The sequence below is a fragment of the Clytia hemisphaerica genome, unplaced genomic scaffold, assembly GCF_902728285.1.
Source record: "Clytia hemisphaerica strain Z4C2 unplaced genomic scaffold, Clytia hemisphaerica genome assembly, whole genome shotgun sequence".
Classification (NCBI taxonomy): domain Eukaryota; kingdom Metazoa; phylum Cnidaria; class Hydrozoa; order Leptothecata; family Clytiidae; genus Clytia; species Clytia hemisphaerica.
Genome location: NW_027104107.1, coordinates 882791 through 949650, shown reverse-complemented (window position 1 = coordinate 949650; position 66860 = coordinate 882791). Strand labels below are relative to the sequence as shown.

At 34.8% G+C, this 66860-nt stretch overlaps 3 protein-coding genes across 4 annotated transcripts; all 3 read left to right on the top strand.

Moving 5' to 3' along the window:
* The first annotated feature begins 12070 nt into the window (after nucleotides 1-12070).
* LOC136813304 (serine-rich adhesin for platelets-like) lies at nucleotides 12071-24118 on the top strand. 2 transcript variants are annotated; one of them, XM_067069818.1, is made up of 10 exons: nucleotides 12071-13831; nucleotides 14272-14329; nucleotides 14675-16718; nucleotides 16959-17060; nucleotides 20865-21023; nucleotides 21564-21653; nucleotides 22157-22258; nucleotides 22632-22669; nucleotides 23387-23478; nucleotides 23793-24118. In XM_067069818.1, exons 1-10 carry the CDS (start codon nucleotides 13630-13632, stop codon nucleotides 23795-23797), a joined length of 2892 nt encoding a protein of 963 aa, XP_066925919.1. In that variant the 5' UTR covers nucleotides 12071-13629; the 3' UTR covers nucleotides 23798-24118. The 2 variants fall into 2 exon arrangements, with proteins under 2 accessions (XP_066925919.1, XP_066925920.1); XM_067069819.1 differs by lacking the exon at nucleotides 12071-13831 and adding an exon at nucleotides 13968-14086 and having other exon boundaries at nucleotides 23793-23882.
* A 17183-nt stretch (nucleotides 24119-41301) lies between these two features.
* LOC136813303 (mitochondrial disaggregase-like) lies at nucleotides 41302-62400 on the top strand. The gene is made up of 17 exons (XM_067069817.1): nucleotides 41302-41558; nucleotides 54691-54748; nucleotides 55067-55153; nucleotides 55422-55525; nucleotides 55835-55960; nucleotides 56428-56519; nucleotides 56668-56782; nucleotides 57029-57106; nucleotides 57465-57520; nucleotides 57656-57700; nucleotides 58704-58811; nucleotides 59068-59121; nucleotides 59342-59501; nucleotides 60860-60918; nucleotides 61140-61259; nucleotides 61504-61608; nucleotides 61768-62400. Exons 1-17 carry the CDS (start codon nucleotides 41315-41317, stop codon nucleotides 61996-61998), a joined length of 1842 nt encoding a protein of 613 aa, XP_066925918.1. The 5' UTR covers nucleotides 41302-41314; the 3' UTR covers nucleotides 61999-62400.
* Nucleotides 62401-62504: 104 nt separating this feature from the next.
* LOC136813301 (DNA-directed RNA polymerase I subunit RPA49-like) lies at nucleotides 62505-66131 on the top strand. The gene is made up of 10 exons (XM_067069816.1): nucleotides 62505-62610; nucleotides 62753-62850; nucleotides 63002-63066; nucleotides 63300-63388; nucleotides 63508-63557; nucleotides 63716-64059; nucleotides 64171-64310; nucleotides 64535-64625; nucleotides 65225-65347; nucleotides 65691-66131. The coding sequence occupies exons 1-10, from the start codon at nucleotides 62568-62570 to the stop codon at nucleotides 66070-66072; spliced, it is 1425 nt and encodes a 474-aa protein (XP_066925917.1). The 5' UTR covers nucleotides 62505-62567; the 3' UTR covers nucleotides 66073-66131.
* The last annotated feature ends 729 nt before the right edge of the window (nucleotides 66132-66860 follow it).

Genomic DNA, 66860 nt, shown 5'->3' with positions numbered 1-66860 from the left:
AAGAATTTTTTTTGAGCGGGAAAAAATTTTAATTGCGATATTGACACTTTTTTTTTTGTTTGGAGTTAGTGCACAAAGGTTTATACGACTAAAATTTACTTTTTTGCTTTATTTCTAATATGTCTGAATTAGTCGTCTAGCTTGCTAGACTAAATATGGTGAGAAGAGAGCGATGATCATATCATGACGACAAAGTATTTATGGCGGTTTATCAGGCGTTTCTACCTTCCGCCCCGCCATCGCAAGAGAGCGCGCTAGGAATATGACGTCATTTCAATTTTGCAATTTTTCAAAAATAAACTTTTAAATTAGTCGGGCTCAACTATATTATACCCTCACGACAGTACTAGCTTTACGTAGAGTTGGTAATCATACTGGGAATATTACGAATAACGTATTACGTATAATTTTGCTTATTTATATTACAGGTGAGCCCGACTAGCTTTGTCAACGCTGAAAGATCAAGATCAGAAAAAGCTTCATCAGAACTTTTCTAACAACTTCTCATATTTTTTCGCCATACAAACAGGTAAGCTTACTTTGAACAGTATAGGTCTTCCTACTCATACCTTCCCTTCTTGTCTCCTTCAGAAGTTGCAATGCTAACTGGCTAAAAGATATTGAAGATGGATGTACGTTCATGGTAAAAAACGACCCTGCCTATTATGCCCCGGACAGTCCGGGGCAAATGTCTGGGGTCTGAAAAAAATAACTTTTTCCCCGGACCTACGTCCGGGGCTCCAATTTTTGCGCCATAAATTTACCCCGGACGTATATCGCCGAGCACACTTTAAACCCCCGGACATTTTATCCAGGTCTAAAACTCACCCCCTCACGCCCAAATTCCGAGATTATGTATGTGTGTTTTTCAGCGACGGAGACGGTAAGGTTCTAATTTGACTAGATCCTGACCAGCTGAGGATGACGGTAAATCTTACCTTACTTACCTTTCTCTGTCTGATCAGGATCCATTTTTCAGCTTTCGGTTAGATTTTAGAATTTGATTGCTGAACAAACCACGCTTGAGATTTAAGGTTCAAATACAGGCCTCACACACGAAACGCCAAAATCAGGACATTACAAGATCTTTTGGAAGACGGCGTTTGTCCACGGAAGAATATTTCAATGAATTAGAAAAAAGCCCGCGCGGTCAGCGATTCTATAAAAAGCGACCGCGCGGGCTGTCTGGGGCGTCCGGGGTAGTCTCTCAAAAACAAATAATACGGACCCCGGGCACGCATCAAAAAAACCCCGGACTGTCCGGGGCATAGGCAGGGTCGTGGTAAAAACCGTGGAATGATGTTTTTCGTTTGAGGTTAAATTCCAACTCGTAGCAGTACCCTGTCGACCACCGGACTGTCCGGTGTATTTTTCCGGTGGCAAAAAGTATCCTTTCGCTACACCGGATGCAATAAGTCCGGTGTCAGTCCGGTGTTGCATAGACGCCGGACATTTATGAAACAAAAAATAAGAAACACCGGACGCACCGGACTGGTCATGTCTGGTGTTTTGATTGTCCGGTGGGAAAGGTTTTACAAAACCTATTCTCTTGAATATAAAAAAAAAAGAAATTTAATACAAAAATAAAGAAATACTAAAAAAATCTAGGATTGAAATGAAAGTATATACAATGAATGATGGGTTTAAATAATGTTGATGTTAATGTTAATGTTTTTAAAATAATTTATTTTCTAATAATGAAATAGAAGGATGAAAAGTGGTTGAGAAGAATTTAAATGTAGAGATTATGATAGACCTTTTCGCCTTTGCGTCCGCCATATTGAATTGTATGCAAAAATTATGGTTGCCGAATTGCCGTGGTGAAATTCCCTTAGAAAGTATGCAAAACATATGCAAAAAGAAAGTATTAAATAAAAACTTACATGCATAATTGGCATTATATTAAAGTGTAATCTTGTAGAAGAAAGATTAAATTTGCTTCTCTTGAAAACTAAAAACAATTATATTCACTCATCTCTTAGAACAAGCACTTCAAAAGACCATAACATTAGACAGAATCTCAAACTGAAAAATCACCCGCGAAGGTAAAAAACAATCCTTATTCGGCTGACGGCAAATTATTCTCCTGGGAATAGAGCCGCCAAATGATCAAATCAAAACATTGATAAAGTGTGACGTCATAATCTGCTTTCAGTTTGCGTGTTTTGAAAGTTTGATGTGTGTACTCCGTCTTCGTGGAATTTCTTAATGGCATGAAAACAGAATATGCAATGTCTTTAAGAACAAATTCCTAAAAGGCTTTTGTTGTTCTGTAAATATTTCCTTTTGGATTAAGAAATTCCATCTTTTATTGTTCTAATGATTATAATATTTATTTATAAGATGCTTTGTTGTCTTTTTAATCTTTGTGTAAACTTGCATATGTTTTGCATACATTCCAACTAAATCCAACCACGGCATTTTCGTTCCTGTATTTTTGCATACAATTCAATATGGCGGACGCAAAGGCGAAAAGGTCTATTTATGTCAGCGTTTACGGGACTTAAGTATTGAAATGCTGAGAGTAGATAGGAGATTAGTTTTGCTATCGCAATGCAATGGGGTAAATCTTAATGTCTATTTGAAATCTAAGGTGCTAATTTTACTAAAAAATAAATTACGATCTTCAATAGATGTGACTTCAGAGGGAAGATTGTTCCATAGCTTGACAACCTGAGGGGGAAATGACATTGTATACGATTGAATTGAACCCAGTATTTGTTGAAATTTGATGTTCTTACAACGCTGCCTATTAGGGAGAATTGATTTGTCCACATGTTTTAGATTGTGGAGAACATCGTGAAAGAATTTCAATCTAATCATTTTTCTACGTTTCTCAAGTGTGTCCAATTGGGTAGCCTGGATATCCAGCCCGTAAACTTTTTTTTGATTTTGATATTTCTTATGTTTACGGTCTGGTTTACCTAGATCGTCTGCATTCTCATCTGAGGATGATTATGCGGATATTCTGATTGGTTGGTCCAAGCGAATCAGAGATCTGAATGGTGGCGCGCGTATAAGAAATTATGCGAGCCGACTTGAAGTGTACGCCTAAATAATTAGGTGGACCGCGCGGGCGATCAGCAATGCGCATACGCTGCTTTGCAAATCTCCCTGACTTTTCTTCTTCGAAGCAAATAACAATAGAATATGTAATTATCTCCCTTGGGTGTTTGACCACGCATCCAAATAAAAATAACAATAATGGTAGGGAAGAAGTGAAGAAGTGGGAAGATCGGAAAACATGGGAATTTTTAGATGTTCTGGTTGTTTTCTTTCCAAATACTTGCTTAGATATTCTTGTTTTAATCTTCTTAATGACTTGGTTGCATCGTGTAAAGAGCTAAAGGTATATCTTTATTTTGCTTCAATTCTTCTTTTCTGTTTGCCAATTTTGTAGTGCTGTTTTTTGGGTTGAAAGTTTTGTTTTGATTTTTTTTTTCTCCAAAATTCACTTTGCACTTTCTGTCTAACAGACTTTCCACCACACTGTCTATATTTTATGGTCAAGGCAGGCTGCCATTCTAAATTAATTTATCACTGCTGGGGTAGCATCTTGAAATTATGCATGTCATTATGTGCATAAATTTATTTGCAGCCATGGGATTCATGCAGGAAAATCTGTCAACAGGGGTTCACCTGATTTCTAGGTGAACCAAGCTCTATAATTTTAGAACTTTGTCTGGCTGAGGTAAAACTTATTTTTTCTAAAATTTTGAGCTTGGATATCCAGGCTACCAATTGGGCATCTCTAAGAAGAGATGTTGGGGATGATTTCCTGTCCCATTTGTTGTAAATGCAACGGAGTGACTTTCTTTGTACAGCCTCAACTTTAGATGTCAATGTTTCAATTCCTGGAGTGTCCCATACAGAAGATGCATATTCAACAAGTGGACGTATGTATGTTTTATAGCATGCTAATTGTGCTAATTGTCCGGTGGTAAAAAAATTCTCATTTTACACCGGACTTTCGCGTGTTCGGTGTTCGTTAAGTCTGGTGCGTCGACAGGGTCCTCTCGTAGCGGTTCACCTGTGTCAAGTGAACGAACATTCGCCATACATGGTCAACCCATAGCTATGTTGTGGACGTGAAGGGAATAGACCTTTTCGCCTTTCCGTCCGCCATCTTGAATTGTATGCAAAAATACAGGAACGAAAATGCCGTGGTTAGATTTAGTTGGAATGTATGCAACATATGCAAGTTTACACAAAGATTAAAAAGACAACAAAGCATCTTATAAATAAATATTATAATCATTAGAACAAGTCAATAAAGAATGCTGAAGATGTAAAAATATTGCAACAAGACCTTCAGATTTTATATCAATGGACAATCGCAAACAATATGAAATTGAATGATGCAAAATTTGAATTGCTACGTTATGGCTCAAATACAGAAATCAAAAATGAATCTCACTATACCTCACCATCAGGAGACAAAATTGAAGGAAAGGAATATGTTAAAGACCTGGGAGTTCTTATGTCCAATGATTGTCTATTTAAACATCAAATTGAATCAATAATTGAAAAAGCCAAAAACATCATTTCTTGGATATTACGTACCTTCACTTCCCGCTCTACACATACCATGATCACTCTCTATAAATCACTTGTGATCCCTATACTGGAATATTGCTCAGCGTTATGGAGCCCCAGTACTATTAGTCTTATTCAAAGACTTGAAGAGATCCAGAAATCATTCTTGAAACAAATAAAAGGAACACACCAAAATTAATGGGAAAGTCTAAAGAAGCTTAGAATATACTCACTTCAAAGAAGGAGAGAACGCTACAGGATCATATACACCTGGAAAATATTGGAAAATCTTGTGCCAAATATCAATGATTGCTTCAAATCTAAAGACCATCCAAGATTAGGACGAATGTGTTTTAGCAAATACGCCGGTCCAAACAATTCAAAATTACGCGACAGTACCCTGACTATACAAGGAGCAAAACTTTTCAATGCAATGCCAAAGAGCATTAGAAACTTGAAAAATTAAACTGTTGACAAATTCAAAAATGCACTTGACAAACACTTGCAAAAAATTCCCGATGAACCCCAAATCCGTGGTTATACAGGGTGCAGGAGAGTTGACTCAAACTCAATTTTAGACATGAAATCTCTCTGCTGATCCATTTCTTCCTTCAGGAATTATGGATTGAATGAAGATTGTGGTGTGGATCAAAAGATTCTTGCCAGAGCGGTACGCTCAAACACATCCAAAAGTATCCAAAAGTAAGTAACAATAAAAGATGGAATTTCTTAATCCAAAAGGAAATATTTACAGAACAACAAAAGCCTTTTAGGAATTTGTTCTTAAAGACATTGCATATTCTGTTTTCATGCTATAAAAAAATTCCACGAAGACGGAGTACACACATCAAACTTCCAAAACACACAAACTGAGAGCAGTAATTATGACGTCACACTTTCTCAATGTTTTGATTTGATCATTTGGTGGCTCTATTCCCAGGAGAATAATTTGCCGTCAGCCGAATAAGGATTGTTTTTTACCTTCGCGGGTGATTTTTCAGTTTGAGTTTCTGTCTAATGTTATGGTCTTTTGAAGTGCTTGTTCTAAGAGATGAGTGAATATAATTGTTTTTAGTTTTCAAGAGAAGCAAATTTAATCTTTCTTCTACAAGATTACACTTTAATATAATGCCAATTATGTATGTAAGTTTTTAATTCATACTTTCTAGTAGGGGGAATTTTGTTCGATTTTTTGGAATCGCTTGACTGTTTTGTTAGAAGCACTTGTTATACATTTTTGGAAAGCTAAGGGGTAGGGGAATCGAAATTACTATGTTTCCAATTTTTTTTCGGACACTTTGGTGTGATTTTCGGACAAATATGACGGTCTCAGGCAAAAATCATAGGGTTAAAAATTAACGAAAATTTTAGCTCGAGAAAACGGAAACCTGTTGTATATTTTTGGAAAGCTCTCAAAAAATTAAGATTAGAGATATATTGCAAGTATAGGTGATTTCTGTACCTAACTCGAGATATTAACCCTTGAAAACTGTGCTTTTCAGCCAGAAACAGCTATTTTGTCCAGTTTTTGCGCTTTTTGAAGCTCAATATCTCGAGTTAGGTACTGAAATCACCTATACTTGCAATATATCTCTAATCTTAATTTTTTGAGAGCTTTCCAAAAATATACAACAGGTCTCCGTTTTCTCAAGCCAAAATTTTCGTTAATTTTTAACCCTATGATTTTTGCCTGTCATATTTGTCCGAAAATCACACCAAAGTGTCCGAAAAAAAATTGGAAACATAGTAATTTCGATTCCCCTACCCCTTAGCTTTCCAAAAATGTATAACAAGTGCTTCTAACAAAACAGTCTAGCGATTTTACAAAATGCCCTCTACTATTCTTTTTGCATATGTTTTGCATACTTTCTAAGGGAATTTCACCACAGCAATTCGGCCACCATAATTTTTGCATACAATTCAATATGGCGGATGGAAAGGCGAAAAGGTCTATATTTGGGTACTACTACTTTAATGGGATAAATTTTCGCGGGGATTAATTTTCGTGGAATTCGCGGATTTGGGTGTCATCCGCGAAAATAAGTCCCATTGGAAATTTGAAAAAGGCCCATCCACGAAAATTAGTTTCCGCGAAAAATTTGAATTTTTTTTGCAATCCGCAAAATTTCTATTTTTATCCTTTTTTATTTTTTTTCTACATGAGGGCACGCAACCCTCGAAAAAGATCAATCCTCGATATGCTTGTTAGCAAAAAATCGTTTTCCTCAAAATTTTCTTCACATTCGAATAACTTGTCTACGGTCTATTATTATCATGGAATTTATTTTCTTTATTCAGTTACTACGTTCATATTTTGTTTGTATTCCCTTTGTATTTCTAGGGGTAGGGGGTAGAGTAACTTTTTTGGGGGGTATCTTCAGATCTTCTTCGCCTGGTGTTTTTTCTGTTCCATATAATGATAGAAGACATTAAAAAAAAAAAAAATTCAATTTTATGCATTTTTGACGAATTCCAGCCCAAAAAACTGTCCGGGGGGGCTTTTTTACCGAAAAATCATCTTTTTTGAGTTTTATTCTTCATATCTCTTCCAAAACTTGCTCAAATTCAAGATGTAGTGTTTTTTATGAAAATTTAACCTATTGTGATGCATTCTGCGCAATTTTTAAGGACAGAAGTCCAAAATTGGCCGAATGCCCCTGGGGGTACTGATTCGCACTACAGGCAAAAATTGGAAAAAATGGCATTTTCTGGCCTTTTCGGGCCTGTAAATATGTCAAAACTATTGCAAATCTTATTTTTTTCACTTGCTGTACTAAATTTTATGAAGAAACAACAAAATAATCATAATGGATTGAAAATTGTGCCCGTTGGAGCCCTAAACGAGCTGTTTTAAGCCAATTTTGGGTAGCAAAATGCTTTTTAAGGCCAATTTTGCAAGTTCATAAACTTTAAACAAATTGATTTACACGTCTGAAATTTTCAGAGATGGAAGTCTTCAGTAAAGTCTTTAAAGCAAAATGAATTTCAAGATTTTCACTTTTTTCAAAAAATCATAATGGCGTCTTCAAAAATCGCTTTTTAGCAAAAAAAATCATATTTATCAAAAATAGCATTTTTTAAGGCAAGCTTCTACAAATTGAGTTTAAATTCTGACTGAAATTTTTTTTGCAGTGATAGTACTCTGGGGATACTCCAGGGAAATCAAAATCATTTGGGTCTGTGATGCGTCCATGTCCCCCATCATGGAAATAAAATCCCTGCTAAGAGCCATTTTTCAGGCAAAAATCTAAATTTGGACTGAAAAAATTTTAAAAATGGCAATAGACATGAACCTAAAATCTTTTTGCAGTGAACGTCTTCTGGGAATACTCCAGGAAAATCAAAATCATTTGGGTTTAAGATTTGGGTATATCTGCCATTATGGAATTGAAATCTGTGCTAAAACTGGCTAAATTGCAACATTTCATGCAAAAATCCCATTTTGACTTAACAACTGCTCTAATGTGGCAATAGAGATGAACCTAAAATCTTTTTGCATTGATAGTCTTTTGGAAATACTCCAGGGAAATGAAAATCATTTGGGTTTAGGTGATTTTGATTTCCCTGGAGTATTTCCAGAAGACTATCACTGCAAAAAGATTTTAGGATCATGTCTATTGCCATTTTTAAAATTTTTCCAGTCAAAAATTGGATTTTTGATTGAAATATTGCATTTTAGTAAGAATTTCAATTCCAAAATGGTGGATATACCCAAATCCCAAGCCCAGATGACTTTGATTTTCCTGCACTATTTCCAGAATACTATCACTGCAAGAAAATTCGGGCCCATTTTAGAGATTTTTTCAGTCCAAATTTAGATTTTTGCCTGAAAAATGGCTCTTAGCAGGGATTTTATTTCCATAATGGGGGACATGGACGCATCCCAGACCCAAATGATTTTGATTTCCATGGAGTATCTCCAGAGTACTATCACTGCAAAAAAAATTTCAATCAGCATTTAAACTCAGTTTGTAGAATCTTGCCTTAAAAAATGCTATTTTTGATAAATATGATTTATTTTGCTAAAAAGCGATTTTTGAAGACGCCATTATGATTTTTTGAAAAAAGTGGAAATCTTGAAATTCATTTTGCTTAAAGACTTTACTGAAGACTTCCATCTCTGAAAATTTCAAACGTGTAAATCATTTAGTTTAAAGTTTATGAACTTACAAAATTGGCCTTACAAAGCATTTTGCTACCCAAAATTGGCTTAAAACAGCTTGTTTAGGGCTCCAACGGGCAAAATTTTCAATCCAATATGATTATTTTGTTGTTTCTTCATAAAATTTAGTACAACAGGTGAAAAAAATAAGATTTGAAATAGTTTTGACATGTTTACAGGCCTGAAAAGGCCAGAAAATGCCATTTTTTCCAATTTTTGCCTGTAGTGCGAATCAGTACCCCCAGGAGCGTTCGGCCAATTTTGGAATTCTGACCTAAAAAATTGCGCAGAATGCCTCACAATAGGTTAAATTTTCATAAAAAACACTACATCTTGAATTTGAGCAAGTTTTGGAAGAGATATGAAGAATAAAACTCAAAAAAGCTGATTTTTCGGTAAAAAAGCCCCCCCCGGGCAGTTTTTTGGGCTGGAATTCGTCAAAAATGCATAGAATTGAATTTTTTTTTTTTTAAATGTCTTCTATCATTATATGGAACAGAAAAAACACCAGGCGAAGAAGATTTGAAGATACCGACTTTTACCCCCTACCCCTAGTATTTCAAAAACTAATTCATTTTCGATTTAATTTTCTTATCCCGAATTTCTCTTCCGCTTTTTTCCCAAATAGGCTGTGAAAATTTAGCTCCGCACCATGGAAGTTCAAATTCAAAATTTTAATTTGTACCCCAATCCGCAAAATTAAATCCACGCGAAAAATCAGGAAATCCCTCATCCGCGAAAATTAATCCCCGCGAAAATTTATCCCATTAAAGTACCTTGTCAGTCTATAGTAAGGTGGTCAGGCCAAAATTTTCCCCTCAAATTTTGAAAACCAAATTAATTTTATTTGAAAGTCCTTACCTTTGTGAGAAAAATGAGGGGTCATTTGTTAAAATTGGTTAAGTAGTTCCAAAGTTATTCCATTTTCAAACCACAAAAAAAACACCTAATCTAGTCTTCCGTGTGGCGGGGCGTGAGGAGTTTTGCTGGCGCGGTCTGAAAATCAGCCTGATGACTGTTAAACTTTAGCCTATCGCTAATGAGCTGGAAATGATAGCTAAAAACAAATTTTACCAATGAAAAGCTGAAACACTTAGCTTTCCAACGATATATGGTAGTCCTGATAAAAATTTCAGGAAAGTGCCGAAAAATCGAAATTTTTTCTTTTTTTCGATTTAAAGACGGCCCTTAGATTATCGAAAAGGCTACCACCATGGCATGAACCAGGGGTTTAGGTACCCCCTAAGAAAATAGGTACCCCCTGTGATTGGTACCCCCTGTGACTTGAGTATATGTCAAGAAATGAAAAAAATTGTATATTTTTACAATTAAAAAGAATAATGATAGTTAGATAATAGCAAGATATAAAATATCTAGTTCCCCAGCCCCCAGACCTTACTGTATAAAAGTTAGATACCCCTAGAGATCATAGGTACCCCTGAAATTAAAAAAAAATTCAGCCCCCAGCCTTTTTCAGGAAAATTTTGATTGTAGCCCCCCCCCTGCAGGCTGGGGGGGTTCACCACGTGACAAACTAAAGTACTATCTTTCCCACGTTTTATAAAAAAACCTGCGAGTCTATAACTAATCCAGCTCAATAGCGATAGCCATTTGAAAAATGTTGGTCAAGGTAGACGGTGGCGCCACGAATTCCGAGTCCCCATTTTTTCACCTTGATGTCTAATAGATGGTATATCTTTTTATTGAAGGTAGGTAATGGGATGGGGTTTTTTTCTTTGTTTTCTCTGATAAATTCTGAGTATTTAAAAAAAAGAATGAACAAGTTTGGAGTTGTTAAGGATAAGTTATGATGGATGGAATGTTCTAATTTTGATTTTCGGCTTTTTCCACGCAAAAAATCCCAACGAGTGCGCACCCTATCTAGAGTGCTACACGGAATTATTATAGAAGAAATTTCGGTTTAACATCGAATTAAGCAAAGTGTGGAGAGTGTCTTGTCTTTTTATTATTTCAGAAAACAAACGATATAATATACTTTAGGTTCCAAATAAACGTGCACCCCCCAGGCCCAGGCTGGCCTTAAAGCTCTAAAACAGCATCTAATAGTAATAACATGAAAACCAGAATATGATTCTTCAATGGGAATCAAAACTATAAAGCATAAAGTGCACTTACAAACATCATCTAACAAAATTAACAATAATAACAGCACTGTGATCATTGACAGCTTGGTAAAATCCGTGTGTTTTCATATGTAAACCAAAGTAAGTAAGTAAGTCTGCGTCTTTTGTAGGTCTACTAAGACACCAAAAGCAAGGTTACCAGCATCAAGAGATTTGCGTATGCTTTCAACAATATTGAGGAAGGTATGGATGGTTGAGTGAGACCTGCGAAAACCAAATTGACGCTCAAAAAATACTCTGTGAGAATCTAAAAAGGTAATTAGCCAGGAGTACATTAGTTTCTCAAAAATTTTCTCAATGTTGGAAAGTAAGGATATTGGACGGTAGTTGGAGATTTCAAGGGGGAGCCTTTTTTTTTAAACACAGGGATGACTTTCGTAAGTTTAAGCATTGTAGGAAAAAAACTAATTCCTAACTTCTATTTAGCTTCAAAATAGAATAAAATTTATATTTAGGATATAATAGGCTTTTTAGATTCAGGGCATTTTCTTCTAAAGCCTTTGTTAGAATACAATAGCTATTTATAAGAACAAAGGAAATTTTTGGTTTTTGCTCAATTTGGGCATGATGAGTGACTTAATCAGAAATATTTTTTGTCATAAGTTACCCTATATGAAAAGGATCTTGTGTGCCAAATTTCAACTAGATCAAAAGTTAAGGGGTGGTACAGGAAAAGCCCCCCCCCCCTAGTTTTGAACTGCCCCTAAAAACCTAGTATGAATAGGGCTAAGAAAAGCTAAAAAACAACTCTCTCTAGGAATTCAAGCCAAAAGCTCACAGTCGAGTTTTTGGTGTCTTTGTTATTGGTTTTCTGTTTGGTATAGGTGATTCGCCTGCAAGTTTTTTTTTCTCTGAAATATAGGCCAAGCCTGATTGTTTGACTATTAGCGTATCACTTACTAGAACTTTTGCATACATTTTGATAGTTTTTGACTCGCTGGTATGATTCCACTCCACTGACTCCACAAAACAACTTTCAACAAAAGACACCTCATAACAAATTGTCTATTTGATGGAAGATAAAATATTTGTGCAGTGGTTGGTGGTTGATGTGGTTTTTAGTAGTTTTGAAAGTTTTTAGAGCTTGTTACAGAGTTTTTATATGGTAAATTAATTATGCGTGTTTGCCTGGGCTTCCAAAGTTCAGAAATCTGTCAACAAGGGAGCATCAACAGACTGTAGCAAACAAATTTTACTTGACTGATTTACCTGCTCCAAGCTTGCTCAGAAATTTGTAAGCTTTTTTGATCTGAGGTAATTTGTATTTTTTTCTAAAGTCTTCAAGGATTCCTGATCTTCAGGTGTCCATTTGATTTCATCCTAAAATTGACAAATTATTGCAAATGAAAGTTTTTTCATAATTAATTGCAAAAATTTGTTTTTATTTTTGCCAAGAAATGACAAAGATTTACAGTTTTCATGAATTTTAGTCTTGGTTTTTGGGAAAATAATTTAAAGCTTCAGCCTCTCTTAATTGTTTTTTTGGAAAATACAAAAAAAAATTCCCTTAAAAAAGTCTAGTTTTAGGGGAAAACCAAAAAACAATCAAAATTTACTTTTAACTTTTAAAATTTTGTTATATCAAACCATTTTTTAAGAAATCTGCTTCCACAAGCTCTTGTTTGGTTATAATTTCTTACATTTTCTCATTTTCTTAATCTACTATGTGGGATTTCACAATAATGTAACTCATGCTTAGTAGTCTTGGCTTTGAAACATTGTGGTTATCATATCAATTATTATCATATATAAATTTTTTGGTTTTTACTTTTCTTCTGGTAAAGCAATGTCCTCTAGACAAGAAGATTCTTAATCTGTTTGATTTCTAACAAATTATAACGGCTTACAGAGGCTGATCTCCCTTTTGAGTTACTCAAAACAGGCTGAATGTATAAATCTCAAAAGTTCACTGTCAGAGACAAAATGATGAAGTAATAGACATGAGCTTTTTAATTTATTTATAGAAGTTGTAAAGTATCACACTGAAATCTCTGATTGAGAAACTTTTTTATTCTTTTTTTATGAGCTAAATTATGAAAGAAAAGTGTTTAGAAGTTTTTATAGTACAAAAGTTGTCTCAATTTGCTTTTATCAAAAGTGAAGTGTTTTATGATTTATCATCAACAATACAATGAAATATGCATTGGTTAGGAATAACGTGTAGTTCATTTTTCATTAATTTTGTATCAAATTTTTTTGACAGTTTGAAATAATTTCATTTCATATTCCAATGTTTATAGTTAGAAACAGCAGCTATTTTTTGTTGAAATTTGAATAATTGAACAAAGCAAGATTTTTTTTTCTAATCAAGGGATTGGGATTATGTTTTCAGTTCATTTGAGAAGAAATTTTTAGCTATTTGCGATGAAAACTTGCTTTTATCTCGAAAACATTATCCTGTATTTTATGTCCAACCTTTCGTTTATGGAAATCATGTGATTTTGTTGCAATTGACTTTTGACCTTGGTATGTTTTGTTGTAAAATGTTGTTTTAAAATTGCACATCAACATATTTTAGTTTCCTCCTTTTGATGACGAAACAACATTCTGATAAAAAAACTTTTTTGAACACATCAGTGAATTTTTATTAAATCATGTTAATTACACATTGTTTAAATTAAATGGATTTGTTTTGGTTAATGATTGTTGCTTGGATGCTAAGAACTCTTGTCATGGGGCTTAATTAAGCACAAGGCTGGCAATGTAAATCTTGGATCAAGAAAAGAAATCTTTCTCTTTGACTCTATTTCAAAATGTTGTGGTTTAACACGATCCTCTCAACAATGTATGTTAAAAAACATTTTTAATTATCAGGATGGATATATAATAAGTGATCTCGACCTGTTTTTATCTTTTAGCTCTTTAAAAACAGAAGTAAATAAAAAAGAACAAAGGAAAATGTCAAGACTACCAGCTCCAGGGTTTTCCTCAAGATTGAGAGCTCCGGGGTTTACAAATAAACCTACCTCAGTGACTGCTGCAACAGAAGGTATATGTTTAACAATCACATTTCTTTGAATTATGCATTATTGATATCAGTGAATTGTATTCTATTCTACTAAACCTCAATTTCTATCTAGTGGTATACATAATTTAAGTCAAAATTTGATTCTGTCTAAAATCCAGCCCTCTTTGAAAATGAAATAAGTATAAAATCCAATGGAAAACAAAACTCAACAACATCAAGGTTTCTACAACTTGCACAAAACAATCATGAATTTCGACTTTGATTTCTCAATTCTAGGTATATATATATTTTCCAGACTATCTAACAGTTTTTACAATCATATATGTAATATGAATTTTGTCATAATTAGTATTTAGAAAATGATAGGTCATTATATAATCGATTTTCTTACACACTAAATAGACACAAAGTTAATGAGTTATTTTTCAATTAGCTTGTTTATTCTCCTGTTTCCATTTTAGTTCCTTTGCCACCAGACGAAAACATTGAAGAGAATGAAACCTTTGTCAAAGCCAAAGGGTTAGTATGAAATAATGTCAATTTATTACAGTCAAATTAGCACTCTTATCGTATTTGTATTAACTTACACATTTTCTGTCATCAAATAATCAGGTCAAATTACATTTCCAGTGTAGAGATTATCTTTCCTAAAAGCTTGTTTTGTCAATATTTATCCTTTCTTTCTTACCAATTTACAATACTTTTGTTTGATTGTGATTACTCTTTAACTTTCTACAAAAACATTAAAAAATGTCACCTTTTCCCCTCTGATTTAGGAAATTGTCCTTTTAAACTTTTTTTGTGATTTGAGTTTGTATAGTGAGTTGACAACTTTTCGACTGTGATTTGTATTTTTTTTGTTAGACCTGATGCACCAAAGCCTCGTGGAATACCATCAACAGCTGGTTTGAGACCACCGAAGCCAAGCACCAGAGTAGCAAAAGGACAAGCATCGTCAAGTAATTTACACGGTCCAAGTCCTTATGATCGTTCAAGACCACAGAATAATTCTATACCTTATGTTGGTAAGAAAAGGGCGACAGGAACTTTAAAAGCCCCCGAAGGAAGAAGTTCAGCAAATACTACCAAAACGAACACCAGTTTATCCACCAGTAGAAATACGTCTGCATCAAGGAACAATACAACGATAACGAAATCTGAAGATCTTCCTAACACCTCAAAAAACCAATCAACTAAGAAAGAAGCAACACAACCAACAATGGGTAACGCTATTGCAAAACCAGTTAAACGACAATTAATACCACCTGGCGCTACAAATAAATCCAAACTTGTTCAACCCAGGAGTGCAATAGCTCGTCCCCAGTCTTCAACTGGGTCTCACCCACCCAAAACTAAAGGTTCCTCCATGGCAAATAAAAAGACAATTTCTAGATCCCTTCAATCCTTACCCCAACCAAACTCAACAACAGCTAACACATCACGTAGTAAATTGACCAAAAGCTCATCTACTGACGCGTTAAGTAATATTTCAAAGAATACAGCTGTCAAGTCACGATCAAACATTGGAAAGCCAGCAAACGCTTTGAAACCACCCGCTCCAACCAGTAGATTCAGTAAGCCAGGTTTGATACGACCAAGACATTCAAGTCATAAACCTAAAACCGAAATGAGTATATCAACACCTTGCCAAACAGGTGGCAAGCATCTTAACACATTGAAAATTAGTCCAATAATCAACAATAATGACTTTACTCAAGATGCAAGTGTGCTAGATAATTCAGGATTACCACATGAACCTGCTAATTTAAGTCAAAGTGTTCTTGGATCCGATATCTCGTATACAGGAGCATCAATATCCAAAGACGATAACATAAATGAATTACCAAAGGAAGATATGACAGCAGCAAAGAGTTTGAATTTTAATGCAACATTCAATAAAATTGATATTCCATCAGATTCGAATAAGACACAAACCGTAGTTAAAGATGACGCTAATACGACTACTGTTGTACTTAAACAGGAAGAGAATAACAATGTAATTGGTGATTTGAATCAAACACATGTTATTGGTGCTGCCAATCTGACTCAAACAATTCCAACAAATGATCAAATGAATTCGACTGTGAATCTGACTAAACCAATAGATAAACTTGATCAAACCCATGTTATCAATACAAGTATTAGTCCACCTTTAAATGCTACTCGTGTGATTGACAACGAACAAGAAAAGAGCGTGGATTGGGATGAAACAGATTTTCTAGAGCATCAAGCTATGCCACATTTCGAAGAGACTCCACAAAAGGGGGACAAAACATTAGACGAATCACAAGAGAATAACTCCTCTTTCACAGATGATATTTTAAAGGTGATTGCCGCCATTTCAAGTCAAGTCAATACTTTGCCAGAACCTTCAGTTGTTATGGCGATGAGTCCCATGAAAATGAGTGGTGATTTCACAGAACATGTTTTGCATCATGAGGTCATTCAACAAAGCAATAATACTGTTACGGTAACATCCACCAGTAATAAATCATACCTAGTCAGTGACGCCAGCACTGTCAAAAACGAAGATGATACTTTAGACTCGTCAGCTCTCAAGGAGCTTGAACTAGATACAACATCTAAGCCAAAATCTAACTCAGTTGTAGAATACCCAAATTCACCCACAACGCCCAAAAACGAGGGTGATGAAGAGGGCGACAATTTTTTCAATATTTCAAACCGATGTTATACGGTATCAGCCGCTGAACTGAGGCGTCCAAAAGTGACGAGGCGAAATACCTTTCAAGCACACGATGCGACGAAATTTCGAGCCCCTAAGGACATGAATGTGTTAGAAACTCTGGAAGGAAATATTTTAATGGATAATACATCATTTCTACAACTATCAAATGATACGAGATCTATCAAAACTATGTTGTTGAAATTAAAAAGAACTCTGTTAGAGGTATGAATATTGATGTTGGTGAGATTGCCGATATTTTTATTCACTTAGATTTTCTACATGCGAATCCTGGTCTGAGATCGGAAGTTTTTGTTGGAGCTAAATTGATTCTTTTTCTGTTGACGCCAAAGCTTTACACCGAGGCCTCTTTTCATACCCTTGATAATGAAGATCGTGGATTGCTGTTATACTCCTTGAATAATTTTTCTAAGTATTTTAATCTTCTCTGACTTAATGTTTCAGGCTGATTGTCCAAGTCCGTTGGTGAAAGCGCCATTAAAAAGATCGAACTCGTGTGCAGTAAGGCGCACTGGTGATCCTCCTCTTTCTCCTAGGATAAGTTTGGTAAGCAGATTTTCTTAGTCACTTTTCAATGAAAGTTCATTCATTATTTTCTTTCTAATTTGTATTAGCCAAATTCTGGAGCCGCTCGCTGCGCTGCCGTGCGCAGCTTGTAGGGACAAAAATTACTTTCGCGTTCGTTTTTAGGCGGCATTCGCATATATTTGGTAAGGAAACAGTGAGACTCCCCCTTCCTTTTACCAGCAAAAAATTGGAAAAAGAGATTGGATTTATGTTGGAACTTTAATTGGATTTCAAGAAAAAGCCTCTTCCAAACATGAAACGTTTATAATCACTCATAGTTTGGGAAATTTTCAATTATCCCGGGCTCAGTCTTTGGCCTATAGCCTATGAACTTTTTGTACTGTATACACGTTTTTTTTTTTATTAGAACACCTAAAATTTGGCTGAGCCTGGATGTGCTTATTTTTTTAGCAATTTTCAGCCTAAATTGTTCTTAAATGCGTTCTTAATTTTCCAGACTAAACTCTAAATCGACAATATGATACAAAATAAAGAGCACTTAAATTTGGCAAAATTTGGACAATATTTGACTCTTGACTTTTGAAGATCCACCCCTAAATTCGGTTAAAACTGCTTAAAAAGAGGAAAAAATTGTAGTTTCTTGTCATTTTTTTCCAAACTGAGGCTGGGCATGTTCTTAAGCGTTCTTAATTTTTCGACGAATTTCAGCCTATATGTTCTTATAAGAGGCCCCCCAGCGGTTGGCGTGATGGCGTGATGGAGGGTTTTTCGTGGCGTGATGGCGTGAAATTTTGAAAAAAACGGCGTGATGGCGTGAAAATGAAGTGCCGGCGTGATCGTGAAATCGAGATTTTTTAGGCGTGATGGCTTGAAATTTTCAGTTCAGCGTGATCGTGAAATTATATTTATTAGTTGAATCGTATTTCTATGTCCATTTTAGCCAATTTAGAGGGTTTAAATTTCAAAATTTTCTTGGTCGGCCCTAACTATGGTGGGGCCTCCTATAGATTAGATTTCATTTTAAAACATAAAAGAAACTGTTCAAACAGTTCTATTCATCTGTCATTTATCCTTGTAACTTCTGATTGTTTTTAGCAGTTGCTAGCTAGTCTTCAAAATAAAGTCGAATGCTATGAGAGGGTCGAAAATTGAAAATTTTTCCCGTCAGCGCAAACCATGGTTGCGCTTTCTCCGTAACTAACATTTCCCTCTCTTTCTTAGATGCTTATTCTTAGATGCATCCAAGACATCAGGTCCTTTATTTCAGGAAAATATACATTTGTAGCAAAGCCATAAACAGAAAGAAGCAACAGGTTTATTATGAGGTGTAACTTTAAGCAGATTGATCAAAAGAATCCTGTGATGTTTAAACCATATTTTGGAAAAAAGAGAGTAAATGAGGGCGATTTTAGCCATACTAAATTAAAAATTTCTCCTGTCGGTGCAAACCATGGTTGCGCCTCCTCGTTCCCCTTTTGAAAACTTTTCACGCTAATTCACAATTAATGTACTTTTAAAAGATTTCCATTATTTTTACATGAGTTATTTTTCAAATTGAATTGAAATGGATCCTAAAATAGCACTTTGAACCCTTCAAAATTCAAAAATTTTCTCCGTTACCCAACCATGGTGGGCTTTGTCAATTTACTCAAACCGGTGCCCTTTGATGTGACCAGTTGTCCAACAATGTTTTATATGCATAAGTCAAGATTAAGTCATTTTTCCTATCGGAAACACCCGAAAAAACTGGAATTTACCCCTGTGTATTACTAAAAATAGAAAAACAGATGTCAAATTTCTTCCAGATTTTTCGGGTGTTTCCGATAGGAAAAATGATATAATCTTGACTTGCTTACGCGTATGAGAATGCCGATGAAAAACTGATTAACGACCAAGCACATACCTATTTGTGTTTATATAACAAAAATTATGAGCATGAAAATAAATTTTCTAGGCGTAATGGCGTGAAATCGAAAGAAATTGGCGTGATCGTGAAAATCAAATTTTTCAGGCGTGATGGCGTGAAATCGAAAAAAAATTGGCGTGATGCGTGAATTTTGGGTCCGCTGGGGGGGCCTCTTATAAACTAGGTTCTAATAAAAAAAAACGTGTATGCCTTATTTGGGCTATTACTTTTCGTATAAAAACTTTTTCTGCTCACTTTGGGCCTCAGTTGAGTATGATAGGTAGATTTTGGGTTGGGAAATAGGTAAAAAGTAAAATTATACATAAACATGTTTGAGTGTTTGAGAGTATTTTGACTTGACTTCATGTTATGTTTTTCTTATCTTTAGCACCACAAAATTATCCAACAGAATAGAATTTATAATTATAAACTATTTTCAAGCATAATTAAAATTATTTGGCTGAAGCAAATCTTGTACAAATTTTATATATTTAAATTATAAAGTAAAAACATCTCAAATTTGTTTTATTATAATCCTTTGTGACAGTACTTTTTCTGTTGGGAAGTTGGAAGCTTTTCCACCGAACAGAATAGAGCACTGATAACTAATAATCCAAATAAAAAAATAATTTCAGACAGTGCTTTAGGCATCATAACTTTGCCTGGAAATGCAATGACTACAAAGTGGATTTGGGAAATCATTTTACCGAACCTCTATTAAACCCTTAAGTCATTCAATTAACATAGTCGCAAATCATAGAAAACAAACTTGTTGTCAACAGAGATTTAACAGTGAAAAAACAGTCCAGAAAGTCAACCATCCCATGATATGACCACTCGTCCCAAGTTAGAGCCGTTGACGGTATGCCAGATATCCAAAACAATAACAATCCATTATATGATATACAGTCATGTCAATGTCATAACGTACTTTCAATTTTTTGCGGTACTTCCAAAATTTCAGAATTTTTGGGCACTTTCTTTGGATTTGCTTATCCTTTTCTTGTCCTGAATCTAATCAAAACCTGCACGTAAAACGTACCTCAAAATCAGTCACGTTTATATCATTATAACTCGGTCTTTGACGACTGGGAAGATTCAACGACAAAATTTTGAGAGTTAAAGTAAAGTTTATCCCTCAGCGCTGTCAGTGATGAATCCGATCTGACCAATAGTGTCTCTTCAGTCATTCTTGAGATGAATAAAATGAATCATGAAATTTTTGTTATCTAAAGGGATGGGTGAAACCATGTGTTTGAATGAGCCTATATCTTGTTTATCTCTCATATCAAAACTGTTCAATGCGATCGAAAAAATCTTTCCCAGCAGAATTCCATGATAGGGAATGTTTGTGAAGCTATTATAGTCATTGTTTGCACCAATATAAAGTTACTTCTGCAAGTTAGTAGTCTCCATCAACAGCTTTCGAAAGCAGCAAAATCGATGAAACTACTTGAGTGAAGTTTGTAAAGAAAAAAGCAAATTTTACACATTCACTATGTTCAAAAAGTATTGTCTTTTATTCCAATGTATGATACATTTGATGTTGGTTCCAAGCAGTATTCTTCTTCTTTCTTCCCAAGAATCACCAAATCTACTCAAAAAGCACTGTTTTGCAGTGCTTCCCCAGCCAAAAATGTAAACAAAATGGCTTCCGCCTCGATTTTTGTCCCGACACGCGTATCAACTGCAGCGCAGCGAGCGGCTCCAGAATTTGGCTAATGAGAATCTATCTTTACATTTATTTATATTATACTTTTGCAAAAAGGTTATACAAAAGGTTTTGCTCAGAACAATCGAAGTAATCTACAGACAAAATATCGCAAACCATCTGATTATCCTTTTAAATTGATGATATATAGGACTTTATTTGATGTTTTTATTAGCCCAGATCATCACGATCCTTTTTCTTACAGTCAAGCCCAATGGCTGTAGTGGACCCCTTTCCCCCTTCGAACGACGAAACGACCTCAACATCACCTAAAGAAAATAAAGAAGAAACATTCACCTTCGACAAAACGAAAAGTGAAGAAACCCCAACAGAAAAAGCTGATTCTATGGCTAATTTAACTGGGGTAAGTACTCGTTTGTTGGATGTTTAATTATGGGTCAATAACGGGTCAGTACTCTGAAAGCTGAATTTATATGAAACTTTTTATGACAATTAAATGATATTGTGGTAGCTATTGTGCTTTTACTTTGAGAAGGTTTTGTTTAAAAAAGCGGGTCAAATAAAATGCTATTTTGGGTAATCGGTTGTGCGAGTGCGAGTGCGAGTGATGTGTCTGCTCCACGAGAATTTTTTGTGATCACTTTTTTTTAACAATACTGTCGAAAGCCATTTGCTTTTTGGCATAAGGCTTCGTTCTTTGACTCACTTTGTTTACAAGCCGACTAGATTTCGACGATCGAAAGATTAATTGAAAGATTACTGTCCTATATACTTTCGCCCGCATGCAGATAAAACTTGCTTGCGTACCGCGGACTATCGCTTCCGTAGTTCGGAATAAACTTATAAGGAATAGTGTCTTTGTCGTAGTAATTTTAAATGTGCTTGTAAATTTGAACCATTTTGTAAATGGATGTTGTTCATCTATTCTTCTCCTTGTTGATAGAAATTTCAAGAATCACTTCGTCGCATTGAAGAATTGGAAAAAGAACAAGAATGCAACAAATACACAATCAAACTGTTACAAACACAACTCGTATGTTATCATAGTATCATAGTACTCATTTGAAATATCTACCTACCTGGACAAACTAAAAGACCTCAAAGTTTAACAGGGCCCAAATTTTTTTCTGTAAAGAATCTATCCACGATCTTAGTGACGATCTCTTAAGAATTGCTCTGCCTATATATCAAGCAATACCCCTGCTTTAAAATTAAGCGAACAGAAGAATAGCTATATTAATTTTGTTTTGGGACGACTTAATGATTTGGTCGAAATGAAGCCATTCGCTCTGTCAATTCGAGGCGTTGAAACTTTACACCTAAGGAGTAGAACAGCTTCATTTTGAGCTAACTAACATTGTCTAACCTTTTGGACCTTCCTGAAGGTCCTAAAAAGTATCCCGGAAAAGCAGGTTTTTGGGATCTTCTCGAGACTTTCTCATTAGTTTTCCTGATCTTTTGTGCATAGATACGTATTAGTACCACCATTCAATCAGGCAAGTAGGTCCATAAAAGTATCACTTGTTTTCCTTGTAGGAAACAACGGAACAGAAAGAACAAGATATGCTTGAAGAAAATATTATCCTTCGTGAAGAAGTCAACCACCTTACTGAACGCATACAGAAACTCACAGCCAAGGTTTGTATTATTTTTATTGTTTTTTATCGTACCCACCTTTTTGGTACGTTATACTCAAAGTTAGTTTTTCTGTGTACTGGTGGGAATTCCAAGTTTACAAGGGACAAGCTGGAGTTTTTACAAGCTCTTATTTGATTTGGTTGGTCGTTAAGATGTAATAAAAGAATCTTATTACTTTTTCTAAAGAACGCGTCATCTCTATCACTTTAAATGACCAACCAAATCAAATAAGAGCTTGTGAAAACTCCTCTCATCCCGTTTACATTGCCATATTTTTGAATGATATCTCGTATCTTACGTTCAATCTTGCTTAAAACGTCAATGATCGAGACGGAATACTCACATCAATACATACTCTCTGTTTATTTTTTAGTTGGGTAATAGAGAGAGAAATCTATCGTCTTCTGGCAGGTAACCAACTATCTTTCTTAATCACCCATATTGAAAGACTTTTTTGAGAGAGATTGGGAAATTACCTTAATTTTGCTTTCATGACACGTTAGGTAAACCACTTGAGTTCCTACTACTGTAGTCATCTCAATATTGCTTGTACGATTTCAGATAGATTCAACCACATACAGACTCTCTACAAATCCTTTGAAATATTTACTCTTTTCATAGTGTGAACCTCCAACTTTTTTCAAAAGTGCTTTATAGGGGATAGGAGATTTTCCGAATAAAATGGGTGGTTTGAGATTTAAGGGGGGGGGGGGTCAAGTAAAAATAGGGTGGATAACAACTTTTGGTCAAAATATCTATCATATTTATATTGATCTAGATATTTGGTGGCGCACAACTAAAAAACAAGTGTAGATAGCTAAATTTAATTTTTAATACAAATTTCAATGTTTTTGGTTTTGAATGATTGGTTGACTGCTGCTGTAAATAGTGCGGGTTCGAAAATATTTTTTTGAATAGAGCTATGTCGTGGGGATACACATAGGGGGGGGGGGTGGAATAATAAAATTGGGGGGGGGGGGTTTCAGACCCCTCTGCACACTATACTTTTAAACTGATAAATTAATACTTACTCATACGGAGTTAAAGAAATACAAATCACCCGCATCCACTTCATCCATTCATTTACTCGATCATGTATTCGTTCATTCATTCTTTCATTCATTGTAGTTATAAAGAAGAGTTCGATCTTGCAGACACGGAATCACGTCGCGGCATATTAGAACGCATTTACTCTTACGATTCCTTCGAAGCAAACAATGGTAAAATTCATTCATTCACCCACCTCGTTCATTCAATATTCATCTTTACTCAAAATCTAACTTCCTTCGCACTTTTCACTCGCTATACATTTATGTATAAACAAGTACCTGATGCTAAAAATACCTCGCTAAAAATAGTTCTGTTTTATATTAATGAAAACCTCAACGTTTAGACAAAATTTTGGTGTACTGATTAATAAGCTTGAAACATCATCGTTGGTGCGAGTAAGGGGGTTATAAACGTAGTATGTTGTAAAGAATTTTTTATACTGATCACCATTTCAGACTATTGATTTGATTGATTTTTCTTTTAGAATGAAACGATTGTTTACTCCGTGAAAAGGCATCCTGGCTATGTCGTGGGAAAACTTAGTAGGGAATTAAATTTCTAATTTTTATAATTTAAGATATTGAAAAAAAAACGAGAATTATTATATTATTGACTGATGACGAATAGGCTGAATCGTGCGACATTAAACTTCTACATACAGTGGGTCTGGTAGAAGCAGAAAAGATATTATACAAATTAAAATCCACAAACCATAACATTGATGACTTTCGATCAAGGACAATAAAGTCAAGTTTTTTGAGAATTTTCTTTTCGGTCACACTGTATATTGAGTTTGGTTTAATTGACCTCAAAAAAAAAAAAAAAAAGAAGGTTATCTCTGTAAAATTTCAATCGATATTTTACTCCTTACAATTAAGCGCAAACAAAGAATGAAATTTTCGCTCGATGATCAGCCTTATTAGAGACTATATTTATCCACGATACAACATATATATTTCATTTAATCACTCCAAGTTTCCTGTTTTGTATTTTTCATTTTCTTATGTTTTTTCCTATTTTAAGGCCAGATTTCTATTTTGAAGTCGATGTTCTTTTTGAAAGAGGGGGTTGTTTTATGACCGTTTCTACAATCTTTAGGTTTTGTTTTTAAGAGTGCTTTTGATGAAATTAGACAAGATTCTTTCTATCTAATCTTGATTTCCGCAGATAGATATTGAAATTACCACTCGATTATGAGGTCTCCAAATTCCCTTTTTGATTTTGATCAACTTTTAAACTTTTATTATACTTTTATATTGTAAAAATTTCAAAGCTAAATTTAGGTTATACCATCATATCACAAAATCTATGGTGTAGATTACATCACTTTGCTTTTTTCACTTCAACGAAAAACACATGGACTTTGACGACACTAGTTGTCTGAGTTGGTTAGAATGTAGTATCCTCTTGCGAAAACTTGCCTCATAAGATATTCTTTTCAAAGGGTATGTGACAGACCGTTATATAAGCTCTTCGCTAAGAGTTTATAATAGGTTGATAATCACGACCGTTTGATTACTTTCATTAAAAAATACTCCAATTGCCATAGGCGAGCAGTTACTACAATTTTCCCTGTAACCCCTGAAATATTATGCATTCTGTTAGATGTTTTTATATTATTTAGTTCATTTATTTAAGTCGAAATTTTGGAAAGATTTTAAAAACTTAGATCTAGGCAGGTTCTCATATGGAAATGGGTATATTTTTCTTGTAATTATGAAGGAATTTTGCATAAAAGAATTTATATATGTTTTGTTTAAATCTTCCATCTTAAAATCCTTTCTTCCTGGCGTAATTCCGCGTTTTATACGTACGTATTCTGTATAGTCGTTTAGGAGAACGCGACAGCCTAATGAATATAAAAATTCTCCAGCATACACGACTTTCCCTCAGCCCGTATAAATGGGATATAAATATATCTTGTCTCGAGGTAACAGGTTTGTTGTAAAAGACAAATCAATTATATGACGTTATCATTAACAAAATATATGCTTGAGTAATTACTTTTCTTAAGACCGTCGTGTTTTTTCAAAGACTATTTGTATTGTGCACCCTCATTATTTCACCGTTTCAATTTTCTCAAATTCAAGACTTTGTTAAATTTCCGTTTCACTCACAAGTTTGTTAAACCGCTAATTAATTGTTCGAAAATTTTCCACCCAGGACATTCTTATTCCAACCCCCCCGCTTATTAATTTTTGGGAAATTGATTTTGAAAGTTCCCTCTTTTACTCTAGGGGCAGAGTTAGGTCTCGTATGCACATCGGCGTATAGTCATTTTTTCTTTTGATCATGAAAGTATAGTCCTTGAAGAGTCAGAAAACTATTTAGATCAGGCAAATTTCCATAATGGCGGATTTTAGATTTCAACCCTTTTTAGCCCTCTTGCTTGAAAATTTTTTTTAAACTTAAAACATAGTAATATTAGACACCAATTTTTATTCCAACATGGTCTGAAAACTTCGTTATTATGACCCGATTTTGACCACTTTTGGTTCCAGATTTGTTGTAAGATTGCCTTGAGAAATTTTCCCCTACCAACAGGAAAAGTTTTCCCCCCCCGGGGCCCTCTATTCTTATGCATCCCCCCCCCCCCCCCCCCCCCCAGACCATAAAAATTTGAGCCTGGGTTTTCGGACTCAAGGACTAACTTTCAATCAAAAGATAATACGACGACGGGGAGCCCCTTGCGGTGCGCAACCCCCCCCCCCCGCCGTATTAGGTACCGAGAGTAGTCCATAACAGAGGGGGGGATCAAATAAGCGCACGACACGTTGCGGTGGCAACATCCTTAACCGGATCAAGCTCCGGACTCAAAATTATCCCGGTAATGTTTTGACTTAACAAACAGTCGGGCTCAACTAACACAAAATCAGACTTTACGATAAAATTTAGTATTACTGTTGACGCCGACTGTGCTGAAACACGAGGGTAAAATGGCCGACGAAAAACAATTTTCAAATTTTTCGTATGTATTCAGTTTGGGTAATGTATAAACGTTTATCTGTTTATTATTTCCATCTTTCAATACTATAGTATATATCATTTAAGTAGTACCTGCCACTCTTAGTCGCAGGGGAATCTCATTTTTGCAGGCAAGATATTGCCAGCTTTTGAAAGCATCCAGCCTCGAGGACCTTTTCTCAAGTTTCCCAGGCATATAGGCAAACATGCCAACTCTCACGCATTGGGTGTGAGACTCACGCATTTCCACATGGTCTCACGCAATTTTTGAAAAGTTTGATTTCTCACGCATTTTGGATTCTTCCTGTTTTTCCGATTTTTGGAAAAAGTTTCCCGATTTCCAGATTTTCTGAAAAAAGTTTCCCCGATTTCCCAATTTTTGGAAAAATGTTTGGGCTAAGTTTTCAGATTTTACTTCGAAATTTTTATCTCACGCAAAATGAACATTTCTAGTTGGCAGGTCTGTATAGGCAGTCTGTTCCAAAGAATCCTGCATTGTAACACGCATCATGCATGCGTAATTTGTCGCCCTTTTAAACCACATTTAGTTAATTTCTGTGATAAACGAAGGGGAATGAATTGCTAGGGGTGGTCTGGCAGTCTACACAAGTGTTTCAACCGGTGTTCCAGCCAATATGACCCACCACGGCATGGCCCGAACATGTTTGGGCCTGTTCGGACCATGCTAGAGCCACAAAAAAGTATTACCTTAAAGGAAGAAATTTTGGCCGGAATTTAATTTGGCGGATGGCCAGAAAAGTTTTTTCAGAGGGAATTTTTGGCGGATGTGGACCATGTTTTCAAATGTTTAATTTGGCGGGAATTTAATTTGGCGGAAATTTAATTTGGCGGATGGCGGAAAAAAGAAATTTTGGCGGGAACTTAATTTGGCGGATTTCAGTCAAATCCGCCAAATCCGCCAAATTTTCTTTCCGCCAAAATTTCTTCCTTTAAGGTATTGAATCGGCCCGAACATTTTGTTTGGAGCATGTTCGGGGCATGTATTTACAATTGATACGGATTTGCTCGGGCCATGTTCGGGCCATATATATATAACCGCAACTTTGATCCCTCAATTTCACTTCCCTATCCGCCAGATTTACCGCAGGTTTAGTGAAGTAGTTTTTAACATTAGAACGAATAAAGTGCGACTGTTAAATCTTTTTTATAAAAACATAAGCTATACCATGAGAAAAGGGAACGGGATAAAGAATAAAAAGAAGACCATATTATGTAAAATTCAAATCATTCTTTTTAATAATTTTCCTAACTTAATTGGAAAATAGATGATTAACTTTTATATTTGAACAATATATATTTGAATAAAGATGAAGATTTTTAAATTTGTTTGCTAAAATAAGGAATTTAAAATATAAATATTGGGTCCTGAAATTACATGCACAATTGTAGCAAGTTTTCGAAAATCTGGCCCAAACCATTTAAAAAAGTATTAATCAAGAGGGCCAAACATGTTCGGGCCATGCCGTGGGTCGTATTCCAACGAAAGCCATATTTTGGTTTGTACAGAAATTTCGCCCGCTCAAATCCAAAACAACAAAATGGTCAATCTCACTAAAGCAAAACATTGCGGCCACGGCATTTCCCTCTAGTTTCCCATCTAGTGAACCCCAAATTCTTCTACTCTTACGCAAAAAGATTTTCTAAAACCAAACCTAAAGTGGGACCATTATTAGATCCCATCACAAATAAGCTAACAGACAATAACCTTCAGATGGCCAATATACTTCAAGATCAATATAAATCTGTATTCACACCACCAAAATCACAATATGAAAATCCTGATCTCAATCCTTCGCAAGTTACGGAGAAACTTGATTATTTTGACCTCACAGAGGACGACTTTATTAGAGAGATACAAACCCTCTCTTCAAACTCAGCTGCTGGCCCAGATGGCTTTCCAGCTATATTTCTACTCAAAAACAAATCACAGCTTGCAAAACCACTCAGATTGATATGGCAGAACATTCTTGACAAAGGATTCACCCCAAAGATACTGAAAACAAGTTACATCACCCCTATTTTCAAAAAAGGAAATCAAGGATTGGCTGAAAACTATCGCCCTGTCGCTCTTACATCACACGTCAGCGGCGGATCTGAGGGGGTTCAAATGGTTCAGCTGAACCACCCCAACCCTTTTAGTACATAAAAAAAACAAAGACCCTTTCTTCAAGTAAAATCTAGTTTTCTGATCGGAACTGATTTTTCTTTTTGGTCATATCTCGATATTATTTTACCAGGGGTTGTATGCATGTGGCGTGCGTTTCCGTGGTGTGCGCGACAAACTTAGCTTTTTCCGCGCTAAAAAATCTTTACGTTATGTGTTTACGGCGTAGCTAGCTTTTCCGCGCTGTAAAAAATCTTTGTTATGACTTTTTTTTTTGCAGGATTAATATCTAGCTGTGTTCTGTGCTAGGAAAATCTTTGATTTTGAACCTGGTTCAGAAAATGCATCCAGTGAAATGGCAAATTTGAGGTGGTTCAAGGAAATTTCTCGAAAATACGAGACCGACCGTTTTGAGCGTAAAAGATTCTCCTACAAAAATAATTTTTAGTCGCATGTCGTCGCCGGCAAAATATTGAAATGATTTGAAGGGTAGCCATTCGTACGGCAAACGACCTCACTTCTTTGCAAGCGTTCAATGCAGTGTTTTAAAGAAAGGAATTAAAGTCCTGAAAAGTGGCAATCAGTGGAAATCAGGCAATTACTTATCTTTTTGAGGACATTTTTGGTTCAATTTAATCAGTAAATTTGAGAATCACACAACAATATCAAGCAATGTATGATGATTTTGACAAAGACTCTGTGTGATGGAATTTTCATCTGCTTTTGTTTGATGTGGTGAATGAAGAGAGACAAAAGAAAAAGACTTTCATTCTGAGGAAACATTTTTGTTTTGGTTTATCTTTAGAAGAAAAGCATTCATACCAACAAAAACAAAACTTAAATCAATTTTGCTTGATAAATGAAGTTTGGAATTTGTTTATGGGAAAGGACTTATTTGTGAATATTTGGTGGAAGTTTATCGTGTCTTGAATATAATCACAAATTTACGTTTGGCTCTTCTCCCATCATCAGGCATCGGGAATATCACGGGGAAAAATCTACCTAGCTACATATGGATCACGAGATTTGCGATTAGCTACGTTTCGAGAGATTCTTCTCCAATCATTGGACATTGATGAATTTCACATTGCTACGTTTCGAGAGATTCTTCTCCCATCATTGGACATTGATGAATTTCACATGGAAAAAAAGCTAGCTAGCTTTATTTTTGAAAACTATTATAGAAAAACAAAACAAAATTTGTTTTATAACAGAGACTGGAAGAAAGGTTAGGGAACAACATTTTAGCAATTTGATTGAATTTGGTTGAAGAATGAAATTTCTGGAAAGGTGAACCTTCATGCATGCTTAAAGATAATGTGATGCGAGGAAATATTTTTGGTTTCGTCATGTCATAAGAAGAGAGAGTTCATACCACTTTATACTTGCAAAACAAAACTAAGATTACTTTTACGTGATCATATGAAAATATGGTGTACTTTTATACAAAAAGAGACATTGGTGACCTCTGAAAAAATTACCCACTTGTGCTTAATTGTAGGTGGACATTTTGCAATTTTTTGGAAAAAATCACCCAATTAGCATTTTGTGATGACCTCTAATTGATCAAATTGTCCTGATAAAGTGCCAAACCTTCATTTTCCTTTCGAGTTTTTTGGGGAAATCACCCCAAAATCAGTTAATAATGACCCCCCATTTTATGAATTTTCTCTGAGAGTACTGCCCCTGCATCTTCCACCCCCTACAAGTAAGCATAAAAGAGTACGATTGAATGCAGAATTTTTGAAATGATATATAACAACAATCTCTACCAAAAGAATTATAAACAATACTCCATACAATTGTGAAAGTTGAAAAAGTGCTTTCCTATAGATTGTTGATGATTACTATTAGTACTTTTAATAATGCTTAAAACATCAAACTTTTTACTTTGAATGTAAAAAGTACTTTTTATGATATTATTCATCTAATTTGAGAGCTAGAATTTCTTGAGTCTATTTGCACATAAAACACATTATATCAGTACTCATGGTGTACTCCACTTTTTGGCAATCTTTTATTTTTCCATCTTAAGAATATATTGTATTCCCTTGTATGTATTATATAAATAATCTCCTTTATTTTTTAACTTGATCACTGTTTTCAAAATATTATCCTTTTTTGGTTTTATAATGTAAACATACTCAACATGAAAAGTTTTTGCTTGATTGTCAGCCAATTAATTCGCTACAAAGAAATTCCATAAAAAAATGGTTATAAGAATAAATTATCGAACTTTTTTACTATGTTTTAAATATTCACGAAATGAAACTGAAGTGTGTAAAGTATTTAATATTATAAATTGTCTTATTTTTTCTTCAAACTTTTCTTCAAAACCATTTATTTGCTCCTTTTATCTATAGCTTTCTCAAAAACATTTTCTGCAAGAACCATGAATATATAAAAGAATATACACCAAACAAGCAGTTCTGAGCATGCTCTGGGTGTCTGTTTTATCAAAATAAAAGGTTAAACCAAAGAAATATAAGAAATATAATATACTAACTATATTTGCGTTTAATGAACGTTTTGTGTGATAAGATTGAAATTGCAGTTAGGGAATTTCCCAATGTATATATGAATATCACCACAAACGATTATTACACGTTCAGCATCTGGCTGTTCAAGCCAGGTCAAAAAATAATTGGCCTACCGCCTTCCTTTCAACGCATGGGACTATTCAAAAAGTACGTACGCTCGAGAGGGGGGGGGGTACTCCCAAAAACGGGGGGAGGGGGTCCTTGAGGAGAAGTACGTACGCTCGTAATTTTTCCTAAACTGTCTTTTTTGAGAGAAAAACGCAATATTTTCACATCAAAAAATGGTTTTTGCGATTGTTATTTTTCATTTCTCCTTTGGTATTTTTATTCATCTTATAGATTCTTTTAATTTCTTGAGACTTTGTTATAAATACGATTGGATACCTACATATTCTACTATTACAAGAGTTACAAGTTTCGACTTTGGTTAGGGGGTGTACTAAAAAGCGTACGTACGCTGAAGGGGGGGGTACACATAAAGCGTACAAGGGGGAGGGGGAGTCAAAAATTTGCCATTTTCGAGCGTACTTTATACGAACGTACTTTTTGAATGGTCCCCCGCTGAGGCCTATCTTTGGAGTTCATAGGTAATGGGAACTGCAGACGTGCAGGCGCTCATTAACGTCCCCCATGTTGAATGGAAAAAAGGTGACACCGCCCAAACAGGGTGGGTGCAAAATTTACGCCCAAAACATTTGTTCCGAAAAAATTTTTTTGAAAAGAGATTTTTGAACCCCCTCAGAAAAATCCCAGATCCGCCTCTGCACGTACTAAAGTTTTTGAAAAGATTGTAAGAAAAAATTTGCAAGATCATCTGGAAAGAAACAACCTGTACAACAGCAACCAACATGGATTTAGGTCAGGAAGATCCTGCTTAAGCCAACTGCTTGCTCACACTGAACGTCTAATCAACTATATTGAAAATGGCTGCAATGTAGATGTCATCTATCTTGATTTCAGTAAAGCATTTGACCGTGTTGATCACTCGATACTGCTACAGAAACTTGAAAGAAATGGCATTTGTGGAAAACTTCTATCCTGGATAAAGTCATTTCTTACAGGGAGAACACAGAGAGTCTCTGTCAACACAACGCTATCCAAAAATGCAGATATCATATCCGGGGTGCCTCAGGGTTCTGTGCTAGGTCCCCTTCTGTTTCTTGTAATGATACAGGATATTGATGAAGATATATACAACGCTGTCCTGTCTTCATTTGCGGATGACACCAGGCTGATGAAAGCACTGGCCAGTCAAAATGATGTCCAACTTCTCCAAAACGATCTCAACTCAGTATACAAATGGTCAGAGATCAATAATATGCAACTGAATGGACTCAAATTCGAACATTATGCAATATGGAAAAAATGAAGAGCTGAAACCCTATTCAGTTTATTATTCTGATACTCGAGATCAAATTGAAACAAAAAGCCAAGTCAAAGACCTTGGAGTTACTCTAGATGTAGATATGAGCTACAATCAACACATCAAAAACCAAATCAACAAAGTGAAATCTATCAGCTCTTGGATATTTCGTACTTTCAAGACAAGGGACAAAGATGTCATGTTAACCCTTTGGAAGTCACTTGCCATTCCACACCTTGACTACTGCTCTCAACTATGGTCTCCATCAAAGAGATGTCTCATTCAAGAACTAGAGCTGCTACAAAAATCATTCCTGAACGGTATCCCCTCGTTGAGCCACTTAAAAACTATTGGGAAAAATTGAACCAACTGAAAATCTACAGTCTTGAAAGAAGAAGAGACAGGTACAGAATCATTTACACGTGGTGCATACTAGAAGACATTGCCCCCAATTTCAACTACAATGACGAGGCAGGCGGCGTGCATTCTTACACAAATCAGAGACTGGGTAGAAAATGCAATTTGAAAGCTATAAATGTCAAACATAAAAATATCTGGAGAGGTTGTCTCTCACAAGAAGGACCAAGGCTCTTCAATGCTCTGCCAAAATCCCTTAGAAACCTCACAAACTGTACCAAACAAACTTTTAAACAGCATCTTGACCAATTCCTCAGTACACTGCCAGATGAACCGCTGCTTCCTAATTGTTTTAACTTCAGGAGAGCTGACTCTAACAGTACAACAGTATTGGTCAATCATCGGATTCAACGAATTGGATGAGTACCATAAAGTACATAATCAATAACAAAGTATCACGAAGTAAGTATCCCTTGATAAAAATTCTGGTCACGTGACCATCCGTGATTTTAGACCAATGAAAACGCTTCATTTCTCCGGATTAAAGTTGTGTCTACACTGGTCTACACTAACACGCGGGAAATGGCTAGAGAAAGAGAGAAAACAACGGGGGTCAAATTAAATTTTTCTCCCTTCTTGCGGCAAACATAAAAGACTTTAAGAGGCCATTTATTTAAGAAAGGGTTATTTATTTGAAATTTAGTTGAAATTTATAAAAATATACCCCAAACAAGCTAATTAGAGAGAACAGTGAGAAAAATTTAAGAATTAAATAAAGTAATTGTTCTTTAGAGCCTGAACCTTTCATGTCTTTAAAAACACATTGCTTACCTGGTTTGCATAAAACACTTTTGGACACAAATGGTTCAGTTTTCAAAGTTTTTAAAAACACTGAATGTCCAGTTGAAGCCGACTGTTAAAAAAAGTCTCGACTGGCAAAATTTCCCGATTTTCTAACCCGATTTTTATATGATTGGTTCCGATAGGACACTGCAAGAGCTTCAAAAAAACACCGTGTCTTGAAAAACACCTTGAACACCAGAGAAAACACTGAATGGTTCAGAAACTTGCCGGTGTTTCAGATAATACATTTTGGCTTGGACTTTGGAGAAAGTTGAGAGTTGATTTACGGAAATCCCAGGAACACAGGAAATGCTGAAAACACACCACTTCGAGAGGTAAGGTGTTTCTGGGAAATGATTTTTGCCAAAAACACCCCCAAAAAGCATGAAAGGTTCAGAAAAAGTGTTTCAGACAAAGTGTTTTCGGCTCAGGCTCTTAGTTGAATATTATAAATACTTTTAAGGTTTAGGGTTTTTGTTAGCTTTGATTTAGTTCTTATAAACCACGAAGACACGGATAGAACATCCATTAACATAAAAAACAATAGTAAAATCATTCCAGCCGCGGCTTTCTTATACTATGTTCTAACTGCTAGAAAAATGTCCAGTTAGATTATTCTAACATATACTTTTGATGTTTCAACAAAAGTTTCACATCTGACAATAAAAATCAATTTTCGTAGTTTTAGAAGGAACTTTTCAAGCTTTAGTGTCAGGAAGAGCTGCAATCACTTTGATTATATTTTAACTGAATTCTGACATCAAGATACTATGGTTTGAGATTATAATAGTCTCGTTATCAAACAAGGTACCTTATCTCTAAAAAGTGTCTCCCATATTTACCCCGTAGTCAAATCTTAATCTTGGGGTAATTATGGGACAATAAAGTTTGAGTTTGAAGTGTTTATTTTTTATAAGAAAACTACAAACTTGATTTTCTAGTTTAATGGAATCATAACTACACTCTAAGTCTTTCAAAACCTGCAAAGGTTTGCATCTAAATATTCTTCAGTTGGTCTAGATTGTTCTATAAAAATATTACTGTTTGAAGTGTCCCGTTTTTACCCCCATATGGGAAAAAAGCTGGGGTAAAAATGGGACACTGTCACTAATTTTTTTGAAAGTCCTTTAAATGATAGCACTTGGATTTGAAGTCATCAAGTGGATGCAAAACCTCAAATATCATGACCTTTTGGAAAGATATCTGGATTTTTCAATAACATTTTATACCTGTCCCATATTTACCCCAAGGGTGTCCTGTAATTACCCCAAAATGTGGGGTAATTATGGGACACCTTTAAAATAAATTTTTTGAACATCTACTAAATTTCAAGGAAAAGTAATGCATTTTGTGTAAAGGTCATGAATACTTTGATAAATAAAATATCAAAAGATCGGATCTCTAGGATTAATACTTTCAGAGTAATTCCCAAATAAGTCAAAATTGTCCAGTAATTACCCCAGATGACTATTATGACAGAAAGTATGATTGATAAACTTGGTGGAGTTATCAAAATAAATTTGTTGTCAAAGAGATTTAACAGGAAAGAAATACAGGCCAGATATCAACAATCCCATGTTTCGACCAATTGTCCCAAGTTAGAGCAGTTGACGGTAAATCTCTTTGACAACAAATTTGTTTTGATAACTCCACCAAGTTTATCAATCAAACTTTCACCATCCCATTATCACAACCAAACGTATTTTTAAAGCAGTTTGGACGCAATCGCATTTACGCGTCTTTTTTCGCTGCAGTCAGTTAGTCACACTAGCGTCCAGTCAAAATCTGTATCAAAGATTAATGTTGCGAAAGCACTAATCATTTACTTGCTTGAATCTCAAGCAAAAAATACTGTACTAAAGTACTGTTTTGGAAATTGAATAACAAAATTTGGTTGGTTGATATTTTGGCTGATGTACGTTCGCAATCAGTCATTTTGTGTCATTTTAAGTTTTCAAGTTTTTAAATTTGTTGTCTTGGGAATTTGAACTTGATTCAGGTAACTCTCATCCTTGTTGTTTCAAATACATTCTGGGACGAAATTGTTTATTTCTTTTCAATTTCTTCACTTCTTTAAAAATTCAAAAATTATAGTGCAGTTTTGACCCCACTTTAATTTTACTTTAGCTGCTTGTAGAGGATTTTTATAATAGTTCCATTGTTTTGTTGTGTAAATAAAAATTTGTACTTTTCCGCACATGCAGTATGGAAAAAAAATCAACAAAAAATTTTGATAGACGCTCTATTTATTTCTCATCCCTTTTATGTTGCCGCCTTCTGCTTTAATTTTTTCAGCTCTGAGGAAACCCAATATGCTTTTAAAGCATGCTTTTAAAAATTTTCCAGTGTGACCCCCTTTATAGCTTTAAAATAATTTTTTTTTGCCCTAAATATTTTTCAAACTATTTTCCAAAAAAAATCAAAACTTTTTTGAAAAAAAATTATCATGTGACTGAAAAATACGTCATCAAAATTTAAACGAAAATTTGGGGGTCACATTTAATCTCAGCCATTGTTAAATTCAAGAAATTTAGAATTAAAGGTATGACCTTATTATATGGTAATAAAACGGATTGCAGAGTTTAAACTGGTGTATGTTTCTGATATGCTAAAAAGCTGAAAATTGACATGAATGATGTTATGGTTTTTTTTTAAAGAAAATTTTCTTAAGACTTACTTGCTTGCTGGTATTACCAAAGACATGGGTAAAAATGAGGTTTCCCTGTTTTTGAAAATCAGGAAACCGGGAAATCCAAAAATTATAAAAAATTTTTATTATTATTTTAAATTTATCTTCCAAGTTTGAAGGAATTTTGACGATTCTACAAGGCTCTGTAAACCTAAACATAATTCGTATAATTCACTTAGTCTTTGTGGGCAAAATACAGTGACTTTTTACCACCGTGATCGTCCCAAGTTAGAGCCATTGACGGTTGTGATTGAATCTGTTTTCAATTAGAAAATTCACTTTGTTTTGTCATCTTTTTGGAAACAATTCTTTTTCCCAATTTATTATGCCATCTACTTCAGACGGTATTACAGTAATCAATAAATTCAATTATCAAAGTAATTGATAATGATCTAAGTAATTGCACAACCATTTATTGATTAACCATTGAATTTTGAGTACCGTAGATTCATCTATTATTGACATGTGTCTTTTCATCTTGATATAGCTGTAGGCTGTTCTTCAAAACAAAAAATCAAACTTAAAGGGGATCTAACGTCAAATCCTTCATTACACTTTTTTGGAAAGTTTAAAAAAATTTATAACGAGAGCTTTCGAAAGAGCTATGTTACATCAAAAGATCTTCAGTCAATGTGTTATAATATCCCTTTAAAGATTTGTACGTGTGACGTCATCGTTGGCGTTTTGTTTTAGAAGCTAGCACACATTTGTGTTGATTAACAGGATTATCCCTCTATTTTTAAGGCTTCGATCGTAGAAATTTCTATAAGGCTTTATTATGATTTATTCATTGCATCTAAAATTCGGCAGGATAGATGGGATACTTTGGAATACCTATCAAAAAGTTTGTTCTTTAAAGTGCGATTACAAAGATATCTTTTTTATCCAACAAAAGCTTTTTTTGAAGCCATTACAAGACGCTGTTTCTAAAAATGTGCCTGTTCAACGACTGATTTATGAAACTAAAGTGCAAACATGACGTCACAAAATCCTCTTTTTCTCAAAGAAAGGGAAAATTCAAGTATCAATAACTTAATGAATTTAAAAGATTTTAAGTTCGTTCTTTTTTCAATATTTTTGTTTCTATCAGAGCTTTCCTATGTAAAAAAATGAGGTACATGAATTTTCTGACATTAGATCCCCTTTAAACAAATACATACCAAGTTACCAATCAATCAGTAAATTGTACTCTCCCTATCACATCACAGATTGTTGATTATTATATGAGAAATGTGAAGTGTCATTTTTGAACAGAAAACTTTAACAATGTAGTCATCACTAAAATTAGCATGCTTTCCACGAAGATATAAAAATCAAAACAACTTTATTACAGGCAAGTAATTTTTTAGTAGGTCTTTTTACCGTGAACTGAAATTGATAAAAGAACCCGGTTTCATTTTGAATTTAATAAGACCACCATACAGCCAACAACTCTGTCCTGTCGTGTCTTGGCGATCGGCCAAAATTTCCAGTGGAGCTGGTGTTCCGACTAGCAAAGCCATTTGACCGACTGAAAACCTTTTGTATCGGTCATGATTGCAGAATGAAAAGATATGGATAAAACCATGTTACTAAGATTTTATTTGAATTACTTTCTTCAAAACGTTTTAAGAGTGTTTCTAAGTTCACTTTTATCAAATCGCTTTCTTTGTAATGCTTAAGAGTGTTTCTAAGGTCACTTTTATTGAATTACTTTCTTCTCAAGCTTCTCACTAAGACTCATCTACAAATTTCTCTCAACGTTCAAATTTAAACACAACATTTCTACAAATGCTACAAATTGCCTAATGGTTTAAAACATACAAAGAGAACAATAACATAGCTAAAAATGAAACAATACAAAAACATTAAAAACAAACGCTCCATCACAGATGCAACATCAAAATGTCATGATCTCCTTGGAGATTCAAGTATAATTTTGATTGTTCTCCAACTGATGAAGTTCGTAGTTAACAATTCCCATGAATGACAGCAACACATTTCAAGAAATGACTTGTGAGTGATTGATGACACATGCAATCAACAAAAGAAGCCAATAAAAGAGAAGAGTCGTATAATCAGGTATAATGGGTATTCATAAATTATGATTGTTTGCTCAAAATCTATTTAAAGTTATTTAGTCAGTTTTCTTAAGGCAAATAATCTTCAGCTTGTCAAAACTCAGACTAATATTTCTAAATTTTGACTTAAAAGTGATAAATAATTTTAGAAAGGGTCGCATTCAAACTTATTCCTATTGTACAACCTTTCAGCTTTAGCCTACTTTTTTTTCCAAGTCATAGAAAAATTATGAGAGTCAAAAAGTGATTGAAAAGTATACACCCAGTTGAAATTGTATACTTCAACGTTGTAAAATGTTGATAAAATATATTTCTTATGAAAAAATTAGAGAATAGTTCTTTTGTCAGTCCATTTCACTGTGCTATTTTGAGCTTGATTATTTGTAAAAATTTGTGCCGTATCGAGCAAAAGAAAGTTAGTCAAAGATCAATGATATTTACCGTTATTAAAACTTCAATGGCAATAGATAACAAGTTGTCGGGCTTTCAAAATTTGTAAATTTGAATAATGGCGGCTTTCATAAGCTAAATCTTGATACCATTTTAACTTTCCCCATACTTGCCCTCGAAAATGAAGAAGAAGAAATCAGTGGCATCAACAAAGCTTTTAAAGAGGCAATAGAAAAGAAGTCCAGTCGTCTATATGTTATTAAACTGATAAACTTTCATGACTCATTATGCAGTGACGTGGTGAAAGGGGCCAGGGGGTCATGACCCCCCAGCAAAGCTATTTCAAGGGGTTGCCAATTTAGATTGACCCACCCATGATACTAAAAGTGATAACGTTTAATTACCCAACTGTTTTGGTATTCACTATTATTGGCCCAGCGCTAGCGATAGGGCCTTTCATTTGCAACTTTCCGTCCGCTGTCTGTCCGTCCGTTTTGGTAGAAACGGTGCTTGAAACCATAGTAACACACTTTTTAATTTTGCTGTTTGGAGAGGGAAAAGGTTGCTAAAGTCGGATACTGGCTATAAAAGATATATTTTCTGATTTCGCGCTCCTTCAAAAACAAATTTCAAGATGGCGGTCGAAGCGAGGAGGTTGATTCATACTTTCTTGAACATTTTCTTTGCTTTAGTGGTCAAGAGACTTTCAAACCAAAGATATTTTGTAATGATTTTCTTTTATAAACCTTTTTCAACATTCTGCCATATCTTATAGTCTTTGCTCAAGTTTTCATAAAGTTTTATGAGTGAAAATTCTACCTTAAATCACTTTTATTTTTAGTTTATTGCTTTCGAAAAGACTTTATTTTTAGGAAATAATGGCTTCTGATATAGAAATAAATAAACTGAAATGCAGCTCATGTGTAAATTTGAATAAGATTGGAACTTTTTTCCTTGATGCTACACAAGAAACAGTCATTCTGGATCTGTCGCTAACAACGGTCAGTGGCTGGTGGGACGTGGTATGATTTTCAAACTCAACACATGATTATTAAAAGTAAACTGATTCTGGAATTTGGTAATGGACACTAAAATGGAGCTCATGTGTAAATTGGAACAAGATTGGTACTTTTTCCATGAGGCTACGCGTGAAAATGGTTATTTCTGGATCTGTCTCGTTTGACGATTGGTGGTGCGGTGGCTTGATTTTTCAAACTCGACACAGAATTATTTCAAATCTGATTATTGGAATATGTTAGCGGAGACTAAAATGCAGCTCATGTGTAAACTTTAACAAGATTGGGACTTTTTTCATGATTCTATACATTAAATAAAATGGTCAATTCTGGATCTGTCGCATTAAACAGTCGGTGGCTTGATTTTTCAAACGCGACTCACATACCGTCAACCGTCTCTAACTTGGGACGATTGGTCGAAACATGGGACTGTTGCATATCTGGTCTGTATTTTCACTTACTGTAAAATCGAAAGAGAAATCGTGTATTTTTAAATACGCCTTTCCTTAACTCAAATCAAATGACTTTGGAAGTTCGGTGAAATGGTGGCCGAATTGCCATCCCATGTTTTTTCAGATAGTCCCAAGTTGGAGCAGTTGATGGTAATTATTCAAAGTATATAAACTGATTCTGGAATCTGTTAATGGCACTAAAATGCAGCTCATGGGTAAATTGAAACTAGATTGAACATTTCTCATGGTTGCAAGGCATGAACAGTGAAAATGGTCTCTGGATCTTCGCATTAACTGTTAACTCACATTCACATTTGACCACATGAATTTTATTAGCTTGGATATGCAGACCGTAAAAACTATTTTACCGTCTAGTTCTTTAAAGATCATTTTTCTTGTTTACAGTCTGGTCCAACTAACATGCCTGCAGGGATATTTCTCCCTGCATATGTGAGTGCACCTAATTCGTTTAAAAAAGCGCCCACTCACTAGCAGAAAATTCGGGATTTTTTATATTTTTTCTATGGGCGCGCAAATTTATGGAAAAAGCTGACCTTGTAAAAAAGATAACAAATGAAACATGAAAACACAGGTCATTTCTAAACAAAATGGAAAGGAGCCTTTTTAAAATGTGGCTGATGTGGCTGATGTTTTTGATGTAGTTTAAAGTAGTTTGAAAGTTTTTTGAGTTTTGTAAAAGAGGTTATATGGTAAGTTAATTATGTGTGTCTGCCTGGGTTTTGATAGTCTGTCAACAAGGGTTCACTCACAGGCAGTATCAAAACAAACTGTACCGACATTTTAGTTATACCAGATAAGATTTTTTTTTCTGAAATTTTGAGTCTGGATACACAGGCTAGAACTTTATTGGAAAGTTGAACCTGCGCCTGTGTAGGCCCGGTTGGTAGGAGACCATTCAATAAATTTCAAGCGTCTAACCAATGAGAAGTACCGCAGTGATTTTGAAATTTTTTTTCCTGTCTTCACTTTGATCCATGTCAACGGGGTCATGCATTTGCTGTTTTGCACGCTCGTTTTCAACACGTTACTTTTCGCTGGGCCTTCACGCCCAACGGGCTTCTTGTTGTATTTTACAATAGGAAAATTATACTCTTAGAGGGACAGAAATATTTCTTAGAAATGGTATGATTAAATGGTATATTTTAATGATTTTCTTTGTTTACTTTGTTTAGAATGTCAATAGAAAATGAGTACAGGAAAATTACTAAATGCATTTAAAAACATTGGACGACAAATATATCCACTCAAAATCATACGTGCCAATACTATTTGTGGGTGTTTAGTACAGAAATCAAGAAACCTTGCAGTTCATAGAGTCAGAAGATCTCGTGACCAGGAGAATTTTACAAATAAAGATTTTTTGTTACCCTTATTTGGTGGTGGATTGCTGGCTTTCATCAATATTGCTAACTGTTTTTCAGATTCTAAAAGTAAGTCATTATTTTATTATTTTAGGCCATACCAATATTGATTACTTATTCTTAACAGGCCTGACTAACCCTATAATTTCAAACATTTGCTAAATGTAAGTCAATGGTTGTTGAAAATAGGTAGAAATCACATAATTTCTTCAATATCGCTACAAAGTCCAAACAATAATTTCAACAATATGTATATTTCTTAAAATAAATAGATTCATCCTGTACATTTTAGTTTGAGAGGCAAAACTTTCCAGTGCATTCCCAATCCTAAGCTAAAAAGTACCTTGGATTGAAACTTACTGAATCCCCATATGGATACATTTTGGCGAGTATGTTGCTGTTAAAAGGATTTACAACATACCGTATAATTATCATACAAAAGATTATATGTTCAACAACATTTTTTACAAGCATAACGTTTATAATCATACTAAGACCTGATTTGGTGAAAAATAAGCATACCATTAGCATAATAGTGGACTTTGGTCATTGGTCATTTGTAATGGGTTGCGTACTTAGGAAGGTTCATTCTTTCTTTTTCATTTTAAATGAACCAATTTTTTTCGGAAAAATAAGCATATCGCAAGCATAATTTGAGCTTGATTCCAAAATATAGCTTAAGCAGGTCTAAGCCTCTATTCAAAAAAAAGTATGCTCATAAAAAACATGTAACATTAATAAACTTTGATTAGTATTTATACGTTAGACTTTCTCTCCTACAATTGGGTCTGGTGATTGATGTCCGCTTTGACTGTCATTTCTGGTGATTTGACTGTCCTTTACGTGTCTATTCGCCAAGGTGTTCGGACGACAATCATTATTGACTGAACTCATCCTATATTTAGTGTCTGTTGGCGGTTTGAAACACCTGAGCCATCTCAAGTGCTCTAAATAGCGTCTCGCTTTACGGTTCACAATAAGGAAGGAGACGGCATTTACACCAGAGTTCAAGAACACCCAGATCAATGTCATGATATGCCAAAAGATGACAGTAGTTTTGTTTGAATTTATGAAGGCCTGCACCATGTCGAGTAGCAAGTACGGTGGGTAAAATATAATGACTAAGACCAGATATATTGTGGCTAGTCTACTGATGGACTTGCTGAAGTTTTTCAAATCAATTGTATTGTTCTTTACGTGCTCTTTCATCAGGACAATAGCACGCCAATACAAAAGCACATCGCATAACACGAATGTATTGTCCACCGGTTGAATTCCGACCAACGCTATGGTCCAATTACCGGTAAAAATACCGGATATTAAAATCATGCAATTCAAAATTGCAAGAATTGCAATGATTATCAAACCAATGGTTTGTCGTTTGAAAGTCATGATTTCATTGTATCTGTTTGTGTATTTGACACGACAGTATCTGTCCAGTGCGACCATTCCAACGAAAAATCCAGTCATGTGAGGAAAGATGTAGAGAATGTATTGCATAATGACTTGGGTAATACACGTTAGTTTCGAATGTGCTTCGAATAGAAAGATCGTCAACATATGCTGGCTGATGAAACCGACTAAAAAGTCTGAGCAAGACATGTAAAGAGTCAACCTAAGCGAACTGTTTTGATATTGTTTCGTTTTGTAGATAAGATACATGACCATAGAGTTGACAACAATGTTACTGATGGCGACCAGTATATTGGCGGCGATTAATACATTTATACTTGAATCACTCAAGAGGTGTATCTTATGAAAAAGTGTCCTGCAAGCATCTTTGTTGTTTGAAGTAGTGTTGATTGTTGTCGTTTCGTTGGAGAGTGAATAATTCATTTTGTAGTGGATACAGAGGTGTTGGTTGATTGAGATATCCCTATGGATAGTCGTCTTGTATCTTCTTTTTATGATTTACAGGTGAAAATCTTTTCAACGACAATATTGAAAGGTATCAATCTTCTGTGTTTCTAATAACATTCCTTCATAGCTTGAAAACTCTTCACTTTTTCATAAAGTAGTATCAATCAATTTCTTTTTTTATTTTTGCTTTTTGTTTTGGGATGTTAGATGTTATACTAAAAAAGAGATGTAAATTAGACAAAACAATTGGGGAAAGGAATTCTTTAATTTTTCTGATTAAAACGTGATTTCCAATTGATTACCCCTTTCCTATTAGAAGCCCCTTTCGACCCAACGCAATTGTTTTTTTCATTTTCCCCAGGCGCTAGCGAATAATAAATAGCTTTTACCTCTTCTGCTTTTTTCCATAGTTTTAGTGATTTTTTAAACCAACTCCTTCAGTAAAAATTACGCATTAGAACCACTCCATTTAAGAACTGGTCAAACTGGAGCAAGAGTTTTCGCTTTTCCAGGCGTCGCAGTTTTAATCTAATACCCCTTAAATTTTGTAAAATAATAAACCATCCCTTTTGTAAAGCTTTTTCTGGATGCAAAAACAAAAAATCCGAAATGAAAAAATAGCTGGTTAATTTTAAATTGGCCACTAGAATGTATTTTATTTTCAGCCATTTTGTCTGGTTGCTCTCTATAGTGTGGTTTGCAAATCTTAAAGCCTTAACCTTGAGCGTTGCTTGTAGAGAAACAGTTATAGTCTGCTGCTTTCTTTATCAGATTCAACAACAGCACAATGAAGCTATGCTGAAATACAAAATAAAAATAAAATAAAATAAAACCTTCTTTCGAACCAGTTGAACGTAAATTAAGATTAATCTAAAATCAAGCTTTAAATCTCCGTTTAAAACCCCAAGTAAAGTGAAAATTACCGCAGATTTTATTAGCAAAAACTTGTTAGTGGAATTTCTATCGATTCCCCAGATTTTAGCTTTTTTAAAGAATTTTTTTAGTTCAGCTTACTAAAGTTTTACATCATTTCTTTCTGTAACGATATAATTTTTACACACCGAGTTGACTGTTTTCGAAAGAAGGTAGAAAATATATCACTTTTATTGTTTTCAACTTAAAATGATATCAAAAAGATGATATGAAACGTAACCTTAGCCATCAATATTTTTCATTACTTTCCTTTCACCCCTTTTGATATTTTCATCTTCACTTCACACTTCACCTTATACCTTCAATTGAAAAACCGGTTTAGCCTTTGACGTAGAATAATGATACATGCGTCACAATTACACTTCTAACTACACTAAAAATAGATCAGAATTTTTGAGGGTTTGCCTCGAAAATGGACTTTTTTGCCAAAAAGCTAGCAAAATTACATCCTACTGTCTTTACTAATTAAAAACCATGAAAATTTTTAGAGAATTAATTTCAATTTTCAAAATCTTTCCTGCTGTTTATATCCTGTATCCAAAATACTTTATTAAAATAACCATTCGTTTTTAAACGTTTTCAATTTGCATGACATCGGACACAAAGGATAGTTCCTGGGCGGACTATTAACTTGTTAGAAAGTCTTCGAAATGGTCTCTATCAGTAAAAGCCAGAGAATAACGCTATTTATTTTGTTCATTTGTAGATCACATACAGCTTTTTTTATCAGAACGTCAATAATTTTTGAACCCTTCAGATGTTCTTAATTTCTTAAAGTGTCAAAGTTATTCCGCCTCAGACGGATTTCCGTCTTTGTGAAGTAAATAAAGAGGTACTTTAGGCGTACCAACTTTCGCGAGCAGATACTTTCGCGATTTTCGCGATTTTTGAAAATTCTTAACAGGGCAATTCGCGAACTTTTATGCTCGCGAAAAATTCTCAAAAAAAATCGAAATCTATAAAACCTCGAAATCGTAATAAATATCAAATTTTTAGCATATTTTTATCCTTTAATATTTTTAAAGTCAAAGAGCAACCGTTTTTATCGGATTTAATGAATATTTTTCACCTTCAAGGCAATTTTCATTCGAAAATTCTCATTTTTATCTCGCGAAAAACATTTTTTCCTCAAAATCGCGAAAGAAAATGTTGTAAATTTCGCGATTTTTCGACCTCGTGAAAGTTTCTGTCCGAGAAAGTTTGTACGCCTAAAGTATTTCCGTCTCAAAATTCGGGATAATTCACTGAAATTACAAGATTATGTGCTGATTTTCTTTCGGACGAAAAACCTTGGTTTGACTACTGTTCTTTGGTTTAAAGCTAAAAATATTTTCAAAATGTTCTTTTTCCCAGCATTCTGTGAGAAAATTACTGCAATTTTCTGAGAAATGGTATGTTAGCCTTAGAATGTTAAAATGATTTGACCTCGAAGCCTATTGTTATTAACCTTGTTCTTATGAAAAAATGCAGTTTTTAAGAAACTTATTTAACTCTGAAGAGATGGCTTATTTCTTTCAATTTTTTTTCTACGGTCTGTTACAAGGAGTTTTATAATGGCCTTTAAATAATTAAAATCTTCATTCCTAAAAAGGCATAACTGAAGAGTTAGTAAACGGCTTTTGCGGAAAAATGAAGCTCGTTCTCAAAGTCATGTGACTAGACTCACCGTTTGGAGAAAGGCGTGAGTGTTTACAGATTTTATTATCTATCTATCTATATATTTCATACTAAAAGGTCCTAGGACCCATTATCCGTACATTTGTTTGTTTAAAAAAATGAAAAATGAATAAATAAATAAATAAAATGTTAAGAGCAATAAAATATTTTAAAATTTTAATTAATGCTTGATAGCGAGAAAATTATTATCGTTTTAACGATGTTTTGATCACCCTTATTAAATGGTTGAATCGTCTGGATTGACAAAATTATACTACTTCAATATATACTAAAAAAAAAAACACTTTTTAACTTCTTTTTGTTCTTCTCTGAAAATTAATTCCCACGTTTGCCACCAAAGAGGCTCAATATGATTCTTAAAAAATTCTTAAATTTTAGTAAATTTTCAGCCTCCTGATTCTTATGAAAATTCTTATGAAAATGTTAAATTTGCACTTCCTATTTTTTTCAACTAAATAAGTTTTACCTTTTTGCCTAAATCTTTACTAAAATTCATGCTGAGATATAATTAAAAACTGTCATGCTGTTTCTACATGATTAGTTGTGTAACTTTAAGTCCAATTGACATCTGGTTGGAAAGTTAGCTCTTCTTGCTAATTCTACAGGCCCGGCGGAAGCGGGGAGACTGTGGAGACTTCAGCCTCCCCACTTTTGAACAAATGTTTTCTCAAATTCCTAGCAAATTTTATCTCATTTTGAGCCCCACTTTAACGGTTGCTCCGCCGAGCCTGTTCTAAGTTTTCCAATACGAATGAAGCCACTTTAATTATCTTCTGATATCATTCCTATAGCCCCAGCTACCAACCATGAAACCCTATGATTCCCAAAGCCCCAGCTATCAACCTTGAAACCCTATGTTTCCCAAAGCCATAGCTATCAACCTTGAAACCCTATGACTCTTCATCTATCCATTCCACCAGATATGTTTCAGCCCTAAAATGTTTTTAAAAATTACCTGGCTACTCTTCAACAAATTTTCTATTTCTGGAACTAAAAATTATTAAAAAGGGAAAATTCAATGACAATATATTATTAAAACCAGTAAAAAGTAAATATAGAATCAGAAATGAATAACTTTGTTTGTGAAAAACCTTGCAAACAAAGTATATATTTTACTTTGAGCTTCCTTAACAACCTACTGTAACTTTAAAACCGTTTTACAACAAAATCCAATTGTACTCTGACTGTGAAGAATTTTTAATCGATTAGCTTTGTGCTTTTTATATTATCAGAATGAGAAAGATTCCAACTTTTGAAATTTTATACGATGCGTTTTCGCTATAGAATAGGTATATCTTAAAAATTTCGATACCGAAAAATCGACACCCACAATATTGATCACATAATATTGTGACTCTTAATGACAAATCATCTCGAGTTTCCTTTCCCGCTTGTTTCTTATACAAAATACTTGCGTGAAATTCGCTATCAAGCTTCTTCTTCCTTTTCTTTTTTTTTAAAGACTCAGTTCTTATCTTTTCACGGATATGCTCGTGTTTGTTCAGACATTGGACGTTACTTTTGCCACCAAAGTCACAAAGCAAATCAATAGGAATATTTGCTATCGTTTTCCGTATCCCGGTGAAAATAAAGTTCTTCCGTGCGCTGATACGACTAGTAGTACCTGAAGAACTGGAAGTCCGTCCATGCAATTATTATCGCTACGATCTGAAAAATTTGCAATTATCGGTTCTTTCCGAGGTTGTTTTAAACTCTTACAGTTTCTTGATCGTGCAGCAACGTTATTCTAAACATCTATTCCCTACTATTCCATCTTTGAATTCATTGTTGTCTAGCAAAATTATTTCACTTGCACTTGTCTTCAACACATCTTTCAATGAAAAGCCAACAGAGGAATGGTGCGTTAAAAACCTTCTCGGATAGGCTTCTTTTACAGCACTAGTGCACTGCTCCTATTGACAAAGTTATCGATCATGCTTAAATCTTGATCTCTATTTAACCCGAAGTTGGTACCGTAAGAACGGCAATACTTAATGTAAGAATTGTCTTTATCACAGTTCAATTACACTGATGAATGCTGCCTTTAGGGTACTAAATTTCTAAATAATTCAGAGAAGAGATTTCTGGAGATTTTAGATTTTAGTTTGCTATGATTGAGAGACAACCACGTAAGTAAAGTAAAAGCTCTGTTGATCTCTCATAGATTTCTCACTCGTACATTTTTAAATTATATTCACACTTATAAATTTGTTTATAGCTTCATCTCCCCCAAGGAGTTGGTGGATAGGGTCATCATAATTGTCAGAATTTGATATTAAGAGGGGGTTTTGTTTGTTAGGAGGAGTTCTGATATTACTTTCTAAGATTCCAGAGTCGCCAAAATCTGTTCTAAGTTTTTTAAGAACGATTCCTTCTTAGAATGAAAGATTGAAAAAAGTCTGTCTCTATAAAAGAAAAGTGACGGGATTAGAAGATGGTAACCGACTTGCGGTACCAGGTAGAAGGTATTCTCTTCTTCTATCAATAACAATTCAAAACAAAACAATGACTTCCTTGAAAATGATGGACAGCACTATCCTACTTACTACAGGGTCCCTGTTATTAAATCAAACTACATATATCCAATCCAGAACTGAACCATTCGTACAAACTACATACAACGTAATTAATATTTTTTGTTTTTCGTCCGTTTTCTCGATTGTGACTTTCCACTGCTTGATAATATTGCATTGAAATTCCCCGATGAAATTATCTACGTAATTATAAATTACAATGTTTACTGAATGTTCAGTGAAATTTATTATGTTGTTGTGTATGTTGCTGTCTGTTGCCTCGTTTGCTTTTTTTTTGTCGCTCATCTGCTCATCTTTTGACATGCTACTTTCGACAATTTTCAAGTTCCAGAAAAGTTTTTAACATCAGCAACGCTGTGATTCGAAAAATGGAGCTTTACGAGAGAGGTCTAGCAAGTACTGCTCATTTTGAGGGCTAATCGGACTCAACCACAAATTTCAAGAGTAGAGGGAGATAGGATGCTTGGATCAGACTGTCGGCATATAAAGGTTTCCTCCATGTAGGCTGCTTTTAGGTACTATCAGTAAATCGAGTTGACGGTTGGTTGATCATACTCGTAAAGCAATTTCAGAAATCAATTTTTGTTCATTTTATGGACTGTGTAGACATCTATTTATCTAATCGAATGAGTTTGATAAGATTATTAAATTTGGAAAAAATTGGTTCTTTAGAAATTCAATTGCGAAAAATTAACTTCTTTCGCGAGGTCAAATTTCGCCTTTTTCGCAAATTTTCGTCTTTTTTATCGATATTTACCAAACCATGTGATACTGATGACTCGTGAAATTTTCATTTTTTTTTTCAGGGCTATTTTAAACTTTTTTCAAGCTTGTTTGCGCGAGATGTTTTTCAAAACGCTTGGTCAAACTATGGTTGATAATATCGTACGTGGGACCAAAAACACATGTCTGTTATCAATATTCTTTTTTTTCTACACCTCCCTCCGTGAAAAAAGAATCACACCAAATGTATAATTTCTCCCGAAAGAAATATTATTTTCACCCGGTAACTGAAATTATAAAGACGGATGGGTATTTTAAAGTCTTTTTAAAAAAAATATTGAACCTTTATTCTTGAAACATTATTTTTGAATACTTTTCAATTTCTTCTTCAAACAATGCTTAAATGAAAATCCTTCAAAGCTCCTCCTATCATGTTGCTTACTTACTTTTGTTTTCTCTTTTTGGCTTTTCGAAATATCTAAATAATCATATCTTGACTTTTATTTTGAAAATTTAAAAGTTTTGATACTTTCGAACAAATAAAATTGTGTAAATATACGAAAGATATATTGACAATTTAAGATTCTAAATAGTTTTGATAGGTCCTTCTTTGATTCAATATTATGTTCTCAAAGCGAATTCTTTTCGCCGTCGTACCGCGAACATGATGTAATGAACTTCCTTCATACCCAATAGAATTACATGATTTTTCTTCCCTGTACCTGATTCAATCAACTAAACATCCACGTGTGTCGAATCAGCTGATTTTTGATTATTGGCAGCCGTGCATTTTGCATTTTTATCTGGTCCCAAAATGTGTTCTTTCCAGACATTCATTTGTCGTCTCGCCTTTCTATTCACCACAAGAAAGGAGATGGCGTCAATGCCTGAATTAAGGAAAACCCAGATCAGTGACATAATATGCCAAAATATGAGTGTCGTATTGGATGAATTGATAAAGGCTTGGATCATATCTATCAACAGATACGGTGGATAGAATGTAATGACCAGCACCAGATAGATTGAAGCTAACTTGCTGATTGACTTACTGAAATTCTTCATCTCTGCATTATTCCTCATATGTTCTTTCATCAATGTGATTGAGCGCCAATACAACACGATATCCATGGTAACAAAACTCATATCAAGTGGTTGGATACCCACCAACGCAACCAGCCAATTACCACTGAAAATGCCAGAAATGAGAACCATGCAGTTCAATATGGCTAGCATAGCGATGAAAATAATCCCAATGGTTTGTCGTTTGAAAGTCATGATTTCATTGTATCTGTTTGTGTATTTGACACGACAGTATCTGTCCAGTGCGACCATTCCAACGAAAAATCCAGTCATGTGGGGAAAGATGTAGAGAATGTATTGGCAGAGAACTTGAATCTCACAACTTATGTAAGAACGAGCTTTTAAGATGAAATACGTCAGCATTTGTTGACTGACGAATCCTACCAGGAAATCAGATATGGACATGTACATGGTCAATCTCAATGATGTGTTTGTGTATTGTTTCGTGATAACAATCAACCATACTACGATGAAGTTCACGACCGCGTTCAGTACTGCTATAAAGAGATTGGTACCCAGTAAAATATCCAACTGTTGATCACTGAGCAAGTGTAATTTTTCGAACAGTGTCCGACATTCAATACCACTGTCCGTTGAATTCATCGTGTCTTGCGATTACTACTTCTCTCGTAAGTGTGTTCTCGAATTTCGGAGTTCCACTGATCCAAAACAGTCTTTGCAACATGTAAAATTAAACGAAAAATCTCTGGAATAGTTTATGATCCAGACTGATCCCAACTTTATTCAAACAATTTTTCACATGAATTTTCCGACCAGTTGGCTGACTCAGTCTTCACAAAACGACTCTTACTTTTTTTGCCCAAAGAGTTATTTTTTCGTGCCAATTAATTTTTCCTTTGAACTCTATTCATTCCAACATCTATATATCCATGAAGACAAAATGATTTTATCCTGTTGTGTGAAGCGGTGGGAGAGATACAGAAGACCAACTTTTTTTTTTGTTGGGAAGAATCAAGTCTTTATTTTCAACTTTCCAGCTTTCTTTTTGTTTCTTATTCTCCTGTTGTTTAGTGGTCCGTGAATAATTAATCCAAACAATTAAAACTGTTTTGAATGTTCATATTTTGTTTGGATATTGTTTTGTCATTGACTCGTTACTTTTTCATTCTCTTTATTTTCTCCTGTTCTTTACTCAACTTTGTCCCCTACGCGTTAGAATGAAATTTTGTATTCACAATATTTCAGTGTGAACTTAACTTAAACTGAAGCTTGAGATAGCAGGGGCTCAATCTATATCCTTTAGAAAATTAACTTCATATTCTTTTTCTCACACCTTTCTCTTCCCCTTCTCATCCTTCTCTATTCAGCATTTTAATTGGAGCCTTAGAAATTATATATGTTTTTTATAAGAAGCAATACTTTGACTCAGACTGAGTTGTTCTTGTAAATATTAATATACTATTTTCTTAACATCAGCAAGGCCAGGTAGATATGCACTTTTTCAAGCCTTAGCGACGCGGTTTGGTTTTAGGGGACTTGTAATGAATTGGAACATTTTTTCTCTCAGCTTGCCTCTAAAGCAAACCAAACCAACTCCTTGCCATCATCAAAAATCTTCCTCGTATTTTCGTTACCAGTCTCCTGAAAAGCTGTATGGTCACAGATTTGTATAGCCCAAAGGGCTAGATTTGCGGCTTTTATCGAAAAGTGAAGCCTAGGTTTGGTAGGATTTCCTACCAAAGTCACGTGACTAAAATATGCAAACATTTCACCGGTTTGAGAGATGTGAAATAGCGTTTGCCGCCTACTTTTTTTGATCTCGCGCTCCGAAAACAATTAAAATGCTAGATCCTATCCATCGGCACGGAATTTAAAAAGTCAAATTTTTGCTTCACTTTTTTTTGCTGGAGAAAGCTTAAAGTTGCCTATCTAGCCCTTCGGGCTTTACAGATATCTGTGTGTATGGTTCTTTCTTAATTTGGCCTGATGTTCTCATAAAAAGCCTTCATTGTACTTACCATTCTGAAATGTTTCTGAGACCAATCTATAATTTTCTTGAGGGTTGTTTACCTTTCACAACAAAGTGTTGTATCAATTCTCACGGACTTCATTTTTAAATATTGTTCTTTGGGCCCCTTCTATGTTTTCTTATTGGAAGTAAATTCGCTGAAAATGATGAACCCAGCCCCAGTAACTGTCATGTTTTTAATAACAATAAAGTATATAAGAAGATAAGGCTTTGATGGCTAAAATAAATGGACAAGTTTGTTTTTAAGGCTTTACGGACTCTAACACCCGATTGATTAGGAAAATGCACAAACATACTCAAAAATAGTGAAAATAAGAACATGTCAAGAACATTTTTCGGCTTAAAGCTAAAAAATTTAAGAACATCTGAAGGCTTCAAAGATTTTGGATGCTCTTATAAAAAACGTATTGGAGAATAAACTCTGTTCAGGGGTTGAGAATCCAAAATAAAAAGCCTGTCGTTTCATATCGTTTATCCACTGACCTAGAATGTTTTATGTTTTGGAGATGAATTGAACCCAGTGTGTTGTAAACTTTCAACCTCCCTTCTTCACTAAAATCTTTTGAAACGAAAAGAGTATCAAACAAGGGCTCAAAAAGCCATTTTAGAACAAATGTTTATTGGAATGAAATCCCCCACTGTTTCCATTCCAAATCAAAATGAATTTTTTCATGATTTTTGTAAATTAATTCTATTTCGCAATTTCATTTTTTTCCAAAACATTGTGAAATTATTAAGCTTTCTATCCCATGTTATTAATTTTTTTTTGATGTGACGTGAGACGTAGATTATTTTTAGAATCTTCTCACTTCTCCGAACCCAAACTTTGTCTTGCTGAACCGATTTACTACCTGCGTCTGACGTCATATAAATTATGAAATCTCTTCAACCCAAAAGAGGAGAACAATTATCAAAACACTCTATGAAGTGTGATCTAGTTTAGGGTTAAAACGTTCCGTTTGCTAACTTGGAAAGTCTTATTAAGAACTTTTTTAACACTTTCACCAAACCATCTCTCAATCTTTCTCATTACCATCTTTGAACAAATGTACATTAATTGTACGCATGTATGGATTTAATTGATAATGATTATATTTAAAATAACACACCCTATTTTCGCTGAACAGATGGGACCCCAACCCACTTAAAGATTAGGTCCAAACGTATTTCTGGTTGAAAAGCATCATGAAATTAGATTTTATGAGCAAGGATTGATAAAATCTGAAATTTCCAGCAATTTAGATTTTTATGCGAAAAATATGTTCAGAGACTGTGTACTATGTATGAGACTTGGTCCAATGATTGATAGAATTTCTTTTTAAAATCCTTTGAGAAGGTAGCTTAATTTTGAAACTGATCAAAACTGACCCGTTTTTAAAGTAAAACACTTTTTGCAGGGAGATTTTCGATTTTTTATATGCTGACATTACGCCTTTATAGCCGCCATCTAGAACTAGCTCAAAGTCTGAGACAAAAATGGCTATAACATTTGATACCGGGTGCGCCACAAAAAAGTTTCTCTCTTTGAAACTAATTTTCTCGAAATCTAAAAATTTTAAAAGAACGATTCCTATTTCATTGGAAAGAAGAAAGATAAACTTAAATTTTGTTAGGTCATTTATTAAATTCGATTCATTAGAACAAAAATTATACTCGATCGAATGAAAAAGTTACTTTCAGAAAGTGCTCGAAATCGTTAAAAATCGACCTATCAAATTTTTATTTTAAAATTGGCAATCACAATAGCCTTTACATGATTAAGAGCATTTTTCAGTAACTAAACACATAAATTTTGAAACTGAAGGGTTGAAAGGGTTTAAAGTCTTCATCAAAATCACTTTAATTTACTTTTACCGAAATTTTCCTCAGATTTTTGGTTCTAGACTGGATAAAGTCTATGTAAGGCTGGATCTACCTCGAAACCCGTATTTGATGTACTTTTATGAATTTTACCAGATTGTTTGGTCTTTTTCGACGAATTTTTTTGAAATTCAACCTTCCTTTATACAAAAAAGGTCATTTAGACAGCTAATTATCATTTTTAATGACTGAAACGAAAATACTGATGTATCATGTAATTATGCTTCTGTTTGATTTGATAGGTCGATTTTTAACGTTTTTCAGTACTTTCTGAAAGTAACTTTTCTATTCAATTGAGCATAACTTTTGATCTAATGAATCAAATTTAATAAATGACCCATCAAAATTTAAGTCTATCTTTCTTCTTGCCAATGAAATAGGAACGGTTCTTTTAAAATTTTTAGATTTCGAGAAAATTAGTTTCAAAGAGAGAAACTTTTTTGTGGCGCACCCGGTAGAATTCGAATTGAATTTTCTGCTCGTTGAAAAGATACCTATAGTTAAACATGACTGCATTCTTATAGCCTTTATTTTATATTTCCAGGGAATGCAGAAGATTTGTGTAAAGCAGCGTCTGAGGATGATTTGTACGTCATCAAAAGGTACCATTCATTCATCAAAATTTTTTTTTTACTCACCCCGCTGCACACACACACAGTTAAACCTTGATTTACGCTTTAACCGATGGTTGGACGGAGGGTTTGCTCCTACAATTTATCGATGACTTGTATTTTAGTGCTGCTCGATGAATACGTCACAAGTAACATTGATAAGATCGTTTAGACTTCGTTATCTGTATCCCATTTTGACTAAAGCACTTCGCTTGAAGTTTTTATTTTCTCCCAAGAATGCTAACAGTCGCAACAAAACCATTTAACTACTACACCTTTAAAAGCATTTAAAATTTCTTGTGTTTTTAGGCTTGTAGCAAAAGGAGTGGACGTGAACAGCAAACATCCTCTTGGTTGGTCTGCTATACATGCTGCTGCTTTCAGTGGTAACTCAAAGTAATTGTTACATCACCATTTCATTCATCAAAACCTACTTTCTCTAAAACTGTTTAGTCGTCCTTTCATTTCTGTAACAAACCCCATAAAAGGCCGATGTTAATGATAATCCAAGCAATTAAAAACGTTTTTTGGGGCTGAACCGCGACTCTTTGAAATAAACGAGAAGGGGGTTGAATTTTACAGTGGTTGTATTTCTTCGAGCATATGCATCTATTCTAGACCGTACCTGCATTTGACTGTATCATTAAAATTCTTCTTTTTTTAGAGCCATGAAATATTTGATTGAGAAAGGAGCAGATGTCAACGTCTGCGATGAGTATACTTCTCCCTATAAAATCGCATCACATAAAAGAATGCATGTCTTGGATGGTATGTCGCTCAAACAATAGTTTAGTTCCCCGTTTGACACTTTTTTATTAGATTGTCACGAAAGTCTGTATGAACTGGATGTTATACATCCAGGGAACCCTCGGAAAATTTCTGGACACCTCAAAGAATCACAAACTGTAACGGTTTTTTTAAATAGCTGACATGTAACATAAATGTAATACAATGTGAACTTATACACGAATTCTTTACTTAGTGAACAAGATCATTAACCCAGTCCTATGTTGTAATGAAAGGCTTAAACTAGTTTTAAATTAACCTTCTAAATTAAGTGGTTTTCCTTTCTTGTAGTTGTCATGCTGCGTGAAGAATGTTTCGATGGGTTGAAGCGGAATGCAGATTTCAGTAAATTCACACCCCTACATTATGCTTCTTTGCGTGACGATTATGAAACAGTTAAACTACTCCTCGATGCAGGTGATTTTTCTGATTTCTTAAAACCTTTTTTGCAGACTGGGTATGCAAACTTTCGTGTATGTAAACTTTAAATTTTTTTCCCTTGCTGTATTGGGAGTATTAACACTTAGTTGGTATTAATTAGTATTTAATTATAACTATGTCAGACAGAGTTATTTAGGCTATGGAGGGGAACTTGCATTATCACGCAGTATAGTTCGTTCGTTCGTTCGTTCGTTCTTATATACCCAAAATGTGACGAAGCCCGATTATCGAAAAATCATTTTTCCCGGGCGATGGATCCGGAAATATCCCGAAAACACTGGGTTTTCGAGATTTTCTCAAGATTTTTTCATTTGTTTTTCTTGATTTTTGTACATAGATGTACATAGTATTAGTATTACCATTCGATCCGGTGTTTTCTGTTGATAAGCCAGGTAGGTCCATAAAAGTATCACTTGTTTTAATCGTTTTTTTTTTCGGTTCAGGTGCTGATCCAACGATGAAAGATGGTAGAGGATATGTCCCTTATGAGTATGCTGATCAACTGAAACCACTGTTGAAAGACAAATTTAACGAAGTATTTTCTATTCAATTTCACCTTCTTCAAGTTTTCCATACTTTGTCTAGAAGCTCTTAAGATTTTCACTAAACAAACAAACTATTTATTCTGGTAGATTGATTATAATTTAATTTCTAACAACTCTAAATGAGTGTATTGTTTTCAGTTTGGCGTAAAAAAAGAGGAGCGTGAAGCGGAAGAAAGAAGGAGATTTCCAATCGAACAAAGATTCCGTGAAGCAATCGTTGGGCAAGAAGGAGCCATCAATGCTGTGGCATCAGGTAATGTCTTTTTTATGGTTACACTGTCATGGTCATTGTAGGCGACCAGGCGTGTAGCCTGAAACCTTTTGCGTTGTGAGCGTGTTTAGTTCATTTTATCAACAACATATATTATCTTTATTAATCGCAAACTTTGTACTCAAATACATTATTCTTGATCACTATACGTTGGAAATCTGTCATTGCTAATGCTATGCTGTCGGAGCTTGCTGTCTCAAACTTCACTTTTTCCACTTTGGTTTCTAGCGGTACGTCGTCGAGACAACGGTTGGTATGACGAGGAACACCCTCTTGTATTCCTTTTCCTTGGCTCCTCGGGAATCGGTAAGCAAGTTTTGAAATTAAGGAATTAAGAATTAAGCGCTGTAAATGAGACGGTTGTAGGCTCGAGCCCCATCAACATCGAGCCCCACAGTGGATAACCGTAGTAGGAGTTACCTCTTACATTGACAACTTTTATTTTAAAAAGGTATTTTTATTCTTTAAATACTTGTTGGAATATTGCAATACAATGCGGACACTTTTTCAATGTATTGCACTTTACAATATATTGACCGCACTCACCAATGTTAAATACATACATTTTGTAGTGTATGTAGCCCTTAAGAAGGTGCGCCTGAAGCAAAGTAAAAACCATAATAAAGCTAAATTAATTTGAGGTTATAATCTTTTTCGTATCCAGGTAAAACGGAATTAGCAAAACAATTGGCGAAATATCTGCACAAAGATTTGAATAAGGTCAGCATTGATAGACATGTTGAATTGCAAGTATTTTATTTTTAAGAGTCTTGTTTAATCAATGAGAAGATGGTGTGTTCAACAACAGGTAGTGTTATTCCTGATCCGAGAGACACTTTATCTTCTTTTCCTCAGGGCTTTATTCGACTAGACATGTCTGAGTACCAAGAAAAGCACGAGGTAAGTTTCTTTATGTTCTTATTTTAATAAATATTTACTGCGAGTAGTGAAGTGGTTATCAATCCTGACTGCCGTCCAGGAGGTCGGGGTTCGATTGCCGCTTGGTGCTGTGATTCACTCGGCAAGTTGATGTACCTTCGCCCAGGCCAACCTATGCCATGTGATGGGAAACGAATTGGGTAGACACAAACTCAATACGCCTGTTGATGACTGTGCTAAGTTCGATTTCACAGTACATAGTGGATGAGGTGAGAGTGCGTTGGCTTGTTCCCTGGTGGTTCACGCCGGATTAACCCTATTAGCCCCAGGGGGTAGAATCTACCACGCTGGAGTTCTTTTGTAAATATCTCTGAGAAAATTTTTTTAAACGATTTGAAACTTTCTGACTTTTAACAAAATCTTATTAAGAGTACTTGTGCAAAATTTTAGGGTCATAGGTTGTTCAGATCAGGTTTTATGACATTCTTGTGAAACATGAAATAAAACCCAGCTAAAATCGCTTAAAACTCAAAATTTAAAAGTGCGGATAACTTCTGAACTATTTATTCAATCATTTTCAAATTTTGACACGTGATAGGCATTGACAATATAAATTTAAAAAATTGAAAAAAAATTTTTGAAAATGATGACGTCATGGAAATTTGTGTCATGATGGAGAACATCTGTACCAAATTTCATGACCATAGCTCTTCTAGATCAAAAATAATCGAGGGTGTTAGATTCTACCCCTCCCCCCTGGGTCAAAAAAGCTTGGGGCCAATAGTGTTAACGCACTTGATCCAAAAAACTGTGTGTCAGTGTCTTGCAAGCTGGCAGGCAATATAAACTACAGCGTAAGACGGTTCTAACGAGATGATTTCTAGACCGCTCAATACTGGAACCGGGCATCCGTTGTAATAAGAAACCGGTCATCATTGGCTGCCAGAACAGTAGACGGTGTGATACAAAAAGAGTTTCCAAAATGTTTTTTAAACGATTTTTCTTCATTTGCCTCGTTGTTTAGGTGGCGAAATTGATTGGTGCACCTCCTGGTTACATCGGCCATGATCAAGGTGGACAACTGACCAAAAAATTGAAACAATTTCCAAAAGCTGTCGTCCTCTTCGATGAAGTAAGATTACAGTTTTGCCAATACGTCCTTCTTTTAAATCAACCACACTATTTTTATCATTATCAAAATTTGGTTGCACTTTTTAACCTCAGAATGGGTTTCCTTCGAATAAGACCAACTTTCGGTTTTAAAACGTCAATGTCATCGATCTATTTACGTGACCGATTTAGTTCGTCGTTCATTTCTATACAATCAGAAAATTGTTCGTATCCAAAAAAATGTTTATTCACCCATTTACAATGCTTCTTTTCTCTAGGTAGATAAAGCTCATCCTGATGTCTTGACTGTTTTACTGCAACTTTTCGATGAGGTAACTTGGAAGCGTCAGGAAGTTTCTTAATATTGTGCTAACGTTTTAGGATTGGTTTGCAAATTTTGGACTGTTTCTTTAACTACATTGCTGTTTTGGTTGCATTTCTCTTATATTTTAGTCATTTTTAAATCATTCTTAATCGAATAAGTTTGTTGTATGTTATGTTGGCTATCCAGATCATAGGATAAAATTTAAATCCCACTTTTTTCTTTTGTAGGGTCGATTAACAGATGGACATGGGAAGACAATAGAATGTAAAGACGCCATCTTTGTTATGACGTCAAACCTTGCCAGTGAAGATATTGCGAACCATGCCATTCAACTGAGAGCAATGGCAAAGAAGATAACTCACGATAAAATGACCAATGAAATACAAGGTGAAATATTGGAGACTTCCATGGGATCCACTCCTTCAGAAATAAATTTCAAATGACAATGGTTTACTATTCCATCGATGTCAATAACCTATCAGCCCTATTAGCAGCGCGAGGAGACTGGTGACGAAAATAGTGTAGGGAGTTTTCGTGGGAAGTTTCTTGGTTTGATTTAGTTGTAGCCTAAAAATGCCGTGCGTCGAGAAAAAACCGACCGCGCCGCTTAGAGCTTATAGGTGTATTGAATGCCTGGTAGTTAGGTAGGTTGATATTATTTTTGTCCATCGTTTTTTATCACGTGATCAAAATCCGCGTTTGTGAGTGGTCAATAAAATTGGGGAAATCGTTGCAGTGGAAGAACAATGTGACGTCACCCAGCTAAACGACTGTAGATTGCAAATCGATATTTGATCACGTGACCAAAATAATTCTTATCTTTTTGGACCTACCTGGAGGTCCTATAAATTAACCTTTGTCCGTTCGTTCTTCCGTTCGTCCGTTCGTCCGTCCGTCTGTTACCAGCTTTTCTCAAGATTGGCTCATTAGTTTTTTCTGATTTTTGGCACAATGATTCAAAATGGTAATGCCCAAAATGTGACGGAGCCCAATTTTCGAAAAAAAATCATTTCCGGCCGAAAATGCCGGAAATATGCCGGAAAAACCGGTTTTTTTGGCATTTTCTCAAGATTTCATCATTAGTTTTTTCAGATTTTTTGCACAAAAATGCGTAGCAGCAATGCCCAAAACATGGCAGAGTCCGATTTTTGAGAAAAATTCTTTTCCAGCCAAAAATGCCGGAAATATGCCGGAAATCGCCGTTTTTGTAGATTTTCATCGGACTTTTTCCTTATATTTCGTTGTTTTTCACACAAAAACATTATTATAGCAATGTCCACGATCAAGCATGGTTCAATTGTCGATAAAACTGATTTTTGAAGCCGGAACTTTCTAAAAATCGCCGGAGCAGCCGATTTTTGCCGGAAAAACGGTATTTCTTGAATTTCTCGAGCTGTACTTTATATTTTTTTATGAAATTTTGCACACTGATGTAAAATGATAATACCTAAAAAGTGACTGAGCCCGATTTTCGAGAAAAATTTTTTTCCGGCCGGAAATATGCCGGAAATCGCCGTTTTTCTGGATTTTCATTGGGCTTTTTCCTTATAATTGGTTATTTTTTCATTCAAAAACATTATTAATAGCAATGCCCACCATCTGACTGATTTTTTTCTCCTCGCATTGCTATCTAACTTTCATCATCAGGTAGGTCTATGCAGCATCTAGCTTGTTCACCCTCAGTTTATAGTTTAAAGCTCAAACCTTTTGCGAAACGATTTTCACTTTGTGTTTTTTTGTTTTAGATGAAAATATTACTTTGGGTCGTGTTTTTAAAGAAAGAGTTGTCTATCCTATATTGAAGGTAATGAATAAATTTCCTCTTTACGACGTTACTGTGTTCCGAATTCCAAAAGCTGTGACCTATATTCTCTTTGGAAATTAATGCCTTAGATACTAAAACCGACCATTGGTTTTGCTACGATGTCTCTCGCCAAAGACATAAACTGAACGGAATACCTCGTATTCGACCGATAACAGTACTTTTTCTGTAGTTGATATGATTTTATGACTTTTCTCTTGTAGCGTCATTTTCAACGCGACGAATTCCTTGGTAGAATCTCAGAGTTTGTTTATTTCCTGCCCTTTTCGAGATCGGAACTTTCACAACTTGTGTCCAAAGAACTCAACGTTTGGGCTGAACGAGTAAGTGACCTCAGCTCACCGCGAATGGAGAGTTTTTCTGATATTATTTATTTTCAGCTCAGTTTTTTTATCACGTGATATTCTTTAAAATTTTATCTGAATTTATCCTTTGATTGCGGTTAACTTTATTGGTGAAAGGTAATGTACTGGTTCACATCAATTTACTGAGTACGTCTTTTAAAAAAAAGGATTGTATTCTTCTGTAATAATGAATGATTCTAGTACACCTTTTGGTAATAATTAGGCGAAGAGAAAGCATTCGATCGAGTTACAATGGGATAATGATGTGCTCGATATCTTGGCTGATGGTTATGATGTTCATTATGGCGCTCGCTCCATTAAACATGAGGTACCAATGTTATTTGATTAGATTCACTAAGGATATGATAATGTCCACTTGCCTTTAATATTTACCCCCTAATGTTTACCCTAAAATATCCCGTAAACCATCCAACGTTCACTAACCTCCAGCCTTCAGTTGACCAAACTATACATTACATAATTTCAGGTGGAGCGTAAAGTTGTTAATCAATTAGCCGCTGCTCATGAGCGTGGACTGATCAAGGCTAAAAGCGTGGTACAGCTTTCGGTAGATTATCCTAATATTACAGTTCCCATAGATGGGGGAGACGAATTAAAACCAAGTATAAAGATGAAGTTGCTTGGTGAATCGAAGGATGACCCACAAGTGATCTCAATGAGTGACGGAGTCGATGATGAACGGCCTATATTTTTCTGACTGAAGGAAAACGAACTATATTTTTCTCATATGCTAACTTTGCATTAGATGTTAACGCTGGCATATATTAAGGATCTCTCAGCGACACCCTTCATCACGTCATCACGCAAAAGATTTTCCAACAAGCTTCACGAAACCGTAAATTTGACATCAGGTCCGGAAAAATTTGAATCACGCCATCACGCCAGAAAGCCACTGAGAGAATCATTAAGAGTCTTTGTTACGATAATTCATTAGAGTTAGAGTAATTGATTGGTCTGCTATTTTTACAGAAGTTAATTATATTTTAGAATATTTTATCACAAATTATTTATTTACTAGATGCAACTAGAATATAAGTTTATTTTGAGTTTCTTACTTTTGTAACATTTTTAGGACGAAAATATCGACGACCACTCCTTGCTTCTTTTCTTCTTTAGAGAAGTTGTTTCAAAATCCTTGAATAGCTTACTCGCGGAGGTTTGATTTTGCGTTAACTAAACCCAAACATTTCACTTTCATTTTAGAGAGATAAAAATATAAATTGAACTAATTATACAATAAACAAATAAATAAAACAAAAAGAAAAGATGGCTACCAAACTTTTGGAAAACAACTCAAGACCAATCTTATGTGAGTATTATAAAAACAAGAATATTTTAGAGAGCAATGAAATCAAAATGAATTATGGATTGATACTTTGCATGTCATACTGTTTGTTTTGTTTTGTCATATTAGCTGTATTACTCATTAATGAATTTCGTTTTGTTTGTAGTTCATTTTGAGCATGGACAATTGAAAGAAGAGGCTAAAGTAACAACATCCTTCAAATACATGAAATCGATGACTCCAAACTCAAATGAAAGAATCGTGGTATGGTTTCTTGACTTCGATATCAAAACTGTATTTTCTGCTTTTGAATATTCTATAGTCCACACAATCACATGTAGTTTCTCCAAGGATCGATCTAGTATAACCACTATAATTTTTAAGTCTTTATCACCGACTTCATATTATTCTTTAGACCGCGCAAACTGGTAAATTGGACTACAGTGGGAAGATTCTACAAAAACAACAGTCTTTTGTCAAGTATGCTTTCTCATTTTTTTGTTACTTTGTAATTTTATTCATTCGCAATCAAAGAGACAGGGGTTTGTATTTTCCTGCAATGTACAATGTATTTTTGAACTCCAGCCCGGCAGGGCCTTCTAAAGGTCCGGCAAAAGTCTGAAAAGAATCCGGAAAAATCAGGCTGCGACTCAACGTAATAAAATATTTATTGTTCTGATTAGTAACATATTTTGAATATGTGTTTTTTCTAGATATTACATAGGGTTGGTGGATAAGAGAAGCAAAAAGATTGAGCATGTCGAACAATGCCTCCATTGTACTTTGAGACCCAAAATTGATGGTAAGTTTATTTTAAATATTGATTGCTCATAATTAGTAATTAGTATCTATTCTATTTTTATCCATTTCCGGGCTAAGAGTCTTATCTTCTTAACTATTAAGTTTCAATTTAATTTTCAGTGGAGAAAAAGAAAGAAGATGACGAAAAACAAATCACTTACAGAGATAAGGTAACGAGTTTTTAGCTTTGTTTGATCATTTTGGAACTCATTGAGGTTTCACTTCACATTTTTAAAACTTCAAATACTCGGATGGTGAACCCAACTTCAGTCCTAAAACGTGCAATCAAGTTTGCTAGGTCTTAATTTATTTTATCTCCTTTAATCAGATGGATAATCTGGTAGAAGCGTTTGGTACGGCCAAACAGAAACGTTTGTTGACTCAACGAAAGAAAAACGAGGCTGTTCACGGTACTATGTCAGATAAAGTACAAAAAATCGCTGAGGACGTTCTAGAAAAGAAACCTGCCGTCACGCCCAAACCTGCTCAGACGCCCAACGCCATCGAAGAAGAGATTTTGCCGAGTCGTAACGCGGATGCGACGGACGTGAAACAGTATTACAATATTGACGACATCATTTCGTATCGGACGTACCAAAAAGTTCATTCTCACGCCAAAGAAGTTTTCAACTATAATTCACAAGATTTGCTGAACTGGAGGAAAGAGAACAAGTATGATTAGTTTGGATTTTCATTTCGAGATTTTGGGAAATGTGTCGAGTCTGTTAGAGTCACTTTGCATGTATGCAATAAATATATAAATTTTGGAAATTTTCTTTTTAGATATTCAGAATTCATCTTGGATATGATAGAAAAGCTGCCTGTTAATTTACAAGAGAGAGAAAAGAAAGCAACGTACCTATTCTATCTCAATTATATGATCAAGTTTTCAAACATGTCATTCAGAGCAATTTCACGAAAAGGTAAATTTTTTCTTGATCCGAAGATTATTTTGTATTTTAATAATCTTTTGACTGTATCAGTAATACACTTTGTTATGTCACCTTTTAAGCATATTTAAGCTTAAATTTGAGTTATTTTAAACATATGTTGAAACATACCTCCAAACTAGAATGCTAGATATTTTTAACAAATTTCTTAGTGCCTACACCACTCAATAATCGTTTCGTGATCTGTTCTTTTGCAGAATTTCCAGAGGACATACCAGAAGAAGTTCATGATATTTTACTGGATCAATTCACAAGACAGTCTGAAGCTATCGGTGGTCGAATTCAAAGGTACTTACAATCTCTTTGGTACTTACAGTCTTTTTTTCTGGAAGTAAACTAGAATATCTTGTACCAAAGAAACGATTGTAGTCGCCATCAATCTGCATTAAAAATCAACAAACCAGCCGAAGATTTACTCAGTTTCAGCCTAGTGTATTAACCCTTTCTGGACGCACGGGCCACTGGGTGGTCCATACTAGTGACCATACTTCAAACAAGAATTTTCTCGAGAGCTAAGCCTTCCCGAGAGCTCGTTCAGCTACCGTTAGAAAGAGCAGGAAATTTGGAGTAAGATATGTCTATTTGAGGCGCCCGACCCACTAAAACATATTTTGAATTTTTTTTCAAAAAGTGCATTTCTCTTTCGTCCGGAAAGGTTTAATATTTATCTGAAAAGACTATAACGAACTCTGCTTTTACAGGAAGTTACAAATCTATTTCTGCGAACTAACTGAAGTCATTTTTAAATTAGCTGTCAGTAAAATTACAAAAGCTTTTTTGACAACCATATATATATCAGGCCCAAAAATTCCGGGTAACTGCTGAAAACCCTGCTACAAGAAAGTGAAATTCTTGTGATTCCAAAATGATTTTTCATTTGTTCATAGATACCTACCGAAGAAATGCAAGGACCAACTGATCTGCTGGATCTTGATTCTGGCTTTAGTGTTATCTGACTACGAATTGAAATGCACTCTTCTCCTCAAAGAAATCAAGTATGCTCAAACAAGGTAAAGTTTTCTATCGCTAAGAATCAGAAATGGAAACGGGAAATTAAGGGAATTGTATTTAAATAATTAGACCTGATAACTTTTGTGTACTTAGGAATTTATTTTTCAAGAAAATATCTATGAATCACGTCTTTCCATTTTGTTTGTTGTTGTTCTTTGATTTGTGTAATTAATTATAAAAGTAATTAATTATAAAAGTAATTAATAATTAATATATTATAAAAGTGCTTTCCTCTTCCCCTGTATTTCGCGTAACAATCTCATTAAATCCTCATAAAAACCATGAAGTATTAAAAGGTGTACCAAAAAACTAAAGAACTAAGAATCTTCTTCCCTCCCTCAGATTGGTGAAGATGCTTCGTTTCATCGGCTGTTCCGTCAACTCCAACAAAAATCGTAAACGAAAAGCGGACGGTGACGAACCAGAAGCTCCACATGTTATCGAATACATCGCCACGCTCAGACTTCCGAAGAAAGAAAATCAAGATAATGCGGATACACCAAAAACAAAGAAGACAAAAACTGAAAAAACGGCAAAGACACCCAAAACTCCGAAAACACCAAAGACTCCGAAAACAGGTGCTAAGAAAACAGCGATGGAAGGAACACCTCAATCGAAAAAAGTCACAAACAAAGAAACAAACGGCGCCACACCACCACCCATCATTCCTACAAAGAAGATCAAAACAGAACATTCCAACGACACTGATGCATCCTTTTTGTAGTAGTTTTTTTAGGGTAAAAATCGTTTACATTGAGAAAAAAAACTTTAAAATTTAAATTACTTTATCTTTATCGGGAATTTTAGTCTGGGAAAGATTAACTTTTGATATTCATGACTTGTCTCTTATACGGAAACACACGAAAAACACCGGGTGTTTACCACCAGTTTCATTGTTTTAGTCGGGGAGCAGAATCCAAAAATGGCATTTTTGCTTAACCCTACAAAAGAATGGGGTTGTTATATACCATTGGAACGGAAATTCTATGCTGATTATGGAAACCCAGGTCGTAAAAAGTCTATCCTGGACGATTTTGAAAACGAGGCTGGAGTTTGCACTCCTCCGTGGTGTTTTTTCGATTTTACCTGTTTTAGTAAAATGCTGACTGTCAGCAAAGTAAAGGTTTTTAGAATTTAATTTTTTTTGAAAATTGCTACCAATTGAATTGCCTTTTAGCAAAAAATTCAAAATTTTTGAAAAAAAATTTTTTTGCACTCCTTCTTGGATGTTTTTTTGCAAAAATCAGCGTTTTTACAAAAATATACTGCTAAAACAAGTCTGCTGGCAACTGAAATCCGGTTCAAATGACCCCTTTAATGGTTTTGATGGAAGAACTATATCTTACCACGACAACAAACCGAAAACTGCTGTCAAAAAACAATTATTTGGCTTTTTTCTCTCATTCTTTGGTGTTTTTTGACAAAAATCGATTTTAGCCGTTTTTAACCAAAATTTGACTACTTTTAAAAACTATTCCCTTTAGTTTGGAAACTGAATGCCTTCGTATCTCT

Bases quoted from the DNA above. Each gene is read 5' to 3' on its own strand.
- LOC136813303 (XM_067069817.1), top strand. From the start codon at position 41,315: ATGAGTACAGGAAAATTACTAAATGCATTTAAAAACATTGGACGACAA. The intron at 55,961-56,427 runs GTGATTTTTCTG...TTTTCGGTTCAG, and splicing joins TAAACTACTCCTCGATGCAG to GTGCTGATCCAACGATGAAA. The intron at 58,812-59,067 runs GTAAGATTACAG...TCTTTTCTCTAG, and splicing joins CTGTCGTCCTCTTCGATGAA to GTAGATAAAGCTCATCCTGA.
- LOC136813301 (XM_067069816.1), top strand. From the start codon at position 62,568: ATGGCTACCAAACTTTTGGAAAACAACTCAAGACCAATCTTAT. The intron at 64,060-64,170 runs GTATGATTAGTT...TTTTCTTTTTAG, and splicing joins AACTGGAGGAAAGAGAACAA to ATATTCAGAATTCATCTTGG. The intron at 64,311-64,534 runs GTAAATTTTTTC...GTTCTTTTGCAG, and splicing joins CAGAGCAATTTCACGAAAAG to AATTTCCAGAGGACATACCA.
- LOC136813304 (XM_067069818.1), top strand. From the start codon at position 13,630: ATGTTAAAAAACATTTTTAATTATCAGGATGGATATATAATAAGTGAT. The intron at 14,330-14,674 runs GTTAGTATGAAA...TTTTTTTGTTAG, and splicing joins ACCTTTGTCAAAGCCAAAGG to ACCTGATGCACCAAAGCCTC. The intron at 21,654-22,156 runs GTATGTTATCAT...TTTTCCTTGTAG, and splicing joins AACTGTTACAAACACAACTC to GAAACAACGGAACAGAAAGA.